Source organism: Simochromis diagramma, unplaced genomic scaffold (assembly GCF_900408965.1).
Source record: "Simochromis diagramma unplaced genomic scaffold, fSimDia1.1 OVJJ01000361.1, whole genome shotgun sequence".
NCBI classification, from domain to species: Eukaryota; Metazoa; Chordata; class Actinopteri; order Cichliformes; family Cichlidae; genus Simochromis; species Simochromis diagramma.
In genome coordinates, this window is record NW_024386860.1 from 18142201 (window position 1) to 18202200 (window position 60000).

A 60000-nucleotide genomic window follows, 5' to 3' on the forward strand; every position below is an offset into this window, starting at 1 on the left:
GATGTGTAACTCGTGTACTGGTTAAAAGCTGTTTTAACGGTGCCTGTGGACACCTACACACTGGTTTCCTGCTCCAGGGCGAAACTCTCACATCAGCTTAAAAAGCTGCTTTAACAGTGCTAAGTTTGTTTTTCACTCTGGCCTTATTGCACATGTATTTGGACGATTTTTCCTCTTCAGTGTGCACAATGAAGGAAAACGACGTGTTAGTGGTCGAGGCTCAAAGCTGAACAACACGTGCACTAGGGCTGGGCCATATTATACCGTTCACGGTAATACCGGTACAATGTTAGGCAACGATAAGAAAATGAAATATCGTAACAGAATATGGGTAAAACGCGCATGTGCAGTGCCTTTGTTTTCATACGCACATGGCAACGGAGAATGAGAAGGGGGAAAGCAGATCGTTGAGTGAAACGGATGAACCAGAATAGGTTTGTAAAAATGGTGCAACTTCAGTGATGTGGAACTGGTTTGGTGTTTGTCCGTCAGATCGTTCAGGTCCCAAAATCAAACAAACACTGCAGCGTCACTGAGAGTTAAAAACTGTCTAAATTCTTTCATCTTTAATAAAACGATCAGCATTGCTGATTTACCAGGTGTAACTATGAAGTTTAGCATCCAAGCATCCATGAAAACAGAATTTATTACATTTAACAGAGTTAGAAGTTAGCAGGAAGCTAGCGGAAGTTAGCTCGCTAGTTTCGCTTGTTCTGACTGAGAGATTTCTGAAAAAGTTCAAACATACTGCTCTGCTATCACTTCCAACATAAATGAAGACAGGAAACTAAACAGCTGTGACGTTTGTAAAGTTACTGAAGTTGGGCTAGCTGGTATATAATGATGTGCTACGTGATCGTTAGCAACACAGCTATGTTAGCATAGCATAAACACTGAAGCTGGAGGATGAACGCTAACACTTTTCCACTCGATAAAAGTTAACGTGAAGGTTCCTGATGGTTAGAGACAAATACAGTCGCATGGCAGGATGCTGTAAACGGACCAAACTCGTCAGGAGAACAACTGAGATAATCCATCCACAATACGAGGTTAGTCATTAATATACTGCAACAACATGGGAATAGAGCAGCTGTGATAGAAAACAGCATTAATGAATCGATGGTATAGAAGTGGAGGAAGCAAGAAGAATGAGTTGAATAAAGTTTGATTTATCTGACTGCTTTGTTTCCCTTAATGTGTCTTATAATCCCGTGCACCTTATGGTCCGAAAAATACATATTTGACTTTTTTATTTGGCACACTGCAGTTTAATGTTGCAAAGCTCCTCTTTTTAACTTTGGTGGATATTATACATGGTTATGCTCAGGATATGTCAGCCCATTTCTACTGGAAATGCCTTTTGGTTAAACTTTCAGCAAAGAATTTGCATTTGCATTGTTAAATAGCTTTAATGCACATAAAACAGCTGCTTGTTTAAGTGAAAATAAATGGATGGGTTTTTGTGCGCTAGCAAAGTTGTGGAGTTGTATTTTGTCTCACATCAATTATATTGTCAGTTATATCGTTATCGCAAATTTTCAAATTTATATCGTGATAAATATTTTTGGCCATATCGCCCTGCTCTAACGTGCACACGGACGTGCTAAAAGCAGTCAGGATCTTTTTCAGCGGGCTGACGGGTTTGCAGCGTTTCAGGCTTTCAGTCAGATTTCTACACAGAAAATAAAATCAAGACGTGTTTTTCTCAGCAGTGCACACAAACAGCCACGTTCATGCACTGACTCTTCCCTCCTTTCTTTCTTTACTCTTTTACTTCACTTTATACAAACTGTTACAAACTGCCGACTATTAAACTGTCAATCAAACTTCTAACTGGACCCAAAGAAACCTTTAGAAGTTCAGTTGACATGACAAAGGTCTTTGGAGATTGTACGAGTGTTCCTGTGACTGCTTGAAGCTCGTTTACAGACACCTTTAAAATAATCCCTATGGAGCAGTTCACTTTGTGCTTTCTTTGACTTTCTGATATCAAACGTTTTATTCAAACTGTAAATGAGGCGACTGAGATGAGTTCACAGACCTGAGAGCAGCAGCAGGATCAGTCCACACCTCTTCATGACTGAGAGCTGAAAAACTGTGAAGACGTCCTCATGAATCTCATCTGCAGCTGCTCGTTCATTATTAATCATAACACTTAAAGCAGCATCAACAAAGAGGCAGCTGTCTCTGTCATTCACTCCATTTCTATCTAATCTAATCATTCAAACAAAACTATCAAACATATTCAACATTTGAAACGTTCAACTTTAAAAATGTTGTCTTCCTTCAATTATCATCATTTTGTTTATTAGAATACCAGACAATGAATGTGTGAGATTATCAAATAAACCAAACATATGCAGAACATACCCGACACGATGAGACGTCTGTGCAGCTGTGACACAGTCAGAACTCTTCATCTGATATAAATGTCATCCTCGCTCCTCCTCCCACGTCCATCAGAGACTTTGTAAAAGTGGTTTTAGAAAGCAGCCCAGTGGTCATTAAAGTGCATTTGATTAAAGATGCTCAGAGTCGTTTAACTGAAGATGACTTATTCAAAGTTAGTACAGATGCAAACAGACTGACGTCTGGCAGAACGGGCTGTGAACTGGAGCTAAACGAGGTCACAGGCGTCGAACCATGAAACTAGGACTGAGGTTAAACGCAGTAAACGGGCCGTTCGGTTTCAGGCTTCAGTGTCTGTGAGAGGAAGAACATGCTCCTCCTCCTGACTGGAGGTCAGCGTGTCTGCTGCATCATCAGCAAAGATGGACGCACTTGGAAATGTTTGCGTCTTCATTTTAATTCAAGGCCGAGGTTTGCTTGCTGTGCATGTGTTTGCATGGATACAGCGCTGATTCTCTGCCCGACCACTTCAGTCTTATTTGAATAATGTTGTGATGATGACGACACAACCCGACACATTTCACATGTCAGTTCCAATCATAGACAACAAACAGTTTTTATTTTGTTCTTTGTTTGTTTGGCTTCAGCGTCTTTTTAATGATGTTACAGTTTTAGTGCATCTCCTCTAAAAGTGCAAAACGTGCTTTGAGAGTCTCACACAGCACCACTCCCAAAGATGGAGGCTCAGTCACAGACAAATAAAATGCACTGATTTTAAAGTCACCACTAAATTTCACTGAAAGAAAATAAAATGTGGTTTGTGTAGCGCCTCACGATGCGAAGATCACGAAGTGCTTCACAAAGAAACACCAAGAAATGCAAAAGATAAACTTGGTTAAATATCATTATTGGATGTGCTGCAGGTGGTCATGTTGATACAAGACATACCTGTTGCAGTGATCACACGGTGAACGGTGTTGCCACGGCAGCCGGATGCCAGCTCGTTGCCCGTGGTGACGGAGAAGTCCACCTTTGCCGGGAGTCAGCGTGGGTCTGTTCTGCTCGACGCCGGCGGTGCCGAGGAAGGAGAGAGCGCTCCTCTATTTATTTTCAGTCTTTAGTTTCATTCGATGGAAACCTTTAGATTTCCTTCTTGTTAGGACTCAGAAAACTTGACTATCCACATGACAGAGCACTCGGTCTCATATCTGATGATGTGTAAGATCAAGAGAAGATCAGAAATGAGGGTAAACCTGAAGTCTGCTTTGGATTATTCTCTTTAACAACCAGTTGGCAACATTCTAGTTTTGTGTTTTGAAGGTTTGAGTACTTGCAGCCACCACGAGTACATGAAAAAGGACTCGAGGTCTTTTTAAACCTGTATTTCCATCCTGTGCGAGCGCAGCCGACAAACAGACATCATGAAAACGATTCAACACAAAAGCACCCAGTTCTGAGTTAAACTGTTTTCTATGTGAAAACTGTCGTTTCAGCTGCGTGAGAGAACATTACAGCCATGCGCTGAGTCGCCTTAGACAACAATGATGCTAAGCTTAGTAAAACAGTTTGCTAGTGTAGCTGCTGACACTAGTCTCATTTCAGTTTGATGGTACAAACGTATCAGGAGTGACATCATTGATATTTACTAGATACAGAACACAGTGAGCCTACACTGTTCACTGCATCACTCCATGCTTGCACTGAGCACCACCTGCTATCATGTATACATCTACTGAGCACTTTTCATTTTTGCTTTCTTTCAGCGTTGTCTGACAGTGTGTTTTGCACTAAGCAGCAATTTGCTAATGTTGTAAAGCTGCTCAACATTTGGAAATAAAACCCATTCTGATTCTGCACAAAGAAAGCTCAGTGGTGGAATCAAATATGACATTTCAGTCAAAATTCAAGGTATTTATTTCTATTTCATATCATTTATGAGCCCTGTGTGAAAGCTTTAGTTACATTTAAGGGCAATATCCCAAAAATAAAGTCAGAGATTTGATCCGTGTGTGTTTCAGATGAAATGAAGACAAACTGATGCAGTAAATCTTCTCTTATTGATGACAAAACTGTGCAGCATAATTCACTTCAGATGTTGCAGATGTGAGAGCATAAGCAGGCTGATGTTTGGAGGCTCTAACAGCAGAGAGATGATACAGAAACATCTTTAGAAAATACTGACACACTTTATGAAGGGACAACTTTGTGTCTAAATGAGCTGCACACTTTCCCCACTGAAACCAGCACAATCCCACTGATGAAAACAATATTTGAACTACATATATTCTGGATAAATCAAAGCATTATCAAAGTTGTCTGTGGTTCCCTTATTTTTCCTTGGTTCCCTGTCAGATCCTGCAGGACGAACAGCAGTGAGTGGTTCCTGTATGCAGCTGTTACAGGTTGTGTTGGAGATGCTTCTGCAGATACAGGAAGCAAATATAAAAGTGTTTTCAGTGTTTTTAGCAGTCCCTCAACTACAGAGAGCTGTCTGCTCTCCTCTGCATCTCTCAGCTGCTGCTGGCTCCTCTTCCTCCTCCTCCTCCTCACACACTGTCCTGGATCTGTCCTGGTGTCTCATCAGGGGTGGAGAGCCTCCGTCTCCTCTCACCTTCTCAGGCTCTTCTGACTCTGGACACTTGCAGAAGGAAATCAACCACAGCAGTCAGCAACAAAAGCAGCAGAAGTTTATCAAATCTGTGTGAACTTGCAGGATGAAAACACCGTTTTCTCTTATCGTCACACAGACACACTTTATGTGTTTGAATCAGAGAGAAACAGGATCCTGCAGAGTGTTGGTCTTTATAACAAAGGTGACAGACTCGGGTTGTTTGATATAAGCCTGACAACAACAGCAGGAAACAGCAGGAGGACTTCTCCATCTACTGTCTGTCTCATTGTTAGCGCTTTAAACAGGATGAGAGCTCTTTAAGGACAAACTGCAGCACAGCATGCTTGAGTCTGCGTCCTCACCGCAGTTCGCGGGCCACATATTTGCTCAACCGTCTGCTCGGTGTTTCCTGAACCGTTTAAGTACGTTTGGCTTCACAGCGACAACCAGACGGAGCTTCGGCAGAAACCTGAACGAACTAACGGAGAAAGAGCGCGTTAAACGCGACCTCACTAACGTCACGTAACTTAGCCGAAGGGTCGCTAAATGCGACTTTAAGACTTCTCATTATGCTAACATTTGTTCCGCGGTATATTTGCAGTGGGACAAAAGCGCCGCGCTCACTTTGAAGACGGTATTTCTGCGCGTCACTTCGGCCGTCCGCCATTTTTCTTCAACCGCTGACTCGCAGTGTATCCTGGGATATGGTGAGGGCGCGGCTTCTATCCGTGCGCTCGTGCGTTCTGTGTGGCGTCACTGGCAGATCAAAGGAATTAGCTTCTGCTTCGATCGTCACAGCCACGTCACAGGCAGGGAAAGCTTTAAATAGGAGCGCTCACACAGAAACATCACTGCTCATCTGTTTGCAAATGTTCAACAGTCGGCGTTCTCCCAACAAGGAAATTATCCAGCTGTTCTCTCAAACCCAGAAAATCTAATGTGCGATACAACCATGTCAACACGCAGCGAAAACGAAAATACAGTCGTGGTCACACCAGACCAGATTATGCCACCTTTCAACAGGTGCTTCCAAAGGCTCTCTGGAGCTGAGTGGAGCATGATAGAAAGTGGCACATGCGACTCAGGCGTCCGAGCGGTGCTCGCTGATATGATTTGTGAAATCATTCAGACCGCCTCTAGCAGAATCCTCAAAAATGCCCTTCCTGTTATTCAGGATCGCATGATGAAGGAAGATCCGGAGCCTTTAGGTGCGGGGAAAATAAGCCCGTCCCTCGGAGACTCCATCTCAGCCGCCATCGCCGGCGCTCTTAACGTCCCGGAACAGCGACCTGAGAGCACCGACGAGCTGACACGGATGGTTGAGGAAGAGATCTCCGAAAAGGTCAGCTCAACGGTCAAACTCGTTAGAGAAAGCCCCGATCTCCCGCAAGACCCCGCCGTTTATGTCAGCGGCAAATGTAGTAATATTAAAAAGCTGCACCGCATGGTTTGCCACGCTGCCTCGTGCCTCAAAAGGCACGCGCGTGAGCTGTCGAGCGGCTCTGATTCCGGTACAGAAAGTACGGATTCAAAGATGTCCGTGCAATCAGCAATCGCAGAGATTTCTGTGATTCTGTCATCAAGGAGCTCAGATGGAGAGATGACAGATAAAGATGAGGAAGAAACTCTAACAGAAAAGGACGAAACAAAACGAGCCGCAGGAAGCCAAAGTTTCCGGGCTGCAACCCCAGTAGAAGTGGTTGCAGCTGACATCGTAAATGAGATCATTGGCGACATGGATGTAAGCAGCGAAGAGCCCTGTGAGAGGAGTCCTGCCTTTAATGCAGGATTAATTACCAACAAGCTGAGAGACTTCTTCTCCAGATGGTTGCAATCCACCTCTCACTCCCGGCTCAAAGCACGCAAACAGCGCTTTTCCATGTTTGCCAGAAAACAATTTGAAACAACGAAAAAAGACCTGAGAAAAGTAATAAAGGCAAACAGAAAATTTCTTGTTTGTCTGAAAAACATTTGCAAGGACCCCAAAGGTGACACGGTGCCCTCTGATAAAAGTACGGTTTCCAGCCGAAACACACTGCTCCGTTACATACGCTCCTCTCCCGTCGACTTCGACGCGATTAGATCAGACGTCAATCAGTTGTATGAGAAATTAACAAAGAAAGAAAAAGTCTTCAGCATCCACAAAACAGTGGAAAACTTTAGAACTGGTGGAGCAACCAGAGATTTCACTGTGGAGTTAACGGCAAAAATGTTTGATCTACTTATGACGGATCGACTGTATCAAGTCCCCGAACCTGTAATGGGTAGATCCCTGTCTGACACCGTCATCTGCAGGACTCCACAACCAGCACATGGATCAATGCGTCCCTTTTCTGCTGAAGTCCTCTATGTGCTCGTAGAAGACGCAGTAGAAAAGTTTGTACAAAAACTTTTACTCTGGGTGGAGAACGAAGACGAAGATCACCTGATTGAGGACAAAATTTCTGTGGCTGTGGAAGAAATCCAGAACATTATTAAAAGAACGAAGATCCCAACAAAGGAAACCAGCACAGATTCAGATGGAAGTGGAAGAGAATCTGTTCCGACACCTGTAACACCAAAGTCTGGGAGCAGTACCCCAGAAAAATGCTTTCTGGTACCTTTTCAGTCACCTGATCAGACACCTGATCAGTCACCAAAGTCTGGGAGCAGTACCCCAGAAAAATGCTTTGTGGTACCTTATCAGTCACCTGATCAGTCACCAAAGTCTGGGAGCAGTACCCCAGAAAAATGCTTTCTGGTACTTGATCAGACACCTGATCAGACACCTGATCAGTCACCAAAGTCTGGGAGCAGTACCCCAGAAAAATGCTTTCTGGTACTTGATCAGACACCTGATCAGACACCTGATCAGTCACCAAAGTCTGGGAGCAGTACCCCAGAAAAATGCTTTCTGGTACCTTTTCAGTCACCTGATCAGACACCTGATCAGTCACCAATGTCTGGGAGCAGTACCCCAGAAAAATGCTTTCTGGTACTTGATCAGACACCTGATCAGTCACCAAAGTCTGGGAGCAGTACCCCAGAAAAATGCTTTCTGGTACTTGATCAGACACCTGATCAGTCACCAAAGTCTGGGAGCATTACCCCAGAAAAATGCTTTCTGGTACCTTTTCAGTCACCTGATCAGACACCAAAGTCTGGGAGCAGTACCCCAGAAAAATGCTTTCTGGTACTTGATCAGACACCTGATCAGTCACCAAAGTCTGGGAGCATTACCCCAGAAAAATGCTTTCTGGTACCTTTTCAGTCACCTGATCAGACACCAAAGTCTGGGAGCAGTACCCCAGAAAAATGCTTTCTGGTACCTTTTCAGTCACCTGATCAGACACCAAAGTCTGGGAGCAGTACCCCAGAAAAATGCTTTCTGGTACCTTATCAGTCACCTGATCAGACACCTGATCAGACCACACCTGATCAGACACCAAAGTCTGGGAGCATTTCCCCACAAAAACGCTCTGCCAGTGTTTCAGGCTCACCCAAGGATTCCTCTGACATGTCAGAGATGAGGTCTGTATCAGCGTCATCTTCTGATGCTGAGAGAATTTGCAGTGAACTCGCCATTCTCCTCATGATGAGAGTCATCAGAAAATCTAACCCTGAAACTCACCACTTTTTTGCCAGTGCAGCATGTACTACAAAAGAACCTGAGGCGATCCTCAAGCGTCTGAGAGATCTGATGCAGCCTGAACTCAGCAGCACAGAGTCCGTCACAAGTCTGATGAATGACAAGAAAAAGTTCATCAAGAAAATGACCAAATGCCTCATCAAGGAGTTTGGCTCCCCAGACACTGTGTTAAAGGCTGCGATGGCAAAGGATGCGTCTTTTGATGAGGTTCTGACAAAGCATCTACAAATGCGCCTCGGAGTCATCCCCGGTCCTCCCAAAAAGTCCAAAATTTCCAGGTTTTTTTCAGCGTTGGGAAAAACTCTGCGAAAACCCTTCAGGTGGTTCACTAAAGCCAGAGATGATTGAAATGACCATCCTGGCTTTTCCCCGCCGCCCTGCTTCTTTTAACATCTTGAAGCAGAATTTTAGCACCAAATTCTAACAACTGTAGTTCACGCCATCTCGTCTCCTTTTTGATTTCCATCCCCCCCAACCGGTCGCAGCGGATGGCCGTCCCTTCTGAGCCCGGTTCCGTTGGAAGTTTCTTCCTGTTAAAAGGGAGTTTTTCTTCCCCACAGTCGCCTCGTGCTTGCTCAGAGGGGGATCGTTTGATTGTTGGGGTTCTCTGTAGTACTGTAGGGTTTTGACCTTACAGTACAAACAGGGAGGAGACTTTGTGATTTGGTGCTTGATTATGCAAAATATCTAATTTGGCATAAAATAAAAATTTAAAATAATTAAAAATACATTCTAACTTTGTTTGTGTTTTTCTTCTGTTGTCAAATATGTAGAAAGTGTTGCACGTGTGATTTTAGTCATTTAGCATCAACATGTAGCCAACATGTGTCTGTTTGTGATCCTGCTGCATCTGTTTTTGTCTGATTTGTAATGATAATAATAATAATAATGATAATACTTTTTATTTATAGGCGCCTTTCAGACCCTCAAGGTCACCTCACAGTAGCACGTAAACAATACCATGAAAAACATAAGAAAAATGTATATATAGCAAACATGGTAGATAAAATTTAGACATAAACAGTCATAAAAGTATAAAAGCAAATATAAAAACTGAGCAGGTAAAAATGGCCTAAGACAGATCAGCTGTATGCAATTCTAAACAGATGGGTTTTGAGTAGTGATTTAAAAGTATTGAGACAGTGTGTGGAAGTATGCCCTAAGAGTGGGGCTTTCCCACACTGCGTTGGCGTTATTCATTTTCAAGCTGATATCATTTGTACAGTTAGTTTTCTGTCTATTGTTTTTCTGCACACAGTATACAGCAGTTCCTGCAAAATAAAATGGATGTAAGGAAATCCATTACAAGCTGTAAATCTGCTTGAATGAAGCTGTAGTTGGTGCATTTGGCCTCTGGGAGGCAGTGTTGCATTCAGCTTCTACTTTGGACCAAACGCTGATGCAGATTTGAGCTCAGGTTAAACTGACTGAGAATGAAAAATGCAGGTGGAGCCGACAGCAGACCCTTTAAGTGCTCATCTGCTTCAGGTACACCCACCATGCACAAGCAGCTCACATGAACTGGGTGAAGGAGGCCGGACAATCGCATGAAGTGGGTTTTCAGAGGATCTCTGGACTGAGCTGAAGCAGTTTGGACCCTCTGAGTAAAAACACATAAAAGCTGGTTGACACCTTCTGAGTCTCGGCTCGTGTTCAGTCATCTTTCTCTTTAATTCGCCTGTTAAAGCAGGAGAAATTGTTTTTCTGGTTTGGGATCAGGCAGACTTCTGCATCGGGGTCAGGAAACACAGGACAGACATGAGAGGCTTCTTTATTATTACAAAGATGGTTTCAGACTGCAGTTTGGTTGTTGTTACATTCAATAAAGTGTAAAAGTGTTCATGTTTGACATGAGATGGTCAAACTTGTAGATGCAGGGAGTTTCCAATAAGAAAGAAGCTCTAAAATAACAAGACAGGAAGAGTGTTAACACACACACGGCAATACAAAAAGAGAAGTAAGTGGATTATTCTGGACTGAGGTCAGATTGTCTTTGAGGAAGTTTAAAGTTAAAGAAAATGTGGAGATCATCAAACATCGTTTCCAAGCTAATGTCCATGACCCACATCAACTCATGGACTGAACATACACACACACAACCACTAGCACTTTATACAGCCTCTGTAGAAATTAGCCACATATCTCACTGATCTAAACTGCACTACTGTAAACACCGTGTAGACAATCATACTGTACAATACAATAATTATAATTCTATAAACGGTTTATAGAAGATCAACCATCTTCTATAAACCGCATGCAAGTTATAAACAGCTGTTTATAACTTGCATAGTTCATATTGATATCCTGTTCATAGCCTGTATACTCACTACAGCCTGTACATACTTAGAGCTTATTCATGACATACCTTCATACCATGAACATTGTAACAGACCCATTTCTGTAATACATCTATATTGTGGCTAAAGCACTTTCTGGATGGATGCAAACCGCGTTTCATTGCCTTGTACTTGTGACGTGTGCAATGACAATAAAGTTGAATTCTATTCTATTCTCGTGGTGCAATGTGAAGGTTTGGCCAGCAGATGGCGCCATGGTCTTAAACTCCTTAGAGTGTTACTGTGGAGGTGAAGGGCTGGACTTTTAAATGGTCAGTCACACATTTTCAGGAAGAACGATGAAGACCTGAAGGAAAACTCGATCATTACCACTCAGACCTTTTCTACTGTTAGCATCTCTGAATAACAAAAATGTTATTGTCCAACAAAACGAGCATTTTTCTAAAGATAAAAAAGAGTCAAATCAACCTGTGAACATCAGCCATTAAAAATCAGCTGATCAGTCACTTCCTGGTGGGCAGACTAAACCGACCCAGAGTCACAGCTCCCAACTTTGGAACAGCTTTCCTCAGCCCATCATTTACTTTATCTCATTCTCATGAAAGCCCCTCCCACGGTAAAAGAGAAAATAACAAACAATTATTCAAAACACATGATCATTATGAAAAGGAAAAGTAAAGACATGCATCTGTAAAACACATCAGCCATGTCCATGTCAGGGCAGCGACTGCTGACAACTCATTTTATAGATGAGCTTTAATCTGTTTCCTGTTGTTTTTGGCTTTTGTTCCTCTAATGTGTGTGTGTGTGTGTGTGCGTGTGTGTGTGTGTGTGTGTGTGTGTGTGCGTGTGTGTGTGTGTGTGTGCGTGTGCGTGTGTGCGTGTGCGTGTGTGTGTGTGTGTGTGTGTGTGTGTGTGTGTGTGTGTGTGTGTGTGCAGCAGTGAATGCACCGCTGTGTGGACAGGTACTCTGGTCTTAATGTGGAGTTTTATCAGACTGTGAAACACTTTGTGTTTTAAAACAGAAAATATTTGATCTGAATTTATTTTGAAAATCACCGTCACACAGCCGTCTCGTCGCTTTCACAGATTTTTCTGTGAACAGATGAGCAGCAGAAGTTTTCAGCATTTTACATTCAGATGTTTCACAAACTGTTGGATTGTCTGTCTGGGATTTCATAGCCAGTCATGTGACTGCTGTCCTGCCAATCAGCTTCACTGTATGTGAGACGTCTTATTGTTTAGCATTAAACTTCATGTTGTCTCAGCCTTTATGATGTGTGTTACTGGCATCAAATTCAAAATAAGAGCATAAAAATGAAGCAACTGAAAGTTCTGACAGGACAATAAAATATCAATAGACTTTATTGAATAGAGTTTACAATGAAGATGGATGCAGAGCCATGACTGTAGTTTACAGAATCAAACAGCAGCAGAGACATTTCTGAGACAGAAAAATGTATATTTAATATGATAATAGAGAGCATGAATGCCCGATTCACTGACGTATACGGCATATCTACTGTTATATTGCTGGGTGCTCATTTGAACTATAAAGTATGAAGTCAAAAAGCTCAGACATCAGGCTGCTCTGAACACTCAGTTTCACCTTTTTCTCCTCTTGAACTTTCATATGTAGAGACAGGATATCATGAACATTTATATCTGAGACACAGAAGGTCCGCCCACCTGCTCACCTGCAAACTTTAGCTTCACCAGTCAGAAGAAACAAAGAGGCATAAAACAGCTCGTCAGACACTCTGTGATCTGAGCTTAGGATAAAGAAGGATGATTTCCAACTGTCAGTCATGCAAAGCTACGCTGTTACAGTCCAGCAGTCAGAGTACAGAGATGGAAATAAGTTGAATTACACAGCAGATCATCTGAGGAACATCAGCCAATAACGTTCAGACTAAACCGCCACAGTCTTCCTTCTCACAGTAAGCGGCTGTCTCCTCCTCTCTGTGGAAAACCTTCCCATCAGGCTGCGTCCTCCACCTCAGCTTCACCTCCTCTCTGATCCCTTGCTCCACCAGCTTCTCCCTCACCTGAAACACAGTTTTCACACATTAACAGAAGCTCCTCATTAATCAGCCGTTGTTTCTGTAGTGAGCAGAAAACGTTGTTCGTGCTGTTTCTGGGGGAAATGAACTAAATGAACTGGCTGGGGATGAAACTGAAGTCTGGAATTAGGCCTCATTGCCTGTCATTGGTTCACGTCGTCTCCTCACAGTAATCTGAAATTAAATGACTTCTTCAAGTTACCAGTTAAAAAAGGTTAAATAATACAAATGGATGGGATTGCATTAAACGAGCCCCGTATCTCTGCAGCTGTGTGCTGTCACGTGTCCCTGAACCTGCACAGACTCACTGCTCTCTATCATTTCACAGTAGTTATAGCGGTCTGTTCCTTGTATCGGGGCCCGTGTGACCTCTGACCTGCTGCAGGATGGATTCTTGCACTGTGGGGTCGTTCAGGTCTGCAGATCCCGCCCTCAGCTGAACCTTCACTGACCTCGAGGCTGAAGGTTTGACATCTGCAGAGAAAGAAAAGCCCGATGAGCCCAGGAGGACCAGACTGTGCAGAAACACAGAGGACAGACTCACCTCTGGAGCAGAGGAAGGGGCGTTGGTCACTACAGTTATGACTGTTGAAGGAGCCTGTTGATCCGACTATTGTGGCACAGTTTACGCTGTTATCAGGCTGCCCGGGCCCCCACGGCAGGTTGGAGGCTGTGCTCGAGTTTGACCACGTCCAGTATTTTCTGTACAGTCCAATCCAGGCGTCATCAGTAAACGGCAACATCAAAGCTATCTGGGTGTTGTCCTGCGTGTTGGTGATGGTGCTCAGGTCTGTGTACGTCTGTCTGCAGTATGACTGAGCATCAGACCAGGTCATTGAGTTCTTCACCAGGATGCGTTTGTTAGTCGTAGCTGAAACAAAAGATCAGACGGATTCAAACCTGCAGCTAAAATGTTCAGTTTGTCAAACCCTGGTACCAAAGTCTGAAACACTCACCGTCATAGCAGACAAAGCTATGTTGTTCTGAGCACAGTCTTGTGGACCATGATCCATCACTAGATATTGTAACACACTCATCAGTCCCTGGCTGTCCCGGTGACCACATATTAAACCAGGATGACTGAACTGGACCGAGGCGAGACCATTTCCAGCCGCTCCTGGAGAGTCCAATCCACGCCTCGGTGCTCCCCGCCCTTTTCTGAGCTTCCTGGATGAGAGCTGAGCTGTTAACGATGGCGAGGTCAATGTGCTCATCTCTGCAGTATTGCTGAGCATCGTTCCAGGACTTCTGCAGGTCAACCAGGTGGAGCTGTCTGACTAACTGATCAGACTGAAGATGGCAGACCATCACGTAACCTGAGAGGACACGAGTCAGTCAGCGCGGTCACAGACTCACCTCAGCTCGACTATTTTAGTCATCAGGAGAATAAATTCTTTACATAATACCACAACACAAACTTTTTGTTGACATTTTTAAAGACGTGAATATATGTTAATATATGTGTCCTTCAAAGGATGTGTAACTCGTGTACTGGTTAAAAGCTGTTTTACGGTGCCTGTGGACACCTCCACACTGGTTTCCTGCTCCAGGGCGAAACTCTCACATCAGGTTAAAAAGCTGCTTTAACAGTGCTAAGTTTGTTTTTCACTCTGGCCTTATTGCACATGTATTTGGACGATTTTTCCTCTTCAGTGTGCACAATGAAGGAAAACGACGTGTTAGTGGTCGAGGCTCACAGCTGAACAACACGTGCACTAGGGCTGGGCCATATTATACCGTTCACGGTAATACCGGTACAATGTTAGGCAACGATAAGAAAATGAAATATCGTAACAGAATATGGGTAAAACGCGCATGTGCAGTGCCTTTGTTTTCATACGCACATGGCCGAAAAAACATGGCGGAAACGGAGAATGAGAAGGGGGAAAGCGGATCGTTGAGTGAAACGGATGAACCAGAATAGGTTTGTAAAAATGGTGCAACTTCAGTGATGTGGAACTGGTTTGGTGTTTGTCCGTCAGATCGTTCAGGTCCCAAAGTCAAACAAACACTGCAGCGTCACTGAGAGTTAAAAACTGTCTAAATTCTCTCATCTTTAATAAAACAATCAGCATTGCTGATTTACCAGGTGTAACTATGAAGTTTAGCATCCAAGCATCCATGAAAACAGAATTTATTACATTTTAGAAGTTAGCAGGAAGCTAGCGGAAGTTAGCTCGCTAGTTTTGCTTGTTCTGACTGAGAGATTTCTGAAAAAATTCAAACATACTGCTCTGCTATCACTTCCAACATAAATGAAGACAGGAAACTAAACAGCAGTGACGTTTGTAAAGTTACTGAAGTTGGGCTAGCTGGTATATAATGATGTGCTACGTGATCGCTAGCAACACAGCTATGTTAGCATAGCATAAACACTGAAGCTGGAGGATGAACGCTAACACTTTTCCACTCGATAAAAGTTAACGTGAAGGTTCCTGATGGTTAGAGACAAATACAGTCGCATGGCAGGATGCTATAAACGGACCAAACTCGTCAGGAGAACAACTGAGATTATCCATCCACAATACGAGGCTAGTCATTAATATACTGCAACAACATGGGAATAGAGCCGCTGTGATAGAAAACAGCATTAATGAATCGATGGTACAGAAGTGGAGGAAGCAAGAAGAATGAGTTGAATAAAGCTTGATTTATCTGACTGCTTTGTTTCCCTTAATGTGTCTTATAATCCCGTGCACCTTATGGTCCGAAAAATACATATTTGACTTTTTTATTTGGCTCACTGCAGTTTAATGTTGCAAAGCTCCTCTTTTTAACTTTGGTGGATGTTATACTTGGTTATGCTCAGGATATGTCAGCCCATTTCTACTGGAAATGCCTTTTGGTTAAACTTTCAGCAAAGAATTTGCATTTGCATTGTTAAATGTTTATATAGCTTTAATGCACATAAAACAGCTGCTTGTTTAAGTGAAAATAAATGGATGGGTTTTTTTGTGCGCTAGCAAAGTTGTGGAGTTGTATTTTGTCTCACATCAATTATATTGTCAGTTATATCGTTATCGCAAATTTTCAAATTTATATCGTGATAAATATTTTTGGCCATATCGCCCTGCTCTAACGTGCACACGGACGTGGTAAAAGCAGTCAGGATCTTTTTCAGCGAGCTGACGGGTTTGCAGCGTTTCAGGCTTTCAGTCAGATTTCTACACAGAAAATAAAATCAAGACGTGTTTTTCTCAGCAGTGCACACAAACAGCCACGTTCATGCACTGACTCTTCCCTCCTTTCTTTCTTTACTCTTTTACTTCACTTTATACAAACTGTTACAAACTGCCGACTATTAAACTGTCAATCAAACTTCTAACTGGACCCAAAGAAACCTTTAGAAGTTCAGTTGACATGACAAAGGTCTTTGGAGATTGTACGAGTGTTCCTGTGACTGCTTGAAGCTCGTTTACAGACACCTTTAAAATAATCCCTATGGAGCAGTTCACTTTGTGCTTTCTTTGACTTTCTGATATCAAACGTTTTATTCAAACTGTAAATGAGGCGACTGAGATGAGTTCACAGACCTGAGAGCAGCAGCAGGATCAGTCCACACCTCTTCATGACTGAGAGCTGAAAAACTGTGAAGACGTCCTCATGAATCTCATCTGCAGCTGCTCGTTCATTATTAATCATAACACTTAAAGCAGCATCAACAAAGAGGCAGCTGTTTCTGTCATTCACTCCATTTCTATCTAATCTAATCATTCAAACAAAACTATCAAACATATTCAACATTTGAAACGTTCAACTTTAAAAATATTGTCTTCCTTCAATTATCATCATTTTGTTTATTAGAATACCAGACAATGAATGTGTGAGATTATCAAATAAACCAAACATATGCAGAACATACCCGACACGATGAGACGTCTGTGCAGCTGTGACACAGTCAGAACTCTTCATCCGATATAAATGTCATCCTCGCTCCTCCTCCCACGTCCATCTTTGTAGACTTTGTAAAAGTGGTTTTAGAAAGCAGCCCAGTGTTCATTAAAGTGCATTTGATTAAAGATGCTCAGAGTCGTTTAACTGAAGATGACTTATTCAAAGTTAGTACAGATGCAAACAGACTGACGTCTGCCCGACCACTTCAATGTTCCTTGAATAATCTAAAGAACTTGGAAAGAAAAGCATCTGATCTTCTTTAATTTTCTTGAAGATGTTTCATGCGAGAAGCTTCTTCAGTTTTAAGGTCAATTGGTGGTGACTGCCAGATTTTCAAGCTCTATGGGAGTGTCCCCCAAGGGGGTCATGGACCCGCTATTGATCCTCTACCTAATCACACGGGCCAAGGTGTGAAAACGGGTGTGGGTCACAATCAGCCAAGATTTCGGGTGAGCTCACTGTGAAACTTAGCCCCACCCTATCATGTGATTTCCTGAGTTGAAATGGTTCATGATGTGAGTGGGCATTAAGGCATCTAGGAAGGATCACCAAACTGGCTTATTGATGGCAGACAGTTGGTGTGGAAAGCCTCTGTTCAAAGAGGGTTGTTCATTGTGGACATAGATGGCTTCTTCACTTGTCTTTCAAACCATCTGTCTTCTCAGTCCAAATTTTGAACATTAGTGTCCTTGAAAGAGTGACCTTTGTCCTTTAGATGCAGATGGAGAGCCAAGTCCTGTCCCGCCAAGGTGGCTCCTCTATGTTGTGCCATGCGTTTATGAAATGGCTTTTTGGTGTCTCCAATATAGAGTTCTGAGGAGTTTTGAGATCCCTTCCCAGACACCTTAAAGCCCACTCCTTAGAATACAATGACCTGGATGACTGAGAAACCTCAATTTTCCAGCTGACGTGGCAGGTCCGACTTAAAAACTCTCACTGGTTCAGAGTTAGCTGAGGCCTCCAGCTCAGCCTCTGGTTAGGCTCCGGGCAGTTTCTATGAAGGAGCCGGTTGAGCCTCACAAAACACATTTTCAACACAGTTGTTCAATAAAACATTATTTATATGCCCACAATTGGTGTGGCAGCAATTTTTCACACCAGCCTATTAATCAACCAAAGACCCAGACAGACTTTTAATTCATTTGAAAGCCTGATGCTTAGCCTCGTCCACCCCAGCTGTGAAACTCAGACACCAGTCTTACTTGTTATCATCTATCGTCCACCTGGGCCTTACACAGAGTTTCTGTCTGATTTCTCAGACTTTTTATCTAATTTAGTTCTGAGCTCAGATAAAATAATTATTGTGGGTGATTTTAACATCCATGTAGATGCTAAAAATGGCAGCCTCAACATGGCATTTAATCTGTTATTAGACTCAACTGGCTTCTCTCAAACTCTAAAAGAACCCACCCACCACTTTAATCACACTCTAGATCTTGTTTTAACATATGGCATAGAAACTGAACATTTAACAGTGTTTCCTGAAAACCCTCTCCTGTCTGATCATTTCTTGATAACATTTACATTTACAATAATTGATTACACAGCAGTGGAGAGTAGACTTTATCACAGTAGATGTCTTTCTGAAAGCGCTGTAACTAAGTTTAAGAATATAATCCACCCACTGTTATCATCTTCAATGCCCTGTACCAACACAGAGCAGAGCAGCTATCTGAACACTACTCCAACAGAGGTCGATTATCTTGTTAATAATTTTACCTCCTCACTACGTACGACTCTGGATACTGTAGCTCCTGTGAAAACTAAGGTCTCTAATCAGAAGTACCTGACTCCGTGGTATAATGTTACCCTGGAAGTGGTTTTATACTGGAACAGGTAAATCAACCTTCACAAACTGGGGCACAGGCGAGCCTGGTGTGGGGAAGTGTGTGACGGTATCTGCATTGGGATTCTGGTCGACCAGAGAGTGTTCAGAAGGGAAGCACTTCATCTGTTACAGCGGTGAGTGGCATCGGCACCTAAAAGCACCACGACGAAGGAACAATAGTCTCTCAGATAGATATATATATTTATATATTTATATTATTATGTACAACTAAAACATATTTAGTCGAAGAAAAGATATCATGATCAGCATTTCTTAAAAATAACAGCTTGTAGTTTAAAAAAGGCGAATGTTGTTGGTGAACATTTCCAGCCTGTGCTCTGACTCTGTCTGCTCGTTTCTCTTCCAGGTGATGCTGGCCGTTACATCCTGGTGCAGGACTCGAGGAGCTTTCATGGCGCTCGGTCCTACTGCAGGGACAGGTACACAGACCTGAGCACCGTCAACAGTGTGGTGAACAACACGGAGATCGTGACTCTGCTGGCGTCACACATGTATGATAGTTATTCAGTGAATGGAAATAGATGGCCGATTCCCTCTTTCTCACTTGCCTGGATTGGTTTGAGCAACAGCTGGGAGTGGTCCGATGGCAGCGACGTCCAGCTCCTGCCTCTGACTTTGCAATCAGGAGATGGGGACTGTGTGATGGTGGACCAATCATCATCATCGTTGCTTTTCCAGCCAAACTGGGGCACAGGCTTTTTAGGATCTCGACCTTTCTGACTTTGATAACATGTCGTATTTCAAACAAGCGGGAAGAAAATGTCCAAATACACAACTGTTAAACATGTCACTGAGATCAATGGAGACAAGTTTAACAGTTGTGTGTCTTTGCTGATGAGATACATCACTGGGGAAGAATGAAATTCAATCATCCTGTGCTGGTTAGAAATCAGTCACTGTGTCTTTATCAGGTTATAACGCTTTCTCTCTACACTGTCAATAATCAGTCTCAGTGATTGATTAACGAGGAGCTTCTGTTAATGTGTGAAAACTGTGTTTCAGGTGAGGGAGAAGCTGGCGGAGCAAGGGATCAGAGAGGAGGTGAAGCTGAGGTGGAGGACGCAGCCTGATGGGAAGGTTTTCCACAGAGAGGAGGAGACAGCCGGTTACTGTGAGAAGGAAGACTGTGGCGGTTTAGTCTGCACACCAGGAAGTGACATCAGCTGCTTTTACACTCAGCTCTCTCTTCATAATAAATATTATAAAATGTATTTAAACCAATTTATTATTGTTTTTTAACATCTCCACATGCAACTGAGTTACATGTTTAAATGGAGCCTCGTTTGCTCTCACTCTGGTCATTTTCTTGCATAAACACACAAAAACACAGTGAGGACTGAAATATGATCATCTTTATTTGGAAGAGAAGCATCCAGTCTGCTGAACTGGAAACAGTTAAAATCATCCACATAATAAACATCTGCTCCTAAATCCTCTCTCAGAAAAGCATCGTACATCATGTAAAGCCAGACGTAGGCTGAAAGTGTTCATTCAGGTTTATTTGTTTAAAGATATCAGGAGTATTTTCTTAATGCAAAAATCGGCCTTATTCAAATTCATCTGAGAAGCAAACTCAAACTGACCTCCATCAACCACCACATGGTGAGTGAGCTGTGAAACCATGAAGCCAGACTGAGGTCATAAACAGTAAACATTGCTCATGTATTCATCCTCTCTGACTTTCTTCTGCAGTGTTAGTCTGTAAGTGTAATAAAGCTTTTCTCACAGCATCAAACCTTGAACACGTCTGCTACATCACGTCTCAGGTTTGTGTCTTCATTTGAATGTGAAGCAGAGTTTTGCATGCGATCACTGTGTTTGCATGGCTGCGTCACCGCCTCAGTGATATCTGAGTGAAGCTGTAACCATTATAATTCTGGAAAGGGCGGAAAAGCTCAACTGCTCACACACCAGCGGATATCTTTCATTCAAAATGTCATTTTAAACATATCCAACATTTTCACATATATTTTGTAATAGTTCCTCACTGTTTGTTAAAACTGCAAATGTAACAGTTGGATTCAGCAGTTATTGTGAAAATGTAAACAACATGATCAGCAATGATGTGCAAATCAATGAAATGAAATCCAGCTGTACTGGAGCAGAGATTTAATTTCATTTAAGATTTACTTTCCAATTAAATCTATGATTACTTCAAAAACAGTTGGAAAGCAGCACTTTAGGGTTCAATACCCACTAGGGCCAGGTGTTACCTTTCTGCCCTTCCTCTGTGGTGGTTAGCCTTTGGTGAAATCATTCAGGGGTTTGACAAGTTTTGGTCAGTCCTTCACAAACCGTCGATAGTACCCTACAAAGCCTAGAAAAGACTTGAGCTCACTGAGTGTCTGGGGTCATGGTCAGGTTCTGAGAGCTCTGAGCTTCTCGGGATCAGTCTCTACAACTTTGCTAGAAACAATGTGTCTCAAGTATCGCACTGAACTTTGGAAAAAGGAGCACTTTTGGGGAGAAAGGTTCAACCCATATTCTCCCACTTGCTGAATGACATGTAGAAGCCTGGTTTCACGTTCCTCCAAAGTACTAGAGAACACAATGATGTTGTAACCCAGTGAGTTTACACGGCTCAGTAATGCAATACAACATTGTTATTGTTAATTGTGATTCATCATTATTCTGTTAATCACTGAGTTGAGCTAAAGTAAATCAGTAATAACAGATAAATAATATAAATATGAAATAAAACCCCAAAGAGTTTATTTAACACCCCTACTGGTTAGGAAGGAACAAGCCCCGCCTTCCCCGGCTCTGCACCGTCACATGTGCTCAGACACAGAAGCCGTGTCCCAAAATGTCGGCCGCATCCTTCGGAGGACCCGGCCTTCGCGGTCTACGTGGGCCGGGTCCTTCGAGGTGCGAGACGGTGAAATGGGACGGTCCAGCCGTCAGATCTGCGTCAGCGCTGTCTCGGTGGAGTTTAATAAACTCGGCCGTCTGCTCCGTGCTATCTAAAATATAACAGGACGCTGGCATAAATTCTCGACCGTCTCACACTTCTGTTTAATCAGTTTTCTGTTTAACGTTTATTCAGCTGTGTGAAAACCACCCGATGGATTAATAAAGTTGTATTTAATCTAATAACTTTGATCTCAGCCAAACCAATTTACTCCGGAACAAATGAAACACCGAAAAAAGGAAAACAATTACATTTTTAAGTTCTCCGAGTGACTTAAATATCATGTTTAACCTGAGTAGCGACAGAGCGGGGGTCTGAAAACGATGAAGCCGGGAGTCCGCTGCTCTCGCCGGCTGGAGTGACCATTGAACCCCCCGGCTTACTATGAGCTGCTTTTGCAGTTCCAGGAAACCTGTACTGAGACCCTAAACATTGTGGCTCCATCAAAAACCAGGCGGCCTAAACGTATTCCCCAGCCCTGGTTAAATGAATCCACCCGAGCGGTCAGACGTCAATGCAGGAGAGCAGAGCGAAAGTGGAAGAAAGACAAACTGCAGGTTTCTTTTGAAATATTAAAGGACTGTTGGGAATGCTATCAACATACAGTGAAAAATGAAAAAAACACATTTTTCTCAGGTAAAAAATGGTAAATGGCCTGTATTTGTATAGCGCTTTACGTGGTCCTAAGGACCCCAAAGCGCATCAAGTGATCGCATCAAATTGTCATAATGCCCCGCGCTCTTTATAAGACCATCAGTTCTATTTTAAACGTGCCCCAGTCTGCCACCCTGGAAGGCTCTGACAGATAAGTCCATCAGGTCAGCAATAATACCTCCTACATATGACCCATCCACGTTTAGTCCCTGTTCAGCTGCCTTGTACCAGTTTGAACCCATCTCAATTACACTTCTTAACGAGATGGTTAGACAAATGAAACCTTCTGGTTCTCCCGTGGATGTGATCCCTGCATGGCTCTTTAAAGAGGTTTTCTGTCACAGTACTGGGTCGGCGCAGCACCTGGTTTATCTCCATTCTTGGCAGTCAGCTCATTTTTGCTTCAGAGGTCTCATCGGAGGAAGCGGGGGAAGAGAGAGACAGCTTTCCTGTGCTGCTTTGTCAGCTTCGGAGAGAAGTTGATCTTCGGGCGCTTTATTCCTGGGCTGCTGCTGGTAAGATACACCTGAGACTTGTTGGAGCTGGATTAATCCCCACAACTCTGAAAGCATGGAAAGCAGTGTTGGGTAAGTTACTTTAAATTAGTAACTTAGTTACATTACTAGTTACTTCTATCAAAAGTAACTCAGTTACTTCAAGTACTCTCAGAAACAGTTCATAACTTCAACTCATTCCTGTCACCTAAAAGGTAAACCTGTTTCTCCATCACCTGTTCAGCTCTGATGGTTCAGTAAGGACATCTCCTGGTTTCATCTCCATGTTTCCCTCTCACCACATATCCAACCGACATCATGACCAGCAGCTTTCCAGCTGTGGCTCCAGCAAACATCAGATCGATCAGTTTCATGACTGAAGGAGCAACAGGAGAGGGAGGGGAGAGGATGAGAAGAGGCAGCTGTGCAGCAAAGACAGAATAAATCCAGCTTTGTGTCTTTTTCATTGTAGCTGAAGTCCGGGACACGAAACGCGTAATATTACATAATAATAATATAATATTTTCGTTTAATACGAGAGGATTCCGTTTTTTATGGGATGTTTGGCAACTCTAATAATTAACCTTATGAACAAAATAAAGTTCAACATCAGTAACATCATAGCACCACCCAGCTGTATAGAAACTCCGTCATGCTAGCTAGCACGCAGTACGGAAAAGTCAGCATAACGAGAATAAACTCCACCTAAACTTGGTTCATATCTGACCCAGATGGACTGCAGGTCATAACTTCTTACCTGAAGTTCAGTTCACCTGACACTCGGACCGGGGGCCGCCTCGGGTCTCTTTTCCTTCTGCATCCCCCTTCCCTCATCCACCTGCTGGCCTCCACCACTTGCTAATGTTACTGAATCTGTGGAAGCTCCGCGATGCCACCACACGAAGTAACGAGTAACGAGCCTATCTAAATCCCAGTAACGAGTAACGCGTTCCTGATTTTGGCATAATAACTAGTTACCGTGCTCGTTACCACAATAATAACGTAGTTACTGTAACGCGTTACTTAATAACGCGTTAGTCCCAACACTGCTAATGAGTCGCAGCAATGCAAAGAAACACTGAATCATTTTAACCAACATCAAAGCTGTCACAGAAATAAGAATATATCCACGTGTTTGAATAAAAACAGACTGGGTGTTTTCTCACAGCTGAAACTAAAGCAAGAAGCAAAAGGAAGCTGAAACGGTGCCTCCAAACACACTGACAGACCTTTGTGGGCTTGATTTAAGACTCCCTGATTGCAGACGGATCATGAACAGGCTGCACTTGTGTTAGACTCATTTTTAACCACCTAAACTTTTAACATCATGCAGCTGTTTGACGGAGAAGAAAATCTGAGAGAAACTGATCACGCCAACCTGCCTCTGCCTCCACCTGCAGGCTGTGCGGCTCAGAGACAGTCTCCATGTTGGTCTTCAGAGCACAGGTGTAGTTCCCAGAGTCCTCTGCAGTCAGGATGAGAAGGAGGGAGGGGCCAGTGTCTGAGAGGGCGTGGCCATCTTTGAACCACGTGACCTCCAGTTGGTGGAAAGTGCAGACTGAAGCGCAGAGCAGTGTGACGGTTTCACCTCTGCTCAACTTTTTATCATCACTGGAGCTGATTATTCTCATTTTAGACGAATCTAAAATCAAAGAGTTCATTAGTTTTAATAAACAGTCGTTAATATTAAAGATTAATATTTGTGTCAGAACCAGGATATTTTTCTCTCACCATCAACTCTGACATTCACTCCTGTCTGGTTAGTAAAACGTCCTTTAACATGATCAGCTTCCATCCTGAAGCGAAAGCTTGCGTTGTCTCCCTGCTGAACATCTCTGATCTGTAAAGTTTGTCTTCTTGTCTCCCAGATATTGATAACGAGGATCGATGTTTGCTGAGTCACTGTCACACACAGACGGAGTGTTAGTGTAGCAGTACCGGTGGTTCTGACACCAGAGGACTCTGACGATCTTTGGTGGAACTTCTGTTTGATTCACTTTGAAAGACTTCAGAGGTGTGAAGGTGCAGCGGAGGGTGGCAGTGGATCCTCTGACAGCACAGGTAGACCTGAGAGGATAGATCACAGTTTCACCCACAGCACCTAAAGAAGAGCAAACACAGAGCTGAGATCCGAACACAGTGACTCAGTTCAGAGACAGAAAATACAGACTGCTGTGTGTGAAGCTCTAAAACAAAGTTTCCGAAACGTAAAGAAGTCGGGCTGCCAGGAAGAAAGGTTTGATGTGAAAACACAAGCAGCTACAATAAGACACATAAAAATGTTAAACACGTCTTACCTGCCAGCAGGAACAGGAGCCCACAGACTGTTTTTGTCCCAAACTGCCATCCTTACGTTTTAATGAGCCGACTGAATGACGTCTTCTTTAAACGTGCGGTCAGCAGTGCTGATGAAGACACTGACTGACACACTGGGTTTGATTTCTTTGCGATCAGCTCTGAACCTCATTTTTTTTAACCTCTTAATAGAAAATATTGAAATTTCCTATTTGTCGCAACATTTCATCAAAATGACCAAACAGTGGAAAAATGCTGCTGATGTGCCTCTCACCTCCCCCTCTCCAATCTGCCGTTTTTCACTGTAAACATCAGATTTAATGCTTCTGTTGAGCTCTGGTGAAAAACCACGCTGAACATCAGCATCACAGTATAACAGTCTGTGAAAGGATCTGTGGTACCCTGGATGTTTGACCTGCTTTCTGATCTTTCATTGGACAAAGCTTGAAAAGTGCATGTTTGTTATCATGTGTGATGTGCTCTAATTTTTAACCTACATGTGATACGTGGACCATCCTCGACTCTTTCCATCATCAGACTGTGAACACTGATGATGCTTTCCTGGGAATGTCTGCTGGATCCTCAGCTCGCCCTGTTAGCTGAAACACCGGGTTGTGACATGTGAGAGTCAGGATGTGCTTGCTGTCAGTTTGTTGCCAACAGGCTGCAATCGTTCTTCTAATTTCGTCACTCCGGCTTTTGCCATGTTTGATTTATTCAACAGGTTTTTTTTGTTGCACATATTTCTTTCTTTTCTACGTCAACGTCACGCGATTCAATTCAGCTTTATTTACATAGCGCAAAATCACAACAAATGTTGCCTCGAGGCGCTGATATTGTAAGGTGAAGACCCTGCATTAACAAAGACAACAGAGAAAACACAAATGTTTCCTCTGAGCTGCGCGCATGCGAAACCTGCTGACGCAGTCTCCGCGCACAAACAATCCAACCTTCATTCAAATTGAAATAAATACGTAACAATTCATTTGAGGAGTGACGGTGGTGAGAGAGAGCGAGGTTTTAGATGTGAGAGATTTGTGACGTTTAGCGTGTTTGGAGTGTGTAGTTAATGTGTTGTTTTGTGGATAGTTTTAGTTTGTGTGTCAGAACAATGAGGCGGCTGCTGAATGTCGCAGTTCTGCCAAAAAGCCAACAAAGGCAGATTAAAGTGTAAACGCAGGTGGAAGCAGGAGCAGTGCTACACCTGCTGCTGTCAGGCCTGCAGGGATCAGGCTGTGATTTTCTCCTTTGTAGTGGACACAAATAATTTGCGTGACTCATATTTGATGCAGAACACCTGATTGTTCTGTAAATAGTTTGAAATGGTTATAAAAACTGCCTCGGCTGCATTTTTAGGTAAATAGCTTTGTTGTTTGCAAAACTCTTTTTTGAAGAATTAACTAGTAACTATAATTAATTACTTTTTCAAAATAACTTGCCCAACATTGGTAATTAAATAGTGTATTTTGCAGACAAAGAGTTCCAGGACTGTCTCCCAGACCACAGCAGGAGCTTCACACAGACTCGTTATACAAGTCAGAGCATGAAAAAATATTGTTTTCAAAATTGGGGTTTAAGTAATTTTCACTTCCAATTTGGTGTTAATATACTGCACAGGTCATGGACAAGATGTTTGCACTTTTCACTGTAAGCGGGCTAATGCACTTAATTAGAGCTACAGCGGAACCCCGATTTGTTCCCGAGGGTCGAAGCACCCATCGCGCGTTTTGAGTGAGGCGATGCTGAACGATAGGCTGTAGGCTAATTGCTAACTAGAACAACAAGTACGGAAGCCAAGGGGTTGTCACGTGATTCAGAAGACATTGTGGGCATTGTAGGCTCAGCCAATCAGAGCCAGCGGATTTCGTTACGCGGGCATTTTGCCGTAACACGGGCAGAAATATCGCCGTTCAGCGCCTTCGTAACTTGAATTTTTCATGAAACGGGGTATTCGTAAGTTCCACTGTATTCTAACAGAAATACTTTAACAGAAGAATTAAACTGCACACGTCTGATGTTACTCACAGTGGTCCGAGGCACCGCTCAGGGTGTTTGTGTGTTTGCGCAGACACATGAAAAATTACAGGCAACATTGCATACGATCCCCACTGCTTTAGCAACAGTGGGAAGGAAAAACTCCCTTTTAACAGGAAGAAACCTCCGGCAGAACCATGGTCAGGTATGGGCGGGGCCATCTGCTGTGATTGGTTGGGGTGAGAGAAGGAAGACGGGATAAAGACATGCTGTGGAAGAGAGACAGAGATTCAGTGAGGACTAGGTGTTACAGTCCCTGATAATGCTTGTTTAGATGGAGAGACTCTTGAGGGACGGCTGTTATGAGGAAAGCCCAGAAACTTTGCCAGCAGCACGCATCGTTGTGTGCCTCAACTGTCGGTCTTTTACCCAGGCTAATCTGCCATTTTCCTTCCTTGGTTAGGTTTAGGGATTAGAGATCTGATCTAGATTATCATTTTAAATTTGGGACACATCATCAGCAGTGGACCTTGGATTCATCGGGTGTTTCGGCCATTATCACTAGAATCCCTCATCCAAGGAGGCCCTGCCAGGGTTGGTCAGGCCCTGGAGTGTCAGTGGTTTATGTTAACTTATTATTTCTCTCCTTTCTTCTGTTTAGTTTCCTACAGTTTATTTTCTATCTTTTCACTGCAACTTAGAAATAATACTCACCTGTTTAGCATTTATGGAGCCTCACTTCTTCAAAGGGATAGAAAAGGTGATCGAGAGAAGTAAGACAAAAGGGACAAGATAGGAGAGAGCAGAGAGGAGAGGTGGAAGAGGGGCGCCCGATCTGGCTTCCCACACCTCCCCGCCGGATCCGGCTGTACGCTCTTCCTCCCCACTGCCTCCCAGAAAAGGGAAGAAGAGCAGAGGGGAGAAGAGCGGAGAATTTCTTTTCTCTCGTGGTTAGCTGACTGAGTGATGTCAGCCCTTTTTAACCATAGCCAGTGACTGGTCCTCTCAGCAGTGTTAGCTAGCTCTCTTATAGCCTGCCGTTGCGCCTGTCCTCTGATCCCAGTCTCTAAGCAGCTTTGCTGTTGTACTGGCAACAAAGCCCCTGCACCCCACCTCCACCGGGTGCACCTTGATCTTCCAGCCTCTGTGAATGGGACTCATGGCCATTGGTCAGTGGTTGTTGATCAATGGTCATGATAATTTGCATAATTACGATTAAGGAACTGACCCCCCAGCCCATTGTTCCTTCAGTGGGCTGGTTTCAGTCATTATGCAAATGAAGTGTTTATAAGATTGAGACCTGCAGTCAGCTGAGACTGAAGACGTCACCTGATGAGTGACGAAACGTTTCTCCCACAAAACGCTACGACCAGATGAACAGAATCAACTTTTGGAGATTTACTTACCTGGATGATTGAGATGCATCAAGACGTTATGTCTTCTGATGATACTGCCTAAGGGAAGCATGTGTAATGTAAATTTCTCTACTTATGATGATGTCAGACTTTATTGATGTCATTGTCATCTGCATATACACACATGACCACACAGCCACAGTACTTTTTTCTTTCATTAATGTAGTTTTACTATGCATGTTGCACTTTGATGTATAATGGAAACAAAGTCTCCTGATTCCGACACAAATCGTTAATATTAGCAAGCGTTCAGTAAAACTAATGAAGACTGAGAATAATCCGCTCCAGTGGTGATAAAAACCGTCACACTGCTCTGTGCTTCAGTCTTCCACCAACTGAAGTCACAGGCTCACAGATGGCCACGCCCTCTCTGAAGCTCCTCCCTCATTGCGAGGAATATATTTATTAGGACATAAGTTTGATGTAATTTTAATGAAGAGTTCCTCAGAGACCCTCCTGAAGCTGTGGGTGCTTTGACACCATTTCTGTTTTAACATGAGGTCAGATTTTTCTAGAACTCACCTTCAGTCCAAAACGTTTTTCATGCATGTGGGTGAAAACAGAAACCGAACACGTGTATTTATTGAAAATCTCTTTATCACGTGACAGAAAGAAACTGCAGCAATTTATTACAGACAGTGAAATCCTAACTGTACGTTCACACACAGGCTGACAAACATCAGAGAAACTTATGTACAAAACAAACGGGCTCTGTCTCGAAGATCAACTTTACTTGGTCCCAAATAGAAATGATTTCAGATTTCTGGATTGTTCGACACACACGGAAGTGTCCAGTGTACTGTGATTACTAACAAATGTCCTCGCCATCACAGAGTGTTTTTCATTTTTACAAATGTAGAAAAGTTTGTATAAAAACCCGTCCTTTATTAGTCTGCTGCTTCATGTGCTCTCAAATGTTTCTGAATTTCAAACTTCTCACTGATTTCATTTTCATGGTTAATGTGACTTTATTTCCTGAGACTTTGGAGAAATGGACACAATTTAAAAAAACAAAACAAAAAAAGAAAAAATATGAGACCTCAGAAATAAAGAAAAAAACACACTTTTTATAATTAAACATTTAAAAATATTACATTTGTAGTAAAAACAAACAAAAATAAAAACAGATGGCGTTTGCCTTTAAACTGCAGTCCGCTTCATTTTCTGGGTATAAAATTTAGAGTTTGATGTGACTTTAGTGAAGTTTGAGTGGGTGTGTGTGGGGGGACGGATTACTGAACCACGAACACATTTACAACGACAGAGGTGCCCGACGGTACTGGAGAGAAAACCCATCAGCGAGTGACAGACGGGAGGAAAAACTTGCTTTCAACAGGAAGAAAAGGAGAATCCCTGCTCACTCAAAGAGCTCCATTCCTCTTACATTTCAATTTTAAATCATTTGTAGGCACGCAGTATCCTTTTCAAGTTCTCTAATGTTACTCTTTTTAACGATGCTGCGGAGGCTTCCCCTCCACGACGCCCTCACACACCTGCAGCTACGTCAGCTTCAGCCGCCAACAGCAGAGAGCAAAGACGGAAGAAAACCTCAAACACTTTGATATTCACCCTTTCATTGTTACATTTTAACACATTCACACGTCAGCGATTAGAATCACCAAGAGTCACTATGATTTCAGCTGATGAGCTTGAGCCCAACATCAAGGCCATAATTAGTGATAACAGTTAATAAAAGCATTAAAAGAGATCATTAAAAGCTCTGAGCTGATTTTGCTAAATTACCCCCGATATTCATATTTGTCCACACGGCATCAAAGATATCAAACACAGACAGGAAGTAAAAAAGTATGTTTAAAAAAAAAGGCACAATTTCACTTTTAAAATGATGTCAAGAGTGACACAAAACATTAAAAGACCTGAAAGCTAATGCTCTGTAATGTCCAGCAGGGGGCGACGACTCTGGTAGGAAAACAAAGTCTGTCGCTCGTTTCATGTGAAAGCGTTCAAAAAAAAAAAAAAAGCGTGCATCACCAACCAACAGGTGATGTCACAGCAGCTAGGTCCATCTTTTAGGTACAGGCTATGGATAAACCTGACTGGTCCACAGGGAGAATTTAAGGAGGACTAAGGCACGTTTGGCAAAGGACCGTATTTCCACAGTGTCCGGATAAAAAAACATGAAATGAACTTTAACTCGTCTGCATCAACTAAACGAGCGTTTATGAAACAGCCCCTGGATGGTTGACGAGCAGACGTCTCCCCCTGCTGGACACTCCGAGTCATTTCAACACAAGTAAGGCTGATGAATAATCGACTTTAGCACGCTCTCAGTCTCGACCTGAGCACCGTGAGGCGTTCAGGGACACAGACGGTACTTCAACAATCAGGAATATTTTCCTTGGTCTGAGGAGGTAAAAGTGTGCAACATTTCATTCAAATTAAAAGTAAGGAGAATATATTTTAATATCAGGATTCTGCTGGAGAGACTCGGACCAATCGGAGGTGCCGACGCCTTCGAAAACACTTCTGTGATTCCTTCTCGTCCATCTGATTATTTCTATGACAACAGGACGATAAAGCAAAGCGTTTATCACAAACTGCGTAAAAATAAATCCTACAATCTAAACTACAGCAGAAGATTTAGTGGTTTGATGGTTTTAGTGTCTCTCGTTTTCGGCGCTCTGCACAGTGACAGGGTGATGATTTCTGAACAGAGCGCCCTCAGCGCTGGGAAAAGAACTACAAACTGGATTTAAAAAGAAAAAAATGGACGTGAGGTCAGCATTGGAAGCTCCACCCCTTCACCATCATGTTAGAGGAATATTGGGAAAAGTAATGAGCGACCTCACGCGTATGAGCAGAAAGACGCTTAAACTGTGTCGTTGGTTTTGAGTCTTTCCTCTTCTGCCGGCGTCGGGATGCCGTTAGTGTGCTCCTGCTTCTTGTCTTTGTTTAGGAAGGGAAGCCCCTTGCTCTTCACCATCAGGCCGAAGTCGATGGAAAACGCCACAGTCGCCAAGAACCCAAAGACCTGGACGACAGAGAAGAAGAAGAGTGCTGCTGTAGGTGACCTGATAACACACTAGGGCTGCCACGATTGGTCGACTAGTCACGATTACATCGACCGTCAAAAACGTCGACGACTGATTTTGATAGTCGACGCCTCGTTTGAAGCTTTGTAAGATCACAAAAGACGCAGGAATGAGTAGCAGGATTTAAGAGTGTAATAACGGACTGAAACAGAAGATGGCAGCACTGCATGTACAAGGATGCCAGCTGCCGTTAAACCCCGAAGAAGAAGAAGAAGAAGCTGTGTCCCAGAATTCATAGCGCAGCCCAGCTCAGTTTCCAACAATGGCGGCAGCTAGTTAGTTTTAATATTACTCTTATTATTCTTTCTGGGTCACAAAATAAACGTTTAACATATTTTCAGGTGAGAATGTAGCTGTGTAAACCTCAAATATCTGCTCAGTTTATCAGGACACCGCATATTTTCAAAAGCGCTCCAACGTTTTCGGAGACGTCTGTTACCCACTAGCTCGATAGCTAGCCGGGGGCAAGGCTCACTAGAGCCGTGAGAACACCGGACTCCTGGCAAATCGTTTTCAAACCCACCGCCGTCTTTCGCTACTCAGGTTAAACATAAGTCACTTAAATAACTTCAAAATGTTATTGTTTGGCTTTTTTCAGTATTTTATTTGTTCCTGAGTAAATCGTTTGGCTGAGATTAAAGTTATAGTTTTTACACAGCTGAATAAACATCAAGCAGACAGCTGATTATCAGAAGTGTGAGATGCTCGGAGAATTTACTCCGGTGTCCTGTTATATTTTAGATAGCAAGGAGTTTATTAAACTTCACCGAAACAATCTGCAAATTTCATTAAAATTTAATAAACTATCATCTTGTCTTTATTTTTAGTTAGCACAGACCTTACACACTTAAAGCTGTAAGCTAATGATAGTTATATAAGAGCAGATGCTGCTGGTGCAATAAGCTGTACGTTTTACGTCCAATGGATGATGATCTGATTAGTCGACTATCAAGATAATCGTTTGTGGCAGCCCTATAACACACACTGTCAGCCAGGAAGGAAAGGAAAGGAGGAGATATAGAAGGAAAGGAAAAGGAAGATTCAGGAGGTAGGAAAGGAGGGTAGTGTGAGTCCGAGGACGTTTTCTCACCACAGCAACGGTCGCCTGAACCAAAGAGCCGCGGTCTGCAGCGAAGACGCAGGAGGAGATGAAGAGCAGCACAGCGATGACCCCGGTGTAAATCAAGTCCTGTAAAAGAGAAGAAGAAGAAGGTGAGACGAGCGCCTCCGACAGTCTCCGAGTCGCCGTCCTCAATCTGACCGGATTAGTGATGGTAAATTTGATTCTTTTTACTGAATCGAGTTTTAATGAGTCACTCACCAAAGTGAATCGGGTTTTTTGAGTCATTTGATTCACTGAGTCAGTCGACCAGAGAGTGCAAAAAATGTACACTTTCACTCAAACTTAATTTGTTTCTCTTTTCATGTAAATCCCACTGCTAAAATGAGTGATTCTAAAAGAAAACTATTTTATAGAGCAAAAAAAGAGCAAAAACATTTCTAAAATTAAGAGATTTCCTATCAAAATTGCTTAATAAACATTCATTTATTTTAATTTAATTTTTTATTTTATTAGTATTTTCCTTAAATGTGTTAAATATATATTTTCTCATCTAAATGTCCACTGAGCTGTGAGCCAGGGGGCACTAATGCGCCTCAACATTGGTTGCCAACCAAGAAGAAGAAGCTGTGAGCCAGGAGGGAGGGGGTGAGCGAGTCCTGAGTAGGGATGGGTATAGTTTAGGTTTTATCCGATACCAGTACCAAACCAGTACTTTTGAAACGGTGCCGGTGCTTAAAGAATGGAGAACACAAAATTGGACCAAAAACCTCTCATGTTCAGCTGTTTTCCACTTTTTCTTTGGTCATTTTACCCTTTTTGGCCAGGGTGAAGGGAGCATCTGCCATCAAACAAGAAGACAGCCGCATGTAGCTATGATGATGTTTGCTAGTTCACCTTACCTGCATTAATGTAATAACGTGGTTAGCCTACTCAACGTAAATTACACACGAACAACATTAAGCTACTCACACAGAGAAGAACGGCTGCTGCTGCATCATCATCCTCATCATTTCTGCTACACTGGCAGGGCCAGGGGCCAGGACTCTCCTCTTCGGGTTTTTGGGGGATGTTGCAAACTCCGGGTCCAATAACAGGCACCACACCCGCAGTAGATGTGCTCGGTGTGAGGTCTCGCAGCAAGCTATCAAATACGGCGCATTTCTCGGCTTTAAAAAAAACGCTATGCGTCGCCAGGTGTTTCATCAGATTCGAGGTGTTACCTCCTTTGACAGTATCACAGTATCAGCTTAAAGCACTTGTTGCTGCTGAGTTTGCATCTTTTGCTGTGAAGTACAGCCAGACTTTGACCGCTTCGCCTTGGGCATTTTTAATCTGTAGCTCTGCTCTAAAAGAACGTACGTACCTGGACCCGCCTACTATCCTCGGAAACGTAAAATGATTGGCTAGAATCTAAAGTGTATCACAGCTCAGGGAAAAAAAAAAAAAAAAAAAAAAAAAAAGGTTACTACCGTTTATGTCAGAACCGGTACCATGATGGCACCGGATACCGGTACCCATCCCTAGTCCTGAGTGATTCGCTTATGATTCAGCACAGGAGAGAGGGGGTGAGTAGCTCAAATGTGCTGTTAGCATGTTAGCAGAGCGATGCTACTGTGAACCGAGGAGCTATTTTCTTGATGTGAGCTTCTACTCAGGGTTTTTTCTTCCAGTTCAGAGCAGAAATTTTTTTTGTTACGATACTGGATGTTGTGTTTTTCCCCACAATTTTAATTATAAGCTAGATACATTGCTGCTAACAGCAACAGGGATGAGTCAGTGAGTCAGTTGGGCTTGTGAATCATGATTCATGAGTCAGTAAAGTGATTCTCGAGTATTGAACGATTCGTTCATGATTCGCGCATCACTAGACCGGATCAACAAAACAATAAAAGTGGACTTTTCTCAAACTGGAGGCGCTGCAGCGTGACGTAAAACAGCCACACGCTTCATTTTGAGCCTTGAGTCTGGATTTTTTCAGCATGCTGAACCCTCGACTCACCGTTCACGGCCTCACTATACTTAATAACAAAGCTCTGTTTGTAATACTTCACATGTGACAGATTTTCATGGAGACAATCCTGCTGAACATCCACACGTTGGTTTATGAAAGTCCAAGTTCATATTCAGAGCTACAATCCAACAAGTCTCGAAATAAACGTGTGTTAAAATGTTTTGCTGCTTTGATCCATCTGAGTTCTACGGCGTTATTTTTGTGCCACTATTCTGAGCGCACGTAAACAAAGTTTGCAGGTGCAAGTGTTGCATTTTGAGGAGAAATTTATTTTGAGCGAAGAAAAGCTGAATTTGAGTGAACAAACTTCATTGCTGCGTGCAAAAAATGTATTTCAGTGTTTGCTATCATCCACACACACACACACACACACACACACACACACACACACACACACACACACACACACACACACACACACACACTTGAAGTTTACACAGAAACATTCTGGCATGAAAATATCTTAAAAGTTTATTTTGTGACCCAGACAGAGTAACATTTCAAACTCTGCCACTCTGTGTTCCTCCGCCACTGCCTCGTTTGAGTTTTGGACCAAATGCATTCTGGGATATTGCATTTCGTCATTTCGAGCTGATTGGAGACCAGAGCAGTCAATCAGATATTTTTGCATCCAAGTCTGTGATTGGCTGGTTTTGTGGCACAAATACAACGGTGTAGAGAAAGAGTTGAGCGCGCACGGGCAGAAATGTTGAGAGCGTGAGCAACACATTGCGAGCGAGCGCAAATACAAAAACAGAGCAAGAGGGGCTGCTGTTGTGTGTGTGGATGATAGCAAACACTGAAATACATTTTTTGCACGCAGCAATGAAGTTTGTTCACTCAAATTCAGCTTTTCTTCACTCAAAATAAATTTCTCCTCAAAATGCAACACTTGCACCTGCAAACTTTGTTTACGTGCGCTCAGAATAGTGGCACAAAAATAACAACATAGAGTTCTAACACTCTGGACTCCGACTGGAGGCTACAAGTGCAGTTCAGTCTGCAGACTGTAGGTGGCAGCATCACACAGTTATATGACAGCTGCTTTTACTGGTTTTCAGCCACAAAAAGAGTGTGTGTGTGTGTGTGTGTGTGTGTGTGTGTGTGTTTTTTACAGTCCAAGAATCTTCATCTATTCTCTTTGATTGTTTCCAGCCTCACAGTTTCACTCTGGGACGTCTTTAAAGTCGTAGCTGCGATAAAACCAAGTTCAGACTTCAGACTTTGTGTGACTTGTTGCGGGTGTGAGGCGTGTCTGCAGACACGGTGCGGTGCACGCTTTGAGTTTGGGGCCGTATCTCGTTTTAATTCATCGTTTAGCGGGAACGAATAAGTCCATCATTCTGAGGCTAACGAGGCTCGACCGCTCGTACTCGTATTTAAACGCACCACAGCTGGCGGGCACTCGCTGTGGTACTGGAGTGAAAGGTGATGTTCACAAACGTTCCCGATCACTGAGATTCAAACTCATCAAACACACAGTAGATGTGTCTGTGGAGCGACCGTGACAATCTTACATTACCTCGTTCTCACGTCGTCACAGTCGCTGCCTGACAGCAGGGCGACGCCATCAGCCCTTTAGGCCTGAGTGCTAAATAGGAAGCCGACGCTGATGGCGAGGCGGTGGCTAAAATGCTTGCATCAAGATGTGAAGCCTGAAACCTTTGGGTGACATCATGGCGGCTGCGCCAGAGTCCGATCTCAAGTTCAGCCTCTGCGCTTCTCTCATATCGACGTTTTTTTCAGCTCCTCTGTTCTTTTGTTCAGCTTCATTTAAACGACAAAGACCACACAGAGAAAACAGACACACTCGGACCGCCATTACAGTTCTTCCTGATTGGCTGCCCCTCATAAGCAGCAGGAATAAAACAGATGGGAAGTCACCTCTGATCACTGACTGTGGAAGCGTGGGCTTCAAATGCCTCTCATCAAGCTTCCCTGTGACAACGTGCTCTTATTGTGAAAGTTCAGCTGCTGTTCCTGTCTGGTGTTTCTTTGCGGGCAGACTCGTCATGTTGAGGTTTCTCTTTAATGGCTACGATGAAGAAGAACTCTGTGGCTCGTCAGCCGTCTGAGCAGACACTGGTGTTATGAGAGCACCGCGCTGTGGTCGGTGTCCTCTTCCTGTTTCCACACACCAAGGTGGAGCTGAGGCCTCCGGTGGAAAGAGAGCGCCGCTGAAAATCAGTGCAGCGGAAAGGCTCGGCCTTCAGCTTCCGGCTTCCTGTCCACGCTCACCTGCACGACTTTGAAACTTTTCCCCTGAAAAGCAGAGGAAGCAGCGTCTCTGGCAGCAGAGTTAAGGCTGACACCAAAACAATGAAGCTGCGCCGCCATTTCTCAAAGGTCGGCCTTTAAACGGCTTTTTTCCATGTGGACGTGAAAATAAAGGAACGCTTTAATTACTTTAATCTGAAGTTATTTATGAGCATCTTTATTTAGGTGGCTCATTTCCACGTGAATGATTTAACAGGGAGGTTTCGTTTGACTGGCCAACTTTAAATCTCATCTCTATGAAAAACAAATAAGGTGGGGGCGGCCTGGTTTGTGCTCAGCCAATCAGAGAGGCAGAGGGCGAGGGCTCGATTGAAGCTGGAACCCTCATTAGCTTTGAGAACAGCTGTCGAACTCGCAGCTCCACATGCAAACATTTTCCACCCTGCTGAGTCTGAATTTGCAAAAAGAAAATCGTCCGCTTCTTGTTTTCGAGTTTCACTGCACCCACGCTGTAAGATGAAAGACTGCGAGCTGGAAGTGTCATCAGGGAGAGACTAAAATAAACCGTCTGTTTTCATTTTGGTACGAGACGACAGCGAAGCTCGCAGGAGGAGAGCCGGGACAAACGGCACCGCCACGCATCCTCCTCAGACTGATTTTACTCGAGTACTCACACGAGTACCCGACTCCCTCAGAGTTACTCTGACATCGCAGACAGAAAGCACGCTGCGCTGTCCGCGCTCTGATGCTGCAGCTCAGCGAACCAATGCAAAGACAGTTTTTATAGTCAAGGTTTAAAAATAGTAAAAAGTTCCTCATCTGTCCAGAAACTCAAAACGATGCAAAATTAAATGTGTAAACTGAAGTCAAAGGACTGGATTATGAATAACACGGACCACGAGCATCATGTGTGGCCGGGTCAATGCCAGCTCAGCACTCTCTGGACAGCTCATGAACGAGTGCTGGGCCGACTCGGGTTACTTTGAACATGTATGTAGCGACCTGCTCCTCTAATGACTGCCGGTCGGGTCGTTATTGTAGTTTGGAGTGGGCTTGAACAAAGACTGTGCTCTGAAAGAGGAAGTGACTCTAAATAAAGCCAGACATGAACTCTGTTCAGATTCAGAAGCTCAGTGACCTTTCTCACGCGAAACACGATCTCCAGGTTCTTACCACAGTGGGCCAGGCCTCGATGTGAATCTTTTCATGCAGCTTAGTAGAAAGGAGGACGAGCAGCAGCAGGGTGAAGAGGAAGGCCGTGCAGCTGACGAACTCAAAGAAGTAGAGAGGAGAGCAGGTGAAGCAGCTGTCCACCGTCTCCTCCAGGATGAAGGCAATGAAGGACAGCACCTGAGGGAGAAACAGGAAGTCAGCACAGAATAGAAATACAAGTCAGGGTGGCTCCTGGGACCACTCCTGTTGGCTTCATACATCAAACGGTCGGCGTGTTAAAGCGAGATGTTCTCCTAAAGCAGAGCCCGACCTGTGAACACTACTGTAAATCTGTCACGGCCTGTGAAACCACGGCCGCCCATTTACTCAGGACGGCGCTGTGCAGAGATGGACCTGCAGGTTCACCAAGTTAAACCTGAGTCTTACAATAAAACGTGTCGTTTCAGTGGCCTGGCCCACTCAGGACCACAGTGGGCTGCAGTTTGACATGATAACAATAATGATTATTCTCATATTTTGTCAGACATTTCGATGATTATGAAGAAATAATTGCATAAAATGTTATTTTGTTTCACTTTTCCCGCTGAAAGCTTCTTCAGCAGCTCACTTATTCACCAGGCGCCAAAAACGCTCCTTTGATTCGTCAGTTTTATTCTGCACGTCTGCTCCCGGCATCGAACGCTGCAACTACGACACACGGGGAGAAACTGACCCGACAGTCACCACTTCCTCTTCCTGTAGGAAACAGACCTCCAGCCTCTGTCAGCTGCTGCCCCGTGTATTCGTCCTCTTGTCTGAGACGACGGCAGCTTATTTGATGAAATGTGACGTCTCCAGTCTGAGCGGCTGCTGGCAGTTTCAGGCCGGCGTGACGACACAAAGGCGCCGGCTCTGCTGCATTTCATTAGAAGTTGTGGTCGAACCGCTCCGACCGCTCAGCTCTGTGTGGGCGGCAACAACAGCGATTGCTCCACACCAGCAGCCATCGCAGGGACGAGCACATCTGAACCACCACAGCGGCGAGACCACGAGACCGTCACCCAGCAGGAGTCGATAGGAGCACTTCACCCCTCAGACCCCCCGAGTTTGGGGACCTGAAAGAGCAGGCAGTACGAGCCTGGGGAGGGGGGGGATGTTTGGACTACAAACATGGAGGAATTTGTGGTTGAGCTCTTCCAGGCTCCAAACACTCGACTTTGTTTTTATAAAGAAATACTCGTGTTGTGAATGTAAACAGACTTTTAAATGACTCAGAGAGCAGCGCAGTGCAGGAGGAGCTTCCTGTAACCGCTGAAGGAGGAAGTCAGGACCACACCAACTCTCTGACTACTTATCAGGACAGAAACCTTAAGAAATGACACTAGTGTGCTCTGATTGGTCCAGATGGAAGTACACGATGTGTCGAATGCACTCTCGAGAAAGTCCAAGCCTGCCAGATTTCCTCCGTCTGAAACGTTCGAGGAGCGTGTCAGAGCTGCACACCTCCTTTCTGCAGGTGACGCCGTCCCGTCGGCTTCTTCACACCACGACCTCCAGGTTCGTAGGCGAGTGTGGAGCAGCTGGGACGAGACGGCAGCTTCAGGCCTGAGGCTCTCTGCAGAGCCCTCACAGAGCTCACGGTGGTTGGAAGGTGGGACATGAGATGACTGAGAGCACGTCTACGTTCCAACGCTCACCCGTGGTCATGAGGTAGTTCGTAAAAGAATAAAATCACGAGTAAAGCTGCAAAATGAGCATAAAGACAGAGCTGAGAGTAGAGTCGTCGCTCGTCCAGACCCAGGAGATCGTCACGCCGACAGATAAGCACCAGGATCCTGATGAGTCGGGATCATCAGGAACCAGGAGGAACAAACCAGTGTCTGTGCACGTGTGCAGGGATACTTTCCTCTCGCCGTCGCGTGTTTGTCCTCGTGGTTAAACCGAACGCCAGCCTCTGTCTCCGTTACAGCGGCGAGTTTAACTGGAGGAATATTCCATGTTAAAGTGAGCCTCAGCTTGTAAAAAGGCTTTGTGCTTTTCTTCAGACAGACGAACCCAGAACCACAGAGCTAGCAGCAGACCGCCTGACGTCAGCGGGCCGAGAGCGGCGCCGATACTTTTATCCTTCAGTCAGCAACACAGACATGACTCATTCTCCTTCAGTAATCTGATTACATGTTCTGTACCACCAGAACATTTTTAGGGACGCATATTTCTTGGTTCTAGGAGCAGAAAACGTGAAACGTGAGAGAATCTGAGTGACTTTTGAGTGTTTCTGTAAATACTGCCACTGTGTTTGTGCCCGTCACCAACATCCTGCACGTGCTGAGTGATCTGCTCTCACTTCCCTCACTATACGAACATAAATATGCAAAGATTGAATTCCAGCATCGCTGTCATCAGTCAGGCTGCCGCCACCGTGCTGTTAACATTAATCTCCAAGTCAAATCAGAAAGGCAGCGAGTGGGTGCAGCGTGGAAATCAAAAACCTTCTCGTGCACCTCTGCTGTGTTTATGTCAGTAGAAGACCGTGTGTCCGTCACCGGCGCTGGATCTCCTCCACGTGTCCAAGCTGGTTTACTTTAGGGAACACAAAGAGGCGACTCTGCAGAACAGGGCGGGCGAAAACGCTCTCGCCGTGGGGCGGTAATGTGGAACTCCACGCTGATAGCTTCGTCTCACCGTCGATGTACAACCTCAAAAACAAATCTGAGGTCTTAGGGTTGGAAACTCGCATGAAATTGAGGTCACCTGGAACAGAAAGTCGAAGTTTGCTCTGATTCGAGGCCTGCGGTGAAGCTGCACTCACTGAATGTGATGCACACAGAGTCCTTTTGTCCCACAAAGATCCTGAAACATGACAAACTGCTCAGGTCACCTTGATGGTCCCTCCTGTTACGCTTTAACGGGTTCAAAGGTGAAGCAGCGTTCAGTGCCTTTGCTCGTTTCAATCAGAGCTTTACGCTCCACTAAGCTTCACTACAAAGAGTCCAGCTCCTCTCAGTGTCTCAGACGTGTTTTGTTCTTTATGCTCCTCTTTCATCAACGCTTTAAACAGCTGCAGTAACTGCATCGACACCCGGCTGCGCCTCTGCGGTCGCTCGTGTGAAAAACAGCAGCTCTTCTTGTCCTTTCATCTTGCTGTAAAAGCAGACGTCTGATGGTGTTGCAGTAATGAAAACACTGAACGTTACAAACGCGTCACTCATGAAACGCTGGGTTTTAGAAACCTACACAGGCCAGCGTGCACACCCTGAGATCACCCCGAGAGACTTCCTGTTCAGCACGGACAGGTGAGACGTGACCCGGCGCGAATCAGCTGACTGGGGTTAAACTCACCACAGGAAGTCACAGTGGGAATCCCGCACGAGTCTACAGTGAAGCTGCTGTTAAAAACTCACCGGGACTTCCTGTCTGCTTCACAATAAACTTATTTAGCACTGAGACAGTGGAAAGCTTTTATTGTGAAAGCACCTGGAGAGGCAGGGATTGGAGCTGGACAACAGCAAACGCGCTGCTTTAACCTTCAGACGACCAGGAGGCGCACGTGTGTGTTTGTTGGCGATTCTCAACTTTCAGAGGTTTTTGTATTTTTCTAACATGATTAAAACAAAGACAATAAGCAGCAACATGACGAGGATCTAAACGATTTATAGGATTTATGCCAAAAACGGATTAATGTCAGAGATCGTTCGAATCTCTCACAGCTGAGGGGAACAGAAACACAGCGTCCTCCGCCTGCAGTGGTCTACATCCACCCAAACGCTCAGCTGTTGTAACTACACCTCTGTGGATGAACAGGCTGGAGGCAGACGGCACATGCATGTGGTGACTGGGGTTAAGTGTAACGCAATGCTACATACTGGTTTTCAAACCTGCAGTTATGAGGGGCAGCCAAGCAGAAGTTTAGATGGACAGAGGCTGAGTATGGACATAAACATGGATTATTTTGAGCTGTGACTCATGCAAAGCTGCTCTGGTGGAGCCCACATGGAAAAACATTAACCCGGGCCTCCTTCAGTCTGTGGCTTTCAGTTTATTTTGCAGGAAGGTTTCACAAAGATCTGACCGCACATCCTCTTTCTGCCCAGCACCCACCCGCACCAGCTCCCTCCAGACTCCCGGGGCCGGATGCAGGCGTCGTCCTCCCACCGAACACCTCACTGAGCTGTTGCAACAGCAGCTCTGAGATCTGCTAACGACAGCTATACTGACCGCTCCGCAATACTTTCACTTCCCGTTCTGCAGCTTCCTGAAGAGCTGCTGGATGAGGAAGATCCAGTCACAGAGAGGTCACACACAAACACAGCGACTGGTTCCCTCGCACCACGGAGCACGGCTAACCAATCCATCCCGCTCCTCACCGTCCGGCTGCTAATGTGCATTCATCTGTCCTGAAAACAGTCCCCAACAAACGAACCTCCACTTCCTGTTTTGCTGTTAAATTCTGCTCATGAAAGAGACGAAGTTTGTGATGTAGAAGCCGCCGAGCCCGGAGCCCGGAGCCACAGACTGGATGTGAGTGTGGAGTCACACTTCAGCTAAGACAGAGCCTCCACATTAAAAGCACCAAAGCGACCTCATCCCCGTCTCCTGTAACCAGGAAGTCACAGACTCGTTTGGTCATCATTGCACCTGCACACGTGTGGTACATGCAGCGGCCTGCAGACACCACGGCACGTTCCTCGACTGGCTGCTGGAGGTCAGAGGTCAGATGCAGAGAGAGCGCTGCACCAGAGTGAGTGGTCCTGAACAGATCGCAGACGTGTCTCCAAACATTCGCTAACTGCTCTCAGTGAAACTGTCGGTAACTTTTGCCATATCGCTGCACAAAAGCAACAGATATACATTTCTCCCTAGCAACCAGTGGTTGCCATGCAGCTCTGAGAGCATCCTGACTCCGGTGCACACAGGTCAGGACACAAAAGGATTCAAGTCACACACATGAATGTGTTTACCACCTGTGTGAATACGACGCCAGATGGAATAGTCTCCGCCCCCTGCTGATGGGAGAAAATGGACAGAAACATGAGTGTGCATTTGTTTTGCTGTGTTTGAATATCTGCTTGATTCACTGATGCAGCGACACTTTTAAAAAGTCAGCTTAAAAGCAGCTGACGCAGATTTCGCTTCTTGTTTTTGGAACCATGGTGTGACACTCACAGATGTCAGCACGTTTCACGCCGGGAGTGCTTCCGCGCAGTCGTTCGGTGCGTGGCGGTAACACGGTTTATCTAAGAGCGTCCGACTTCAGCAGCAGGTTTTGTGTTGCTGTCGGCTGAGACTAGTGCTGGGCCATATCATACCATCCACGGTAACACCGGTATGATGTCGGGCAACGATAAGAAAATGAAATATGGGTAAAACGCGCATGCGCAGTGCCTTTGTTTACATACGCACATGGCGGCGACGCAGAACGAGAAGAGTGAAAGCAGATCGTTGAATGAAACGGATGAACCACAACTGGTTTGTAAAAATGCTGCAGCTTCACTGGTGTGGAACTGGTTTAGCTTTCGTCCGTCAGATACACAACAAAGCACTATTTTTGGTAGCGCATGCTAGCAGGGCCGTCGTTATTACCGTGTTGTTTGGAAAATACGGCGCACTTAAAATCAATCCTTTGATTTCTCTTTAAGTCGACAGAGCCCCTTATAATCCCGTGTGCCTTATGTATGAACTCTGGTTGTGTTTACTGACCTCGAAACGATTTTATGTGCACGGCGCTCGAAAATCTGTCAAATGTTTCAGTGCGACTTTGCTGAGCTACGAAGCCGCACCGTTTGATGGATTGTCGGAGCATTACGGCTGTCGTAGGCGGAGCCTCGCGGAGTGATACGTGCTGTGCTTCAACATAATGTTACCGTATTGTGTGTGTATAACCTCTTTTTAAGTGTTGTGGATGTTATACATGGTTATGCTGAGGATGTGTCGGCCAGTTTCCACTGGAAACGCCTTTTGGTTAAACTGTCAGCGAGGAATTTGCACTGTTACATTTTTATATAACTTTAATGCAGATAAAAACCAGCTGCTTGTTTCAGTGAAAATACATTGATGGGGTTTTTTGCACTAATAAAGTTGTGGAGTTGTAAAGTATTTTGTCTCGCATCAATTATATCGTCAGTTATATCGTTATTGCAAATTTCCAAATGTACATCGTGATAAATATTTCGGTCACATCGCCCTGCTCTAGCTCAGACGACTCTTCGTCTGTAAAGAGCGCGCAGCCCAACTGTTAAAGAGGCGGCACCACCGGGGTTTGCAGATCCAGCTTCATGTCCCCCAGTGTTGTTGTGGTAATATCACCGCTGTGTACATCATTACATGCATGTACACAGGCGCACGCGTAACTCTGCTCTGCAAATGTTTGGTTTCTGAAGTACTTCGTACCAAATAGACGAGCAAATAATCAGCAACTCTTGTTGTTGTCTGTTAGTCTGCTCGTCTCCCAGGACTGTGGGGGTGCTGCCGTCCACCACCGGCTGCTGGAATACGTGTGACTGAAGAGATGTCAAAAACCACCACAACATGAACTGGATCAGAGGGGGGAACACGGGACAGGATGTGCTTGGGCGAGTTAGTTAGCAGCAACTGAACTTTCAGAATAAGAGCGAGGGGATCCCTCGTGAAACAAGACTACGCTGATGACAGATCCTTCCTTTGGAGTTATTAAACACGAGCAGGTCAGCGCTTCGCTGAGGTCAAAATAAGACACATCAGCTCTGTTCAGGCCTCCGTTAAACATCTGGTTCCAGCTGCAAACCCCGTTTTAAACAGATCTGCAGGAGAGTGGAGCAGCTTCCTGTCTGATTACTGGCAGTGGACTGTCAACGCGCCACAAACTGCGGAGGCATTTCCTGTGCTGAGCAGCCTGAAGGGAGGCCGTGTGAGGAGCGTGCTGCACATCCTAAACAAACTGCGGTGAAAGCACAAGTGCACCTGGTTTAATCCTGAAAGCAGTGCTCAGGTGCGCAGAGTTGTTTTGGTCTCGGTCCAGGAGGATTTGTCCACAGCGATGATATTATTGTTGGTTACCTTCATCACTCCTCGCCTATTTTAGCATGTTTGCCTGCCAGGACATTACAGCATCACCTCACCTGCATGGATCCAGCTCAGCTGTACAAATGCTCACAGAGTTACAAGTCTTTTTTAAAAGCAGCAAACAAATCATCATCATCGTTACAGACCGGTGATGAGTGCAGACTGTGTAATTTAGAACCAGTTCTGGATTCCTGTCACCATTTCTCACACTCAGTGTTTCCTGTCAGTCAGCTGATGGTCGTAAGCCTGCAGAGACTCGCAGAGGATCGACTCTGCAGCCGGTCGCTTTCGGTTTTTGGGGGGTTTCCACAGTAACGACCCTGAAATGAGCTGAAACTAGAACAGATCCTGTCAGCTACACAGCTGGGCTTGGCCACCAAGACATCACTCGTCGCTTCAGGTTGTTTTATACGGTCCAGCCTGCAGATGGTCAGTGGTCACTTTTCTCTGGGCTGTACTGTTATGATCTGCAGACACGCGGGCAGCGCCTCAGGCCCCGCGGGCGCGCCTCAGGCCCCGCGGGCGCGCCTCAGGCCCCGTGTGTTTGCATGTGTGTTTCTTCACTGCTACTCCTTCTGTAGCTCTGACATGTAAAGAGCTGGACTCTGTTTCACCAACACTGAGCTGCAGGAGAACCTGAGTGTTTGACTCTGACTGAGGATCACTGCACATGTGCATAATTCATGGAAGTCACAGCGCAGCAGCCGCTGCATTGTTTTCCTGCACAGTGGACGGTTACAGAAACATCAGACCCACAGCAGAGAGTCAGAGGTGAGGGAGCAGAGACAAAGAGTCTTTTAAGACATCTGAGGCAAAGTTTCAGCAACATGTCAAACACAGTTTCAGCACCTAAATAATGAATCTTTCCTCTCTGAAGCATCAGAAACCTGCTCTTCTGTCACAGCTTTCAGACTGAGCTACTGTTCGCCACACCGGACAGGAAACTGGGCACCTCTGCACAGGAAGGGCCCGGCGTCGGCCCGTCTTCCTGCAGGGGCGCGATCCTCGCTGTTAAAGGAAGTTTAAAGAGCGCGTGCAGGTCGGGCCAGAGCCTGAGAGCGAGCAACAAACATCTGAAACTTACTCTGAAGGACGATTTAATCATTTACCAACATTAATGTTTAAATAATCCTTTTAATTATTTAACTTTAAATCTGAGGAAGGTGGTGATTTTTTTTAACTGAATATTTTACTTGAACAGTTTTAATTGAAGGTCTGCAGACGTGCAGCACACAGAGGACACTGATGATGGCAGTGTCAGCTCACAGAGCAGCTCAGTGTAATCCAAACAAGGAGTGAAAGAAATGAAGCTTAGTTTCAGCAGACTCAGACTTTTACGACACACCTGCAAACACATGTTTAAGTTTTGGCCGTTTCAGTCTCAGCCAATGAGCTGAGACGATGAGGAAACCCTGACGGTTTCACACAGTTTGTGTGTTTGCAGGTGTGAGTGAATGCTAAACGAAAGCATCTCATTGGCTAATGAAGAGTCACATGAGTCTGAGCATCTTTGAACTCACCACTTCAACGACTTTTAGGATAAAGCGGTTTCTGTCCAGGTGGGCCGAAGGGATCAGGCAGAAGCTGTTTCCGGGGTTTGGGGTCGTGGTGGGAGTATAAACTGGTTCAGCCATGATGGAGCTGAGAGAGAGAACAGAGATGCGTCAGATCACGAACACCACACACTCATGGTTTCTGCTCTAAAAGGGACAAAAAGCTGCAGTGCTAATATTTCAGAGCCATAAATGTCACTCGAATCTCACACCAGAGGCCGGCAGCACGAGGCGGGACCTGCGGCTTAGAGGAAACTTCAGGCTTACCTGGACCGTCAGGTAAACCTGAAAGGATAACCGCAAAGATGCATCACCATGGCAACATATGCTGCTGCCCCAACCTGCTTCATTCAGCGGAGTCGGTAAGTTCCAGCTCAGCAGGTTTCATACAGAAATTCCTTCAGCACAAAAACTGCTAAAGAATCCAGATGTGGCACTTTTAAACACACTTCAAGTCAGGCGTGCTCAGCATCAGTTACCATGGTGATGGTGAAAAGAGGACTGAAAACCGTGGCTTTAAGCTCGCTAACCCGTTAACCTCGCTTCGGATTTGCAGGCCTCGGATCTGCCAGCTCTCAGGACAGCAGCGTTATTAAAGCTCCTCCCACCATCAGACTTCATCTCTGCAGCAGCCTCAAAGTTCACAAAGGAGGAGAACCGGAAACCACATCAACACACAGTCCGCCTGTTCAGGGGGTCAGGGGTCAAAGCACACGTCACTGAATCCTGGTTTACGTCACATTCAACGGGAGACGAAGTCATTTTATAATATCTCAAATGCTCGCCCACTTCCACAGGAACCACGTGACCACCTTTAAAATCCCACCAACAACAAATAATAGTGATAATAATACCCAGCTGCACCTACACAGCAGGTGGGATTACAGGCTTTTAAAACGCTGAATGAACGTGAAGTTAAAGCTGCTGAGCAGAAAACTAAAGCAGTGATCTGGATTTAAGGACAGATGCGATGTATTCATGTCCAACGATGGGAAATCCCTGTTTCAGAGCAGCCGGAACACGAAGTCCACCTTAAAAACAAACAGTGAAAGAAAAAAGCTCAGATCTAAATATGGCGTCAGGCTCGTTTGTCTTCATAAACAGCAACAAGGTCGACATGACGTCACGCAGTACAAATGAAGTGAAAAGCGCTGAAAGGTCGCTGAATGTATTTCTGCACTTCAGCCTCCGTGGAGGTTCTCCGTGGAGGTTCTCCGTGGAGCTGCGGGGACATTTCAGATCAATTTCTCATTTTCACAGTAGTGAAAGCGAAAGTGATCGGGGCAGGTGAGCACAGCTCAGGTGTGATAAGAGCAGTTTATGAAGCCATTAGCCAGTCGGCCATGTTTGAACCACAGCACTGAACTGTAATGAGAAATGCTGATAATGAGCGAGTTTGTGATTACAGACAGCTACAGGTCCAGTCAACGAGTGTCCCGACAAACTGAACACACGGCACGCCCCTACTCTGCAGATTATTCGGTGATAAACCAACTTTTTAAGCCTACACGGCCCGCGATCAAATACACGATAAGGACGAAGAGGCTGCTGCCGAAATGAAGAGCGGCTCGGTCACTAAATATCTGAAGATTCTGCGATGATTTTAATTCAGCGCTTTTCTCCAGAAACGACCCTGGAAAATAAAATTGACCTAATTCTGAAAGAAGTCTGGCGTACGTCGCACTTCCTCGTAAAACGGACGCGCAGTGGGCTTCGTATTGACTTTTGATGGTGGCCTGAAATCTGCGTAACGTAACCACTAAAACAGGAAGTGAGGATAAAGTTTGAAGTCGATAAAAACGCGAATGTTCAGAAACTCACCGTTCAGTTTTCTGCCGCTGAAGACGAAGATAAAGTTTCCAGCTGTAAAGTTCAGACTCAACTCGAAGCCGTCTTCCTCTCTAATATTACTCAAACTTCCGCATTCTGCCCTGCCGTGCCTATCACACCGGGAAGATTTTCAAAGTAAAGGTGCTCAACGCTAGTAACAAGGAAAGAGTTTCAAATAACCAAAATAAGACAGAAAGGCGTGAAAAGGTGACACAATACGTGAAAAGAAACAAAAATGAAATGAATCTTTAAAAAAGGTGACAATAAAAGGAAATAAAATAAAATCAGAGAAAAGTAACAAAATAAAACACAAAGTGATCAAAACCAGAGAGTGACAAAAATTCAGAAAAAGGAAATAAAGTTAAAAAAGAGGAAAAATTGAAACACAATAAGATGTCAAGTATAAATAAATAAGGTGATAACAAGAGAATATTAAGACATGAAGAGGCAAAAATAAGAAAAAAAGACTAAGACAGTGTCTGCGACAAGGAAGAAAAACAATGGACTCGAACAAGAAACATGTTACCAAAACACAAAGTGACCAAAAACAGATCAACTGGACCAAAACAGCATTCAGCACAATAATAATAATAATAATACTAATAGGTTCAATAAACTTGCTTTTAATAACTGTAAACCATCTCTGCCATCAACTGTTGAAGGTGTTTCTGGGGCAGATAACATTGCAGCGTTATGGAGACAGCATTCGTTTAACTGTATAAAAAGTGAACCATATGAGGACAATTCTGACATGAGCAATGACACAATAAGTGTAAGGACACATGAAGTATATGAAGCCATTCATAGGTTATCTGGTAATAAATCCTCTGGTTTGGATCACATCACTGCAGAACATTTAAAACATGCTAGTTTAAGGCTAGCTCCTCTTCTAGCGCTCTGCTTCACTGGGTTTATGATTCATGGCATATTACCAGACTCAGTGCTGTGTATTTTACTGGTACCAGTTATGAAGGACAAAGCTGCAAAAGTGAGCTGTTTGGATAATTACAGGCCGATTGCACTAGCCAGTATTTTATCTAAGGTGTTAGAAAGAATCTTGTTTGACAGAGTTAGTGTGTTCATCTCTTCTCTGGATAATCAGTTTGGCTTCAAACCAAAGCACGGCACTGACATGTGACTCAAGGAAATAGTCAGTTTGTACAGGGCTAAAAATTCATCTGTCCTCATGTGTTTCATTGATGCCTCTCAGGCTTCTGATCGAGTGAACCACAGAAAACTTTTTGATAACCTGAAGACACGGGGAGTTCCTCAGTACATGGTGAGGATTCTCTCTTACTGGTGCGCTCATCAGAACATGCAGGTTAAATGGGGAAGCAGTATTTCTGCCCCCTTTGGTGTCAGCAATGGTGTCAGACAGGGTGGGATTTTGTCTGCAATTTTATTTAATTTATATGTTGATGATCTCTCCATACAGTAAAACATTGATAAATCATCTCATGTATGCAGATGACCTGGTTGTTTTTAGTCCAAGCAGTGCTGGCTTACAGGATCTTCTCAATGTCTGTACTGAATATGGTGTGCAATATGACATAAAGTACGATGCTGTTAAAAGTGCTGTTTTGATATGTAGAACCAAGCAGGATAAACAGCTAAATTTCACTTTGTTTAAACTGGCCCCAAAAACTCTTGAAGTTCATAAAAAGGTGAAATACCTCAGTCACTTTATTACTGAGCAAATGAATGATGATGACGACATATACAGACAGCGGTGTAAGCTCTATGTGCAAGCAAATGCTACTGCACGCAAATTCAGCTTTTGTTCACTTCCAGTTAAAGTGGCTTTGTTTAAAGCGTAAATACTGCCCCCTTGTGGTCATCCTACAAACAATGTAGCATGCAGAAGCTGCATGTTGCATATAACGATGCGATGAGAATTCTTTGCAGGAGACCTAGAAGAGGGTAGTGCCAGCCAGATGTTTGTAGCTGTGGGTGTTTGGACTTTTAAAGCACTTTGAAGAAAGTTAATGTTCACTTTTAGAGAACGACTGGATGGCTCTAGTAACAGAGTCATTTTAGCGCTCACAGATCCGACAGTGAGTGGTTCCTGTTACTCATGCAGTCTGAGGAAGCACCGGTTGAAGTGTTTGTGTATTTACTGATTTCTTTTAAGTAATTGTGCTTGATGTATATTATTGTTTTCATATTTTTACAAATGTTTTATATTTATTTAAATATATATATATATATATATATATATATATATATATATATATATATAAGGTTGTGTTTGTTTGTTTGTTTGTTTGTTTGTTTGTGGCTTTTTTTTGGGGGGGGGGGGTTCTGTCTTGTTTTTGTGGACAGGAAGTCTGCCAATAAAGATTGAATTTAAACAAATATATAAAAACGAGTGACAGCAGGAGGAGGTCTGCTCTGCTTCTCAATGTACATGGTGTTATTAATTATGATTAATGCTACTGAACAAAACCAGCTTTACCTATAAATAAAGCAACATGTGGGAATTATAACTTTAGCTGCAGAATAAGAAACAACCAAAGGGTTCAAATACAAAAATGTACAAAATGATTTTTTTCAACCACAATATAATGGAGAAAAAATATACAACCCTACTAGAGCACACGTTTAGGATAAACACATCATCGACAACAAAAATAAAAAGTGGAAAGTCGAAAATTGAAGAGAAAAAAAATAAATTCATAAAAAACAAAAAATGAAGAATCATAAGTTTGCAGATAAATAGAAACGGAGTAGAGAAAAAACAATTTCATTTACAAAAAACAACAAAGAGAAAGAACCAAATTTAACAAAAACAAACAAATAAACAAAAATCTGTGAAGGAAAAGGCAAATTCAAAAATAAAATAAATCAATAAATAAACCAAAAATATTCATAATTTAAAAATATGGGAAGAAAAAAATGACCTGAATCGAAAAAAAGCTCGTAAATCTGTAGTCAGATATAAAAATATAAATTAGTATTTTTTTACTGCCCGTGTGTCTGATCATAATGTGAACCGTACTGCTTTATTACAAATGAGTCAGCGGCGCTCCTCCGGCTCTGCTGCCCCGCCTGTGCCGCCGGTGTGCGGCCTGCAGGGGTCGCTGCAGCCCGCGCTCCTCTCCCACGTCCTCCGCTCCCTCTCCGCCGGCGTGTGTGAGGCTTTCCCCGCTATAAAGCTGCGCGAGGTGACTGGAAGCTGGAAAGGCTCTCCAGCAGCCACAGGAGGAGGAGGAGGTGGAAGAGGATGAAGATGAAGCTGTGTGTCCGTACGCTCGCAGCTGATCTCAGTTCAGTCCGTCTGAGCTGAGCGGAAACTTTGGATGCTTTTCTCGCTCTGGAGCTTCTTCTTCTTCTTCATGAACATCTGAGCAGGTAAAAACTCAGAGAGCTTCGTCTTTCACAGCCTTTACTCATCATTCTTTTATTGTTTATGTCTCCACTCTGACTTCCTGCTGATTCTTTAACCTTTATGATGACAGAGAGGTGATTAAAGCTGGATTCACTCCAGCACTCTGAGCATCTCAGGGTCAAAGCACTCTCATCTTCTCCTCTTCATGTCTTTAGTCTCACGGAGGATGGATGGGTGAGGGGTGGATGGGTGAGGGGTGGATGGGTGAGGGATGGATGGGTGAGGGGATGCATGGGTGAGGGGTGGATGGGTGAGGGGTGGATGGGTGAGGGGATGCATGGGTGAGGGATGCAGTCTTGTTTTCTTTTGCTTTGTTCATCAGTTGTTTTAATTATGGGGTAAATGTTGGAGTGCTCCTATTGGCTGAGTGTGTTTCAGATATGTGGAAATGACCCCACGTAATTTACTGAGTCCCGTGGACATGAAAGGACTGGGCCTTTATTTTGAAATGAGATTGAGTGTTAGTGTTTCTTTGTGAGAAACAGCACAGGTGTTGATTTATGATCCCACAGTGAGCTCCGTGACTGTCTGTGGATTTTTCACGGGTACTTTGAAAAGCAGGAGAAGCTTCAGTAGCGCTGACGTTTCCTCGCAGCCAGTGAAGCTCCGACTGGAGACGGATGTTTGTCCTTAATCGCTTTGTGTGTTTGGCTCATTAATCAATATGATGGATCATTATTATTCATAAATGTGAACCAGAGAGACGAGTTATTCATTATTATCCCTGCAGATGAAAAACTTCTCAGCTCGAACTGATCGATAAAGCATCGGTTATGATCGATCCTCCGAGAATGAAGGATATTCGCACTTTGGTATCATTTATGGTTCTCGGTGTTTATTGATCAGAGCATCGATGCTTTGTGAGTCCGTCTCCACCTGTGGTGACGTCACAGTGACCTCAGCAGCACCTTTTTTGAATTTGTGATAGTTTGTTGTTTATTTCCAGAGTCGTTTAAAAAAAACTGTTTTTGTTTCTTTCTTTGTTTTTTTTGTCATTTTGCTTCTTTTTACAATATTTTTCTTTTTTCTACTTTTAACCTGTTTAGTTTCTGTCTGTTAGTTTTTTAATCATCATTTTTTAGGCCCTTTATGCACCTTTGTGTTTTCTTTTCACCTGTTTGTTTCTTTTTGTGATCATTTTACATGTTTTTAATAACTTCCGGTCTCAACATTTTACAACTTTTTTCAGTTTTCATTCATTTTACATCCAATTTTGCACACGTGACCACTCCCCCCCCCTTCACGTCTCTCTGAGATCACTATTTGTCTCTTTTGTGATCGTTTTGCATGTCTTCTCGGTTTATTAGTTAGCTTTTGTGCGTCTGTTAGTTTGGTGTTCTCCGTTTGGGCATCCCCTCTGTGTCCATGTTGCTTAATGTTTTGGGCCCTTTTGCATCTTTTTCTAAACCCTGTGTAATCATTGTTGTGGCCACTGTGTCTCACGTGTTCTTTCTTTCTATTTGAGAACATTTTTTAAAAATCTATTCTTGTTTTCTTATAGATGCTTAGTTTAGGTTTGCAAAATCAGATACTCATAAATCCCAGCATCTTTTTCTTTTCCGTGTAGCCAATCAGTTTAAAGTCACAGGGGTCATGTGACTCCCTGGTGTTAGTGGACGGTGAGGACCTGTTTTGCATTCAGAGACCTCTGTGCAGCACATGAGCCAGAGGTTGGGAAACATTTGTAATATTTGCTTTGAAGTTGGGCTGATTTGCAGACGTGTGGGGTGATGAGATGAAGAAGAGCGATAACGCTCAGGGAGGAGATGTAAAAGGTGCAGCTTTGATAAAAACCCGTGAAACACGAGCAGATAAACCTGCGCCTGCAGCTGCATAATCGGACATTAAATTCAGCTAAAAATACCTGGTGCCATGTCTTTGAACGCCTCGCAGGGCCTCAGGCCGCCGAGCCCGCTCTGCTCACATCCTCAAGATTTATTTGATTATTTTTACAGGATTAGAAAAGTTCAAAGTTACAAACGTTCTTTTTCCTAATCTTGTTGAAAGAGTTTTGGACCACGTTTCATTCAGCTTCACTTTCACGCTCAGCTCTCTCGTCACCACACAGACCGGCACAGCGTCCTCACCACTGCAGAAATCCTCTCGCTCTGCTCAACATACTAAACTCCTCCACTCGGGCCAGTAACTCCTTCCCTGCCTGGACTCCGCGCTCTCCCACCTCACAGCATGACCTCAAACCAGCCCAGTGTCAGCTGGAGGTTGGAGAGAGGCGACCCTGAGACAATCGTCGTGCACGCACGCCGCCCTGCGGCCAGAAACTCCATGTTATCAACAGCATCTGTGACAAATTAAAAATACAAACAATGCCACATAAAATGAACAGAATTGATATAAAAAGCACTTTAAAGGCCAGGCTTGTTTGTTGGCAGTCTGCAGGTGCACATCGCTGTCTCCATGTTGTAGCTGTATGCTGTCACCAGGGGGCAGCGTGAGCAAATGTGGAACTACCTGTGAGCTACTCTGGTTTTCGTAAAGACGCCACCTCTCCGCCGTCAGCTCATCCGCAAACATCTGAAACAGGTTACAGGACAGGGCGCTTAAAGCGATCCGGAGCTTTTCAAACTATCGGCAAAATTTTTATCCACACAGACAGCAGAGTCTAACAGCAGGAAGCACCGTGCTCTTTCAAAATAAAAGAATGAGTATTTAGAAGTAGAAGACGTTTTAGGGCTCATCTGATATTAGTGCCATGATTAATATTTCATCAGGTTTCATCTCTACTCCGTTATCTTCACACATATGTTACTCAATAAGTAAAAATCTGCTTTCTGGGTCGATTTGGAATTTGGGGGTGGAGCTTACAGAAAATTGAATTTTATCCTAAATGTAACTTCTTCTTTTTTTTTTACAGGCTTTGTGTTTTATGTTTTTAGGGCAAAAAAATAGAGCAAAGTGTGTATTGTTCATTTTAATGTAAAGAAATCCAAGTTCAATAAGCTTCCATTGACAGAACACACGATGAATCGCTACATTAGTGTAATTTCAATAAAAAGTCTTATTTTCTTATGATTACAGCAGTTTTTTTAGAGATAGAAACGTTAAACTTTGCACATATTCTCATGTCTGCAGTGGTGCTGAGAGCAGGAACAGCTGGGTGTTTTATTGGAAGATATTTTCACACATGTGGAACTATGTAGAGCGCTGGACTCGATCCTTTAGTCCATGTTGGACAGCAGTGACCTGAGGTGAACCACAGCACCACGCTGATAACGAACAGCATCGTCACTTTTTAACTGAAAGAAGAAAGTGTTTGTGTGAAGCAGCTGCTGTTTGCAGATGAATCCACGTTCTCAGGGAGTATTTGTGTCAGTGGGACAGGAGTCGCGGGCCACTCCCCCCGAGAAACCCCGCCCCCTTCATTTGTCCTTCTGCAGTGGCAGCACGTTTAGGCAGTTTTTCACAGCTTCACGCAGCACTGTGTTATTTATACAGTAGGTGATGATGACGGTGAGTCACTCTTCCTCTCCGTCACTATGCTGACAATCAGCTGATCACAGGATGCTGTGTGTTTCAGTCACAGAACAACAGAGACTCAGATTTGCTCTGGATGGAGCTATCTCCATGGCAACGCCCCCTGAGGCACATAGGTACTGTAGTAAAGTACTCTGTAGTACTTCTGTACTACAGTACCTTCCCCCCCCCCCTTCAGCACAGAACAAAGACTGTAGATGAAAGATGGACAAATGATTTGACTTCTCAGTTTTAGCCTTTTGGCCTTTACTGCTCAGTAACATCATTAGTTTCACTCTCGGAGCTCAGACTTCTTGGACTGTTCGTTAATACAATCAATATTACCTGTTACTGGTGAGATAATGTCATTAAAAATGTTTCCAACGGCTCCAACAGCTAAACACGGTCAAAGGTCCAGTTCAGGGATTCTGATTAGCTGAGGTGAAGCTGAGCAGACAGCGAGCAGCTACATCCTCCTGTGTCGCCATCAGTGTTGGTCAAGTTACTTGAAAAAAGTAATCAGTAACTAATTACTGATTAGTTCCCCCAAAACGTAATCCCGTTACTTTACTGATTACTTATTTTCAAAAGTAATTAATTACTTAGTTACTTTTTAAAAACACGATTTACAACCTGAAGAGGTGATAAAGTGATAGATCTTTCAGCCCAATTCTACTTTTTCTGCATAATCCATCATACAAAATGTAATCAAATGGAAAAGTCTCTTTTTAAAACTTTTATAGTTTTATTAGTTTTAATCTTTTAACTTTATGCATCAAGCAAAAATTTAATTATCTGCAACATTCTCTGACTGGAAGAAATTAGTTTAACATTGAAACCTATTTTCTGCACATTCCAGCACATAAAATAAAATATTTTTTGTGTTTACACTCAGTCTTTCAAATAGATGCAAGTAAAACACAGCAGAAAATAAATAAAGTCACAGACTCAGCGGTCCTGTTGCTCTATTTTCACCTGTAAAGCAGGAGTGGGGTAGGCGGAGGTTTACCCTGGTGCAGGTGTCAGTGGAAGAATCCGCGAGTTTCTCTGTGAGTTTCCCATTACGTCGTAGCTACTCGGTGTTTGCTCGGAAGTTTAGGGTTTTTTTCGCTGTAAAAAGAAGTTTTCTTCCCACGCACAGCGGACACTAATGTTTTTGTCACTTTTTATGGAATCAAACTCAAAGTAAGGTCAGTGCTTCCACGCTTTAAACGCTGCACGCTCATACTCTCTCTGCACTCGATATGTGATCCATTGTTGATCTGCACACAGCTGTTGTCACGACCGTCGCACTCGCTTACGTCACTGTCATGAGACATTCTCGCAAAAAATCACGGTTTTAGTAACGCAGTAACGCAGCGTTTGTACGGGAAAGTAACGGTAATCTAATTACCGTTTTTGCAATAGTAATCCCTTACTTTACTCGTTACTTGAAAAAAGTAATCAGAACGCGTTACTGCCCATCTGTGGTCGCCATCCAGCTGTCAGTCAAAGTTTAAGACTTTTTGAGATTTAAACAGGTGAGTTCTTTATACAACAAGATGGCGGCGCGCACGGGTGCAGCGGCTCTTAGCTCTCCAGTTTGGTGCTCGTTTTTACTTTTAATGTGGATATTTTTGAATGTTTGCAACGCCGCCATCTCTTACAGTCGCCAGAACCTAATTGACCTAGGTTTTTTTTTTTAAAAACCCTTCTTACCCCGTACAGGTGTTATGGAGGGAGAAATGATATATAGAGAGCAAACAGTTTGTGTTTCAGGCTGGAAACATGATTATTTCTGCTGTAAAGTTTTAACATTGGAGTCTGGTGGACTGACTCACTGCTGCCTCCGCTGGACGTCGGAGGAACTGCAGCCTTTTGTGTCTATTAAAAAATAATGCATTTCACTAGCAATCAGCCAATCACAGAGCCTCACATGCTGGTCATTTCTGGGTCATTTTCACCTGTACTCGAGGATCAAAATGTAAATCACATTTCTGCATTTCACTGAGTTATCGACACTTTGTGTTAAACTTCAACACGAGAACATTTCGATTCAGAGCCGGTGAAGCTGCACAACTCTCAGGAAACGCATTAACACTGATCCGGTCGACGTGTAAGCAGCATCAGTTTGTTTGCTTTGTGCTGCTGGTGGAGACAAACTGCTACAACTCAGGAACACGCTGAATGGAGCTGATCGGGCCTGTTTAACCAGTGTGAACACAGAGGTAACAGTGAAAAATGCATGAACTCTGAGCAGCTGTCCTGTTTTCCCATCCTGCCCCGAATGCGGCTTAATGCGCCGCAGTCATGAATCACAACAACTGAATATTGAACAGCACGAAGTGGCCCATTCATTCCAATTCAGTCCAATTAAAGTCGCTAACCCAGAGTTCACTCGCTCATCCCTGAGCTCCGGCTGCTCTCAGCCTTTCAGCTTCAGGTTAACATGTTTGTTTGCTTATTGACAAAATAAAGGGAAAAAAGTACTGTACTGTGCAAAAGTCATGAGCCGCCTTATTTATAAGTATTTTGCTTCCACTGGTGGTTAACAGGTTATCAGCGACTGGACTTTCAAAATAAAAGCACAGGGATTCTTCTCTTCCCTGGCGTTTAAAGTCGCCGTCTTCATGGGTTATTTATCCCCATCACCTCCATCACTGATTTTCTGAACTGAGCACAGTAGTCGTGTCCAAATTCATAGGCTGCATCCTCCTGAGGACCCGTCCTTCGCAGTCTACGTGGGCCGGGTCCTCAGAAGGTCGGGTAGGCTGGAAGTAAACGGCTATGAAATGGGACGGTCCAGCCTTCAGATCTGCGTCAGCGCTGTCTCGGTGGAGTTTAATAAACTCGGCCGTCTGCTCCTTGCTATCTAAAATATAACAGGACACTGATGTAAACTCTTGACCGTCTCACACTTCTGTTTAATCAGTTTTCTGTTTGACGTTTATTCAGCTGTGTGAAAACCACCCGATGGATTAATAAAGTTTTATTTAATCTAATCTAATAACTTTAATCTCAGCCAAACTGATTTACTCAGAAACAAATAAAACACTGAAAAAAGCCCAACAATAACATTTTTAGGTTGTCTAAGTGACTTATATATCACGTTTAACCTGAGTAGCCGCAGAGCCATTCTCTGCGGCTCCAGTGACCCTCGAGCACCCGGCGAGCTATCGAGCTGGTGGGTAACGGACGTCTCCGAAAACGTCGAAGTACTTTTGCAAATATCTTGATAAACCGAGCAGATATTTGATGTTTACACAGCTACTTTCTCGCCTGAAAATATGTTAAAATTTTATGTTGTGACCCACAAAGATTAATAAGAGTAATTTTAAAACTTAGTAGCGGCCGCCATTGTTGAAAACTGGAATTGGCAGGGCCGCGCTATGAATTCTGGGATATGGTGGACCACGAAGGACACACCTGACCCATCCTTCAAATTCGGGGAAAAGGAGGACGCATTTGTCGGCTGCATTCGGAGGAATCAACGAATTTGGACAGCCTTCGGCGCGTCGCTGTGACGTAATCGGTCTACAAATGCGTCCTCAGGAGGAAGCAGCCCGTGAATTTGGACACCCCCAGTTTCTCGTCTTTCTGGTCTCATCTGTACTCATATATGTCCATATACAAGAAGTTAATATTTCCACTTTTAAAGGGTTAAAAGTCACCATTTGGAGGTTGTAAGGCTTTGTGGTTGAATCACACCTGATGTCAGTGTGTGTGTGTTTGTAAAATCTGGCATTAAACTCAGTGAAGTTTAGAAACACATCAGTTTGGGTTCATAGCTGCTACCTTGAACAGCTGTTTCCTTGGTTACCATGGTAACGCGGGCCCAGATAAGTGTGCTACAGACAAAAAAAGTCTTTTTGTTGAAATATTTTAGTTTCGAAGATGTGATGAAAAATGCATCCATGAACATCAGCACGGCTTTTTCATCACTTTTTAAAGTTTCACTGTACGAGTGGAGGACCTGAGCTTTCAGAGCAGGACTGGACCAGCTGAGACCAGCTGAGACCAGCTGATAATGAGTTGATAGCATTTGAATCAGGAGAAAAGTGTAAGAAGTTTCTTGATCTTTGAAACATAATGAATGATGAGCCTGTTAGAGGTTATTGCTGCAGAAACGTGCTTGGCTGTCGTGTTCTCTCTGCTGTCTGCTTGAAGCGCTCGCACTTTTTATTCTTCTGCACAAACACTTTGTTCGCTCATTGCCGAGCTGAAACCCGCTACGTTACCCAGAACCCGCCGGCATCAGCGAGCGGAGCCTCTGAATGACATGAATTAATAACTGTAGTGTTGCAGCTGCACAGGGATCTGTGTGATGTGATTTTCATGAGCGTCTCTTTAATCTGTTGTTGGATGTCATCGCGCTGCGAGCCTCAGCAGGTGGGAGGATTCATCCGCCGCTTGACTGAGCAGCTGAAGCTGCATCCACCTGCACACCTCGCTGTGACACTTACAGAGGAGTGTCTGCAGGTCAGAGACACGAAGCAAGAACAGAGATGCGTTCCTCCCCTACAAACACGCTAACTCTTAACTGATTAGCTTCCATGTTCAGTCACATACCTACGCCCGTCACACCCTCACTTCATTAGTGCATCACTTCATCATGACCCTCAGCGAATGAGGACATCCACACCTACAGCCTGTGTTTGAATCATCCTCTGCAGCGTCTGCAGCCTCACTCATCTGCTGTCATGCTTCCAGTATCTCTGAATCACATGCAAGGCGAACTTTAGTGTTGGTGTTCTGATGCAGCAGCTGCAGCAGGTTAATCAGGCAGCAGGCCGTGTTTGTTGTCTTCT

The 60000-nt window shown here is 44.0% G+C and overlaps 5 protein-coding genes and 1 pseudogene across 7 annotated transcripts in view; 2 read left to right on the forward strand and 4 right to left on the reverse strand.

Moving 5' to 3' along the window:
- LOC120733149 (C-type mannose receptor 2-like) overlaps positions 1-5673 on the reverse strand; it is a 7866-nt gene extending 2193 nt beyond the window's left edge. Inside the window, exons 1-3 of one of the 3 annotated variants that reach the window (XM_040031219.1) lie at positions 5585-5673; positions 2371-4987; positions 2042-2095 (exon numbers count right to left, since the gene is read on the reverse strand). In XM_040031219.1, coding sequence (XP_039887153.1) covers positions 2042-2078 — 37 coding nt within the window. In that variant the 5' untranslated portion in view covers positions 2079-2095; positions 2371-4987; positions 5585-5673. The other 2 variants (XM_040031217.1, XM_040031218.1) reach the window with 2 other exon arrangements.
- A 6556-nt stretch (positions 5674-12229) lies between these two features.
- On the reverse strand, positions 12230-16612 carry LOC120733057 (C-type mannose receptor 2-like). The gene is made up of 5 exons (XM_040031053.1): positions 16485-16612; positions 13908-14267; positions 13496-13822; positions 13328-13425; positions 12230-12936 (listed from the first exon to the last, which is right to left on the reverse strand). The coding sequence occupies exons 1-5, from the start codon at positions 16591-16593 to the stop codon at positions 12796-12798; spliced, it is 1035 nt and encodes a 344-aa protein (XP_039886987.1). The 5' UTR covers positions 16594-16612; the 3' UTR covers positions 12230-12795.
- Positions 16613-18621: 2009 nt separating this feature from the next.
- On the forward strand, positions 18622-21132 carry LOC120733058. Its single transcript, XM_040031054.1, has 4 exons — positions 18622-18807; positions 19041-19339; positions 19697-19805; positions 21056-21132. Exons 1-4 carry the CDS (start codon positions 18648-18650, stop codon positions 21130-21132), a joined length of 645 nt encoding a protein of 214 aa, XP_039886988.1. The 5' UTR covers positions 18622-18647.
- A 2946-nt stretch (positions 21133-24078) lies between these two features.
- On the reverse strand, positions 24079-28189 carry LOC120733059 (annotated as a pseudogene).
- Positions 28190-29016: 827 nt separating this feature from the next.
- On the reverse strand, positions 29017-48455 carry cmtm6 (CKLF-like MARVEL transmembrane domain containing 6). Its single transcript, XM_040031247.1, has 5 exons — positions 48346-48455; positions 46492-46612; positions 37955-38131; positions 32581-32679; positions 29017-31429 (listed from the first exon to the last, which is right to left on the reverse strand). The coding sequence occupies exons 2-5, from the start codon at positions 46603-46605 to the stop codon at positions 31268-31270; spliced, it is 552 nt and encodes a 183-aa protein (XP_039887181.1). The 5' UTR covers positions 46606-46612; positions 48346-48455; the 3' UTR covers positions 29017-31267.
- Positions 48456-51532: 3077 nt separating this feature from the next.
- cpne4a (copine IVa) overlaps positions 51533-60000 on the forward strand; it is a 97610-nt gene continuing 89142 nt past the window's right edge. Inside the window, exon 1 of the mRNA XM_040030895.1 lies at positions 51533-51705. The gene's annotated coding sequence lies outside the window, so the exon portion shown is untranslated. The remainder of the gene's footprint in view (positions 51706-60000) is intronic.

Coding starts and splice junctions, on each gene's coding strand:
- LOC120733057 (XM_040031053.1), bottom strand. CDS start 16,593: ATGATTAATAATGAACGAGCAGCTGCAGATGAGATTCATGAGGACGTC. Junction 14,268..16,484: donor GATCCTGCTGCTGCTCTCAG/GTCTGTGAACTC, acceptor GTGTCCTCTCAG/GTTACGTGATGGTCTGCCAT. Junction 13,426..13,495: donor CCCCTTCCTCTGCTCCAGAG/GTGAGTCTGTCC, acceptor CTTTCTCTGCAG/ATGTCAAACCTTCAGCCTCG.
- LOC120733058 (XM_040031054.1), top strand. CDS start 18,648: ATGTTACCCTGGAAGTGGTTTTATACTGGAACAGGTAAATCAACCTTC. Junction 18,808..19,040: donor GCACTTCATCTGTTACAGCG/GTGAGTGGCATC, acceptor TTTCTCTTCCAG/GTGATGCTGGCCGTTACATC. Junction 19,340..19,696: donor GAGATGGGGACTGTGTGATG/GTGGACCAATCA, acceptor ACTGTGTTTCAG/GTGAGGGAGAAGCTGGCGGA.
- cmtm6 (XM_040031247.1), bottom strand. CDS start 46,605: ATGGCTGAACCAGTTTATACTCCCACCACGACCCCAAACCCCGGAAAC. Junction 32,680..37,954: donor TCGAGGCCTGGCCCACTGTG/GTAAGAACCTGG, acceptor TCTCTTTTACAG/GACTTGATTTACACCGGGGT. Junction 31,430..32,580: donor TTCAGGCGACCGTTGCTGTG/GTGAGAAAACGT, acceptor TCTGTCGTCCAG/GTCTTTGGGTTCTTGGCGAC.